The sequence below is a fragment of the Malania oleifera genome, chromosome 13, assembly GCF_029873635.1.
Source record: "Malania oleifera isolate guangnan ecotype guangnan chromosome 13, ASM2987363v1, whole genome shotgun sequence".
Lineage (NCBI taxonomy): Eukaryota > Viridiplantae > Streptophyta > Magnoliopsida > Santalales > Ximeniaceae > Malania > Malania oleifera.
The window spans coordinates 37,136,904-37,202,276 of NC_080429.1; the positions used below are offsets into that span (position 1 = coordinate 37,136,904).

General features: G+C 35.2%; 1 protein-coding gene across 3 annotated transcripts; it reads left to right on the forward strand.

The window, feature by feature from the left end:
* Positions 1–36,226: 36,226 nt before the first annotated feature.
* On the forward strand, positions 36,227–44,181 carry LOC131145580 (nucleobase-ascorbate transporter 6). 3 transcript variants are annotated; one of them, XM_058094748.1, is made up of 15 exons: positions 36,318–36,693; positions 36,932–37,266; positions 38,135–38,232; positions 38,366–38,542; positions 38,904–39,004; positions 39,467–39,542; positions 39,657–39,716; positions 39,860–40,044; positions 41,308–41,404; positions 41,861–41,947; positions 42,837–42,895; positions 43,003–43,094; positions 43,204–43,281; positions 43,417–43,577; positions 43,698–44,181. In XM_058094748.1, exons 2-15 carry the CDS (start codon positions 37,164–37,166, stop codon positions 43,914–43,916), a joined length of 1,593 nt encoding a protein of 530 aa, XP_057950731.1. In that variant the 5' UTR covers positions 36,318–36,693; positions 36,932–37,163; the 3' UTR covers positions 43,917–44,181. The 3 variants fall into 3 exon arrangements, with proteins under 3 accessions (XP_057950733.1, XP_057950731.1, XP_057950732.1); XM_058094749.1 differs by having other exon boundaries at positions 36,468–36,693; positions 36,921–37,266; XM_058094750.1 differs by having other exon boundaries at positions 36,227–37,266.
* The last annotated feature ends 21,192 nt before the right edge of the window (positions 44,182–65,373 follow it).

Here is a 65,373-nt window from a genome sequence, read left to right on the forward strand (position 1 = left end):
CAAAGGATTCGAGCCTCTCCTGCTATAGTATAAACACAATAAATAATTTTTGTAAAGTTTGGAGATTATACGCCGAAATCCTCGTTTTTACCAAAAATCATAAAATCGGCATTTCTATTCGGTAGAATTTAGCAAATAAACAGTTAAAACATACATAATAACATAAACTAGTTTTTTTTTTTAGCGGTTTAGTTTTTCAAATATACTGTTGTAATCAAATTCCCCTTACCTTATACTCGAAATGAAACTTCATACGAAAACGGTCCAAATCGACAACCCGAGATCCCGAAAACCTACAACCACAGAACATAATCTTACTATGTTTTCTACTGCTATCCAAATATCCAATCAAAATTAGGATCAGATTCCTACCTCGATTTTTGGAAAAACCCGAAACTCTCCGAAACGACGATCCAATCCATTAAAAGTGTAGAGTTTTCTGTTCTGATCCACGCAGTATCCTCCGTTTTTGGAAACAGACGATGAACGGCGAAGAATCCTAGAGAGAGAGAGAGATTCGCAACTTAGAGAGAGAGAGAGAGAGAGAGAGAGAGAGAGAGAGAGCTTTTTGGATGAAACTTAGCCTCTAAGCAACCAAATAGGATATTTATAGGGCCTTTGACCCGATCCATTTTGTCGACGTGGCGGTGTCTTCGTCGACGAATCCACCACACAATTAGTCGACGAGGCCCTGAATTTCGTCTACGAGGATTTCCTGAGAATCCCCAAAACCCCTCGGCATTTTTTCGTCGACAAGGCTCTGAATTTCGTCAACGAGGCTCTGAAGGAATTCATCGACGAATGTGATCCTTCATCGACGAACCCAATTTATGAAGGCTCGGGTCTCTACATTTTATATGGTAATGAATTTCTCTTGAGTGCACACTTAGGTCAGACCAGAGTTTAATAGGAAAAATCTCACTTAATGATAATGTACGTTAATGTAGTTTGGCCGGCTAGCCAACTAAGTTCAGTTTTCGGACTGCATAACCCAATCATGTAGGTAAACATGACTTACGGCTAACAAAAACATTACTTATGACTAACAAACCTGAGGGTGATTTTGTTACAGTATATGTATATACATATTTAAATACGTGTACAGAACTATTGATGATTTAAAGGAAAACTATATGTTTATATGAACAGGGTCATTTTTGTGTTTAAATGATGATCTAAAGGAAACATATAAGGAAAAGTATATATGTATATAATTAAATATTATAGTTACAGTTTTAAAGTTAAAAGTTCAATTTAATAATTATAGTATGTGGTTATAAAATTTTACTATTGTAGTTGATGGTAAAAGTTTTATAGAGAAATTTTTAAATTTACATTTATTTTAAAAACAAATTTGAAGTTATAGTATTTAATATTATTTTACTAAAGTATAATATTATGAAAGCTCATTTTAGCCATACACACTAATAATAATCTTATTTACTTACTGAGCGTTGTCTCACCCTAATCGTTATTTTACATTTCAGATAATTTTGAAAAATATACCAGAAATATAGCGTAGCAAGTGCATGAGTGAAAGTAAAAAGAGCATAGTAGAATAAAAATTTAACATAATACAATTTAAAATATGTTTGTGTATTTTAGAATTTTAAAAATTTTCATTTTAATAGTTGAGACATATATTTGTAATAAAACTAATTAGTGCTCTGGTAATAAAAATAATTTAGATTTATGTGCGTCCGCTGAAAAATTTATATTTGGGAATCCACTCGAGTTCAGGTCCTTACAATTATGTTTGCCCTCAATTAAGGATTGTAATATTATTATAGCCATTATGGGATTAAGAGTGATACGAGCAAACCCTTCTTATGTTATAGATCAGTTTATGACTTTAGAGTGGTTTATGACTTTCTTGGATCATCTAGAATTTGGATTAAAATAATTTAATGGTCGTGCTATTATGGACTTTATGGAAAAATCAAAATTATATGCATTGAGAAGGAAAGGAGTGAGACACAAGTATGCATGTTATGTGGGCAATATATTTTTAGAAGATAAGAGCTAACCTATCATTTAGGTAGTCTCATACTTCTGTTAGCGAGACAAGATTTTGATCTTAGGCACTTGAAGGATGTTATAAATTAAATTGTGTTTTTGAATAATCACTAAATGAATGTGAACTTAGAATAGTTGTTCATGATTATAACAAGCATTGCCTTACTATTCTATCTTGAAGAAAAAAATATTTACCCATTGAGTTTACCAAAAGTTACAATTGCTAGAGTTGCAAGAAAGCTTGTTTTGAAACTAAATTTTATTTTGAAATTATCCCGACTAATCAACTTAAAAATTTGCGGTTTATGGTGCATTGGAGGGGAGGTTAGTAAAAAATATTCATATTCTTAAATAGGGATTTAAAAAAGTTAAATGTAAGTTTATTTATGGTGATAGCAATATAGTGGGTCGTAGGTTAGTCTAGCTAATTTGTATTAGAAAAATTAACTAGGAAAATTCCATTATTTAGCTTTGTAAGTCTTTTCTCCCTCTTTTAGCTTTATTTTTCTTGGTTTAAAACATTTTCCCTAATCTTCTAGGTGTTATATACTTTTAAAGAGCACAAAATTTGAACCTAAATATTATACTTCTATAATTTTTTTTTTCTTAGTTTACTCTATGTACCTAAGTTTAAAAAATACTAATGCTACGTTTAAAAACATTAATTTTGGATCTTGAATTTAGATTTGAATAGATTTTGATAAATGTTAATACAAATTTATATTACATCTTATCCATATGTAATACAAATTCAAATCTAACATCTCTCTAAACATAGGGTGAAAACTTTCTTAAAAATTTTATCTCAATTCAACTAGAACAAAATATTATCATGAAGAAGTTACAACTATACTCAACAGAAAATAAACACAGTAAAATAAATTAAAAGTGAGCATTTCTTATACAATTATCTCAAAACCTTGATTCGTTATATTTTTATTTTTAAATCGATTTATGTCTCGTACCTTTATTATGTGCTCCTGCTGGGGTCATCCAATTTCTAATCTTATTTCAACAATCATTTATGAATAAATTTGAGACCATGAGATGCCTTGTGCCTTTTCACTAGTATGCATATTAATCATAAAATAATTGGTGATTAATTAAAGTTTGTACTAAGATATGCAAATCTTGGTAAAGGTGGCCAAAGAAGGGTAGCATTAATTTTTGTGATTAATGCATAAACCCTTCATTGTTTATAGCTTTAACTGTCAATTAAGCCATCAACACCACCCATTAATAAATCCACCAATATCTCTCACTCTTTCTAAATTTTGCCAATAGGCTTCCCTTTCCCCAAGTCTCATGTGTATAATTATTGGAAAGTTGGTAGGCGGCCCATCACACCATCATTAGTCTCCCTCATTACTCATCTCATCACCAACTCCATCATTGATTTGATAATTTTCTTTGCAGCTAAGAATCATAAATCGTTTTTCGACTACTATCATTAGTCTCCTTTAACTTAGTATTTACAAGTATATTATTGTGTTTAGGTGAGTTATAAATAATTTAAAGGCGATTATGTAGGATATCAATAGTGGTTTTGTAACCGTATCAAGGGTTATAAATAACTCGAGTGCAGTTATATGAGATATCAATGGTAATTTTGTAACCATATCCCCTCATAAGTATGTCTACTATTGTTGGGTGTATCACAAACTAAAATGATTTGAATAATAGACAGTGATGTTAGATTTGAGAAAAAAATTTCAAAAAATGTGTTTATTTTTTAAAAGTCTAATAAAAATATACGAATTTCATTTAAAGTCTCAAGAATTTTATGAGCTTCTCAAAAATTTTGACAAAAACTTTTTTTTTTAAAAAAAAAAGAGCTCAAAGAGAGCGCAAGTATCCTCAAAAAAAAAAAGTTCATCAAAATTTTAAAATTCTTAATTGAACTTGTATTTTTTTGTCTATTCATAAAACTTTAAAAAATTACTTTTTTATTTGATAAAATCTTATCATAGATAATCGTCATTTTGTCATATGGTTATGTGAATGAGAGGTAAATATTGTGCCAATTCTATCGGAAAGTACACATAAAGACTTCCACCCTCGAAAAAATATCTTGTTTGGATCATAACACCACAAGAAAAAATATGTTAGCAAAATCCCAACAAAAGATTAGATAGTTTAAAAGCTCTCTAAACCTTCTAAAATTAATCACTATTTTTACAAATAATTTTGGCTCATGTCTCACTCAACGCTAAACCTTAAAATCACAACGTACCACTGGTCTACCGTCCCCCGCCCAAGCCCTCACAATTTTCATTTTCAAGGTCCATTCTGCCCTCCCCCTTTCCCCCTAATGCCAGTGATGTCCTCGGCATCTTTTTGTTCTTCCCGAACATGGTATTAATGATACTGGACCACCGCAGACAGGAGGTCGGTTTCCTAAGGCGCGCCTTGGCTGCTAGATGCGGGACCCTTTAGAGAAAAAAATAAAACTGTTCTAAGAAATTAAAATTAATTAAACCCAATAATTGTTTTTGTTACCTTCAAATTATCACATCTGTATAAACTTCCCCTAAAATTTAACTAATTTAGTGTTTGATAGTATAAATTTTAATACTTAAATTTGTATTCCTGTGAAATTGAACAAAATTGAAATGGTATTTGATTTTAGATTTGTGTAAACTTATGAAAAAATTAATATAACTTTAAATTATATTGTATTTAAATTCATACATATTTAAATTTAAAGTCCAAATTCTACGATCCCAAATGTCAAGGTAATATAATTATGTACTATAAATTTTTTTTTTTCAAATTCCTAAATTCAAAAGCGCTAAACTAATTTTATTATCTTAAATAATTTATAGTTACTTTCATATTACACAGTTTTGAATTTGTAAATTACATTGTTTCTCATTTCTCCTTTTTTAGCAAGAAAATCAGTCGCATATTGTCTTTCCTATATTGATGCATCACCATGACGTTCACTCCTTCTAACTCCACCGCGAGCTTCTCTCAAAATTTCCAAATATACCACAAAGTACATCTACCTTTCTAAAACCAATCAACTACAATTCACGAATCATTTTCAATAATCACATTAAAATAATGCAAACGTTTGCACAAACGAATTCCTTCCCTAATTGCTTGTAGTTTCGCACTATTATTCGTACCATTACCAAAATACCTTGAAAAAGCCGCTTTTACCATGTCATGGCAATCCCGAATAGTTCCTCCACCTTCTGAAGTACCCGGATTGCCCCTACAACTCTCATCACAATTAAGTTTTATCCACCCTTCTGGAGGTTTAACTCACGAACTAATTTTTCCAGGCCTGTCAGAAACTATCTGATGTGCACTTTGATAAATTCCTTCCATTCTTGCTTTACATTTTCGATTCTAGAGGCACCACATAATCAAACATAGAATCAGCCCGATTAAAATACCTTTAATAGACGATTTTTGAGCATGGTGGAACCGATTTGCTATTTTATTTTTCTAGAGAAGGGATTGTTGGAAAGGGATCTCCAACGCTACACTAGCTCGATGCCAAACCTCTGAAGCCACCTTACCTGAAGAAAAAATATGATCAATGTTTTTCTAACTTCTCTGAATGCAGCAATCACAAGCCGAAGCTATCGATATTCCTTTGATCTGAATTCTATCATCTACCTCCAAACATCTAAATCAAGCTCTCCATAAACACATTGAGATTCTTTTTGGTAATAAAGAATGCCAAAACCAGTCATTCCATACAAAATTATCATTTTTTCTCCTCACTGCCTCCCAAAACATCTTTGGACTTTTAGAGTTGTTTGATGGCTTTTTAAGTACCTAGGGATGCCCATGTTGATTGTACTTGTTTTGATATTGTTTTGATGGGGAGCTTTGGCTTTCCCTCTTTCAGGTATGCCCAGAATTTTTGTACATATCTATTTTGATCAATATAATTTACATTTACAGATCAAAAAAATAAAAAAAATAAAGAGGGAAATCAAGAATGAATGTTTTAAAAAAAACACCTTTTGAAGCAACTCTAATTAAGCAACTCCGCTCAAGCATTTACAATTCACATGATAAGCTGGTTAGACATTATATTAACTAAACTCTCAAGTACAAAAAAAAAAAATTGATTTCTTTCCTTTGAAGATATTGTGACATACTATCCATGATTTGGAAAACTAGTGGAAAGAAGATTACTTGTGATTCCTTTGAGTGTTTTGTAGTGTGCAGAGAAAGTTGTTTTATATTGAAAAATTTTAAAAAAGAAAGATGTATTTATAAGTGTCTATCTCTTATATCTCGCAACTTATAAGAATATCTAAGAATAATTTAGTTAGGCGCTAGACTATTATTATAATGACTCTGAAAATGTATATACAATTAAAACATAATAATAATAAAATAAAAATGATTATTAAGTTAATATCAATATGAATGTGTTTCTCTATTGGATCCTTGATTCCATATTTGATACCTAAGAAAGACCTTATCTTAGCGAGTGCCCAGAAACCATTACAGTTCAGTCACTCTCTAGAGGTTGATTTGGTCAAAATGGAATTTCATAAAATAAATAGAGTAAACACTATTTGTACACGTAAATAAGTATATATACATAAAATAATATTTTGACTGACATAATTTGTAGAAATAATAATAATAATAATAATAATCATCATCATCATATAAGTATCTTATACAGGACCTACAAGACCGTGTGAGGCCTACATGAGTCCCGAAACCGTGTGGGGTCCACATGAGTTCCGAAACTATGAAGGACCCATAAAATCATGTAAGGACTATTGGAGTTACATAGGACCCACTTGAGTCTCGAAATTGTGTGGAGCCCACAAGACCGTGTGGGGTTCACATGAGTTTTTGAAATTCGAACTTAATTTAAAAAAAAAAATACTAAAACATAGCTTAAGAATGATAACAATGATAATAATAATGATTTAGAAAAATTAATTAATTAAGTAAATTAATTAAATTAGAGTATCAACAAACACTTCCATTTTCCCCACATGTACCCTCATCCCCATCCCATACCTCCCATCCCATGTCCATCTCATGCTCATTCCTTGTCCATTCCTTTATTTAAAAAAATATATATATAATTTCACCATTTTCTTCACACTTTTACAAATTTTTTTTTCTCCCCCAAAATTTTCCTATAAATAGGAAACTCTCAACCTTCATTTTTCACAACAAAAAATTCTAATGAAATAAAAGAATTAGTGAATGAAAGAATTAGTGGTGGAAAGAGAATTTTTTTTATAATTGAAATTCTCACTCACCCACTCTTTCCAATCTCATTTTTTTTTAGAAATATTCGTTGTGATCGTATCACAAGATTAGGTAAGAGGTAAGTAAATTTGATTACGTTAGATTTTTATTTAAAATTTATACTTGAATTTATTAGTAAATAAATTTTGATTATGTTAGTTATTTTCATAAAATTCTCATGAGTTTATTTTTAGGCATATATACTTATACCAGTTTTATCTTTAATATACTTGCATTCATTTTTGAGTTAAGAAATGTTCTAAATCCCTCGGGTATTTTACAACATTAATTTCTATTCAAGAAAATATTTTTAAACACGAAAATTGTGTGGGATGAGTTTATTTTTACGTTACATATTTTGCGAAAATATTATTAAAGATGACGTGAGTTGATTTTTACATTGCGTATTTTACAAAAATATGAGTAAAAATAAAATTTTCATGATATTATTTTAATTGTATAAATTATATAATAAGATGTTTTCAAAATCCCTTATGGCTCAAATGATACAAAAAATTACGAATGCTCGGTACTGCAGATTAAAATTTAAACGGATCAGAGTGCACCCACACTATTTACAAAGTGATTTTATGTAACGACCCAGCCCTTTACATTGACTGAGGTGTCACTCATTCATACATAATACCTATACCTGTTCAAGATATGGAAACAACCTGCCCTTAACAGGGACATACGTGTGTAAAACATACATAATCATGCTGTAAATGTTGCGAAAAAACATAAACATCCATTGGGATTTCTACTAGTCTTATACCAGAGTTCACTAATACATCCATAATTTACATAATTCGGACTTTGAACAATTCTCATTATTACAACCCTCCAAAAAGGATTCTTCCTCAAGTTAGATACAAGATGTAGATGCTTACGTAAGCTAACCAAAATAACATCCCCAGTCCCTTTAGCTACTAGGCCCGACGCACTGATGGACCTGAAAACAAAGGTTGTATGATAGGGTGAGACACCTCTCAATAAGGAAGAAGGAGTTACAACAGTGTGTGACTGCAAACATGCATATTTTAATTCAACATCTGAAATATAAATCAAATATTTCCAATACAGTAATGCATCAGGTATATCATTATTCATATTACAAAATTCCCACATCTGTCTTTCAACTATTTAATGATTTATTAGATGACCAATAGCAAAATATCCCTATAACCAATTTTACCCCGTGGCCCGGGTTATGCATTGATACTCGTCCAATGCCCTGTTCGTGCAGACACTGCCGAATACCTACTTACGATCCGACTGCCTCCATTGGCCTAATATCATCCAATGGTTTCACCCTGCTAGCCGACCATCTTGGTACCCACATCGTTTAATACGTGTGGTTGCACGTGTACATCTAGCTATGATATCGTGCCGTATCATATAACAGTGGTTTATTTCAACCCTGAAAGAAAGTATTTTTCAACCCTCCCGGGACTCTCAAGCTGTGTTTCTGTGTATCATAAATTCAATTTATACAAATATAATAACCTGTGCAATTTTAGAATTTTTCACAAATTCAAATAATAGCATTGGGTTCAAACCGGCGTCTTTCCACTCAATTTACCCCTCTTTGTTTACTGATGCGGCTCGGTGTATCACCAGCCTCCGTTTATCATATTCTCAGTATAACAAATTTGGAACTTCATTCCCATATTCTATATCAATAGTATAGAAAATTCATTCATTCCCATATCAACATATATCACACAAGTTTGATATAAAAACCCGCTAAATGATAGAAATCAAGTAAATCTCATTTATATGAATAAACAAAGGATTCGAGCCTCTCCTACTATAGTATAAACACAATAAATAATTTTTGTAAAGTTTGGAAATTATACGCCGAAATCCTCGTTTTTACCAAAAATCGTAAAATCATAAAACCAGAATTCCTACTCGGTAGAACTTAGCAAATAAACAGTTAAAGCATACATAATAACATAAACTAGTTTTTTTTTTTTAGCGGTTTAGTTTTCCAAATATGTTGTTGTAATCAAATTCCCCTTACCTTATACTCGAAAATAAACTTCATATGAAAACAGGCCAAATCGACAACCTGAGATCCCGAAAACCTACAACCACAGAACATAACCTTACTATATTTTCTACTACTATCCAAATATCCAATCAAAACTAGGATCAGATTCCTACCTCAATTTTTGGAAAAACCCGAACTCTCCGAAACGACGATTTAATCCACTAAAAGTGTAGAGTTTTCTCTTCTGATCCATGCAGTATCCTCTGTTTTTGGAAACGGACGATGAACAACGAAGAATCCTAAAGAGAGAGAGAGAGAGAGAGAGATTCACAGCTTAGAGAGAGAGAGAGAGCTTTTTGGATGAAACTTAGCCTCTAAGCAACCAAAGAGGATATTTATAGGGCCTTTGACCTGGTCCACTTCGTCAACGAGGCGGCGTCTTTTCATCGATGAATCCACCACACAATTTGTCAACGAGGCCTTGAATTTCGTCGATGAGGATTTCCTGAGAATCCCCAAAACCCCTCGGCATTTTCTCGTCAACGAAGCTCTGAATTTTGTCGACGAGGCTCTGAAGGAATTCGTCGATGAATGTGATCCTTCGTCGACGAACCCAGTTTATAAAGGTTCGGGTCTCTATAATCTCCCCTCCTTATAAGAATTTCGTCCTCGAAATTTACTACCAATTGCAACATACCCCTTTTCTTATAATTTTTCTTACAAAAGAGTTGACCGTCACCTACAAAGTGACTTTGGCCAAAATTCATTTCATACCCTCACATATGGCGGGGGAATACAGTGGTTACCCAAAAGACAGATCAGAAAATTACATACATAGACAAAATTCTCCCAAAGACTTTACCATTTGATCTATACCATCTAATACATATTCATGTACTATCAAATAACTGTGGGTGTTTCTGGTGTATCTCATATTCTAATTCCCATGAAAATTATTCTATTGTATGGTTACACCATGATACCTTCACAAGAGGTATTTCCTTAGTCCGTAACTGCTATACTTTCCGATCTAATATCTGCACTGGTACTTCCTTATATGATAAGGTATCACTGATCTCTAGAGGTTCGTAACTCAGTACATGCGATGGATCTGGTACGTACTTCCTCAATACAGACACGTGAAATACATCATGGACTCTGGATAATGCTGGAGGTAAAGCCACTCGATAAGCAACCGAACCTATCCTTTCAAGAATTTCAAAAGGCCTGACATACCAAGGACTTAGCTTCCCCTTCTTCCCGAATCTCATCACCCCTTTCATCGAAGCGATTCTCAAGAATAACATGTCTCCTACGACAAATTCCAACTCTCGCCGACAAGTATCAGCATAACTCTTCTGTCGATTCTGAGCTGCTTTAATCCTTTCCCTGATCACTGCGACCTTTGCAGAGGTCTGCTGAATCATTTCCGGACCTAGTATCTGCCACTCACCTACCTGATCCCTATACAACGGAGATCGACACCGACGACCGTACAAAGCCTCATAAGGTGCCATCTCTATGCTCGCCTGGTAACTGTTGTTATATGCAAATTCAACAAGCAGTAGATATCGTATCCAACTATTACCAAAATCTAGTATATAAGCCCGCAACATATCCTCTAACGTCTGAATAGTTCTCTCCGACTGTCCATCCGTCTGCGGGTGAAAAGACGTACTAAACGTCAATCGCGATCCCAAGGCATACTGTAAACTTTTCCAGAAATGAGATGTAAAACGCAGATCCCGATCTGAAACAATAGATATAGGAACACCATGGAGTCGTACCACCTCCTGCACATAAAGTTTTGCCAACCTATTCAGAGAGTAGCTGACTTTGATTTGAATGAAGTGTGCAGTCTTTGTTAGCCAATCTACTATAACCCATATGGCATTCTGCCCATGCATCGCCATAGGTAAACCCATCACAAAATCCATTGAGACATGTTCTCACTTCCACTCAGGGACGTCGAGTGGCTGAAGTGGTCCTGCCGGCTTCTGATGTTTTGCTTTGATCTGCTGACATGTCAGGCATTGTTCTACAAATCGAGCGATCTCTTTTTTCATGTTCGGCCACCAAAAAGATTCCCTCAAATCCCGATACATTTTCATACTACCAGGATGTACAGTATAAAGTGAACGATGTGCCTCCTCTAAAATGACCCGTCTAATCCCGGCATCATTAGGTACACAAACCCTACAACGAAATCTCAATATCCCATCGCCAGAGATACTAAAATCCGGCTTTAGTCCCTTCTGGATTCCTTCCATAATATCAACCAACACGGGATCCTCCTTTTGTGCCACACGGATCCTCTCTTGCAAAGTCGGTTGTACCACCAAGCTAGCAAGGACAACCTGATGGTTTCCTTCCACTACCTCCAAACTCAATCTCTCTAGGTCCATGCAGATCTGATGCTAAACCTGCACTGCTGAGACTGTCGCGTCAACTGACTTCCAACTCAGAGCATCAGCTACCACATTAGCTTTTCCTGAGTGATAGCTAATAACATAGTCGTAGTCTTTAATCAATTCAAGCCACCTACACTGTCTTATATTAAGTTCCTTCTGAATGAAAAAGTATTTAAGAATTTTATAGTCGGTAAAAATCTCACATCTTTTACCGTATAAGTAGTGGCCCCAAATTTTCAGTGCAAACACTACCACTTCTAATTATAAATTATGCGTCGGCTAGTTCTTCTCGTATTCTTTGAGTTGACGAGATGCATAGGCCACTACTTTGCCTTGCTGCATTAAAACACAGCTAAGACCCTTTTTCGAAGCATCACTGTATATAATAAAATTACCATCACTGGATGGAAGAGTTAGAACTGGAGCAGTGACTAGTCGCCGTTTCAGCTCCTGGAAACTCAACTCGCATTCATCCGTCCAATCCTATCTCTCGCTCTTCCGCGTAAGTTTTGTCAAAGGACCTGCCAAACTGGAGAACCCTTTAACAATCCGACGGTAGTAACCTACAAGACCTAGAAAACTTCTAACCTCCTACACATTCTTCGGTCTCGCCCAGTCTACTACTACTTCTATCTTACTCTGGTCTACTGATACACCTTCTTTAGACACTACGTGCCCTAGAAATGCAATTTATTCCAGCCAAAACTCGCACTTCTTCAGTTTAGCATATAACTTCTTATCCCTAAGCATTTGTAGTACTAGCCTCAAATGAACTTCATGTTCTGCAGCACTCCTAGAATACACTAGGATATCATCAATAAATACCACAACGAACCGGTCTACATATTCGTTGAAGACCCTATTCATCAAATCCATAAATGCTGCAGGTGTGTTAGTCAAACCAAAAGGCATAACCATAAATTCAAAATGGTCGTACTGGGTTCAAAATGCAGTTTTCGAAATGTCCTCCGCTTTCACCTTTAGCTGGTGATATCCAGATCGTAGGTCAATTTTAGAGAAGACATGCATGTCCTGAAGTTGATCAAACAAATCATCAATCCTGGGTAGCGGATACTTCTTCTTTATTGTTACCTTATTCAGTTCTCGATAGTCGATGCACATCCTCATCGACTCATCTTTCTTTTTCACAAATAACACTGGTGCTCCCCAAGGAGAAACACTAGGTCGAATGTACCCCTTGTAAAGCAACTCTTGAAACTGTTCCTTTAACTCCCTTAGTTCAACTGGAGCCATACGATACGGAGCTTTCGATATCGGTGTCGTATTTGGAGCTAATTCTATGGCAAATTCCAACTCACGATCCGGAGGTAATCCTAGTAAGTCCTCTAGAAACACGTCAGGGAATTCGCGTACCACAGGAATCATTTCCAATTCCAATTCTCCTACTGAAGTGTCTTTCACCATTGCCAGATATCCTTCGCACCCCCTATGAAGTAGCCTCCTAGCTTGCATAGCAAAAAGGATACATGGTGTAGAATGCACATACGAATCAAGGAACTGAAATTCCTGCTTTCCTGGCGGTCTAAACAACACCTCCCTCTTGCGGCAATCAATACTGGCATAACTGGCAAACAACCAGTCCATCCCTAAGATGATATCAAAGCCATACATGTTGTAAACCACAAAATTAACTGGTAGTATCCTCCCCTGTATTTCAATCGGAAAGTCTTGAACTACCTTACTACACCCGACCATAGGCCTATATGGTGTAGCCACCACTAGTTCATCCCCTAACAATTGTACTTCTAATCCACACAATTTAACAAAGTCTCTAGAAATAAAAGAATGTGTTGCCCCGGAATCAAATAATACTATAGCTTTATGAGGAAGCATGTAAATGATACCTGTGACTACGTCACCAGTGTTCTCAGCGTCACTAGGTGTCAAGGAATATACCCTAGCCTGGGCAGTACCCCCCTGCTGACCGCCACGCTGTGTCGGAGCATTCCCTCTGTATTGCTGCTACTAGACTCCATCATTCCTCTGCCTCATACAATCTCTCATCTGATGTCCTTGTCTACCACACCACATACAGGCTCCCATAGACAACCAACACTGCCCTTGGTGTTTCTTACCACATAAAGAACAACGTGGAACACTTGCGGCATTCTGGGATGTGCCACCACTATTCTTCTTCCACTTACGCTGGCCTCTTCTTCGTAACCTAAACCTCTGCATCCTCCAGTAAACACTCCTCTGCTACCGTGGCTTTATCAACCAACGTAGCAAAATCCTGCAACTGCAAGATCGTCGTCTTCTTACAGATCTCACTTCTCAGACCCCTTTGAAACTTCCAAGCTTTCTTCGCTTCATCAGGAATCACGAATGAAGCAAATCAAGACAGCTCTTGGAATTTGGCAGTGTACTGTTGCACTGTCAATGATCCCTGCGTCAGACTCATAAATTCCTCTATTTTCGCATTTCTAACTGTGGCCAGAAAATAACGTTCAAAGAAGAGCTCTTTGAATCGAGCCCATGTCAACGCTATTGGTATCAGTCTGTGCTCTTCCATCTGCTTAACAAACCCCCACCATCTCTCAGCCTCCCCTGCCAACTTGAACGTGGCGAAGGTGACTTTCTACTTTTCAGTGCAGTTTAACACACCTAAGATCTTCTCGATCTCCTGGATCCAATTCTCAGCACGAACTGGATCTGTACCACCCACAAAAGCAGAGGACTTCAATCTAGTGAATTGTTCAATGAAGTAACCCAACTCAGTCATAGGATGATCCTGTCCCTTGTTCGAACGCACTACCTCAGCCATAAGCTGTTGTGCGAAGTCTCGTAGCACACTAGTGGAGTCATTACCAGCCTCGGGGCCGGCACCCTCACTACTACTACCACCCACATTGGCAGTGATATCCCTAGATTCCATCCTGAAAGCATTTACAAAAACCCATTAGACAGGTAATAACCTACCCATCAACTACTACTATTGTAGTAACCGGGAAAAAAAAAAAATTTAAAAAATAATAATAATAAAATAATAAAATAAAATTAATTAATTAAATTAATAATTCAAATGACTAGGAACAAATATATATATATATATATATATATATAAATATTAAAGCATGTATATATATATATATATATATATATGTGTGTGTGTGTGTGTGTGTGTGTATATATATATATATATAAAGTATGAAAGCTTCTTCAAGAAGCTATACTTTAATAAAGTTTTAATATTATATATATATATATATATATATATATATATATATATATATATATATAAAATAACACAAGCTTTTTTAAGAAGCTTGCTTATATTTTTTTTGGAAGTGCTCTCTCTCTCTCTCTCTCTCTCTTTCTCTCCTACGACTCTCTCTCTCTTCGATTCCGGGCTAGTTTTACGCCGGATCGACAAACCGAAGCCACCACGACGCTCCTGGAGAAATTCTCTACAAGTCTGCCGGAGCGGATCGTCAGGGAAACGAAGTTGGATTTCATCCCAAATCCAAGGTAAGGCTTTATATTCAATATTTGGATTTTTGACAGTTGAAGAAAGTGATATACGCGTAAAATACTAAACTTTAATACTGGAAATTTTCAATTCCAGGGTGTTGATTGGGAACGTTGGGAATCATCCCTAAGTTGAGGTAAAACTTTTTAAGTCGAATTTGACTTAATGGTAGTTATAGAAAATATTGTACGTACGAAAATACTAAACTTTAATTCTGCGAGTTTTCATTTTCAGAGTATTGAGTTGAGAACCTTGTGGGTACGGGAAAGATTTTCTTAGGGGCTTTTCAGGAATCAGGTAAGGGGATAAACTAAGCTAGTTTTGTTTTGAGAAAATGTATGTATATATATATAGCATCTGGTTTCAGGAAAAATAAATATATTTATATATATGATTTATATTTGGAAAATACTGTTTAAATGATTATATGTTGAATACGTAGAAAAATTTGTTTAGTGTGGCATGAGTATAAAAATGTTGTGAAATACTGTTTTTTTTTTGGAATGGGGACGATATGGATTTCTATGATGGAAAACCGGCGTACGGGCCGAGATATTTTTATATGTATATGTGATTTGCCGGCGTATGGGCCGTGCTATGTGGATGAGATTTGCCGGCGTATGGGCCGTGCTATGTGATTTGCCAGCGTACGGGCTGTGCTATGTGATTTGCCGGCGTACAGGCCGTGCTATGTGGTTCGCCAGCGTACGGGCTGTGCTATGTGATTTGCCGGCGTACGGGCCGTGCTATGTTAAAATGTGTAATACCGGCGTACGGGCCGATGATTTTCATGATACACGTATATATGTGAAATGATATGATTGATGTGAAAATAAATTATATGAGATATTTATGTATCACGGTTTTCGTATATGTATATGATATCAGAACCTGGTTGGCTTGGTCTAGGCTAGCACTTGCACGGTACCGTTGCTATGTGTCCATGGTCTTCGTGATCATGATATCTGTGTTAACGCCGCTGTACGGAGTGGTGTGAGATTGGATGGTCGATGTGGTTATTTTCAAGAAGTGTGCTGTTATCGCCCCTGGTGTACGGACCAGTCTGGGTAGACCCATCGGACCTACAGACTACTGTTTGACTTGGCAGTGGTCGGCCAACCATTGTCAGGTCCCGCCTTCGGGCCACACAACCCAGTCATGTGGGGGTAATACATGACAACAGCCAGCTAACCTACCAGGATTGTTTTATGTTATTATTAGTGTATGAGATGAGATATGTTTATGAAAATGCAGTATATTCTGCTATGTGTTGATATGCATATGTTTTCCCATATTTGATAAACAGTATTGAATATGTTATGTATGGTATATGTAGAACACAGAATACTCATGTTGCCACACACTGGTATTAGTTTATTTCCCTTACTGAGAGATGTCTCACCCCTAAATCTTATACATTTTTCAGGAGCCCCTGATAAGAGAGCGGGAAAAGCCCCGTTGATCTAGATCAGTTGTTTGCCCTCTTTGGAAGGGTAAGTTTTTGGTAGGGACAGTTAGGTTTTGTGGGGATTGTCCCTAGATTTCATTTTTGAGATGTATATACTGTGAGATAGTAATTGTAGTGACTCTGGTATGTGTTATGCACATTATGATGAGATGTATATGATTTTGTACTTTCTGCTGCGTAGGCTTCTGCTGTATGTTTTGTTATATCCCTGGTGCCCACGGGCCCAGGTGGATTGTGACCTGCTGAGCTGGAATGTATGATGTGATGATAATTTATTTATATAAAAAAAATATATGCGAAAAAGGAGTAGGTCGTTACAACTATCACAATATAAGGTCAATTCTCCAAATTCATATTCTTAACATTGACATACTCGATAAATTTGAGATCCTCATTCTAACTCGAATTTCACCCTTCTACTAGGAAACAAAATCATCAATGGATTGCCGTGGTTTTCTGAACCTTTTGAATGATCCAGAAAAACACAGAAGTCTATCAATGAATTTTCATCTCTAGATATATAAAGCAAAATCCAAGGTCTTATCCTTGTCCTATACTCTAGTATATTCTAGACTATCACAACTAACAACTTCTTAGTTTAGCACACATCCCTAACTAGGCAGCATGAATCGAATCATACTTCCGACTGGCTACGGGCTCTGATACCAACTGTAATGACCCGACCCTTTACACAGACCTAGGTGTCACTTATTCATACATAATACCTATACCTGTTCAAGATATGGAAACAACCTGCCCTTAATAGGGTCATACAGGTGTAAAACATACATAATCATGCTGTAAATATCGTGGAAAAACATAAACATCCATTGGGATTTCTACTAGTCTTATACCAGAGTTCACTAATACATCCATAATTTACATAATTCGGACTTAGAACAATTCTCATTATTACAACCCTCCAAAAAGGATCCTTCCTCAAGTTAGATACAAGATGTAGATGCTTACGTAAGCTAACCAAAATAACCTCCCCAGTCCCTTTGGCTACTAGGTTCGACGCACTGATGGACTTGAAAACAAAGGTTGTATGATAGGGTGAGACACCTCTCAGTAAGGAAGAAAGAGTTACAACAATGTGTGACTGCATACATGCATATTTTAATTCAACATCTAAAATATAAATCAAATATTTCCAATACAGTAGTGCATCAGGTGTATCATTATTCGTATTACAAAATTCCCACATCCGTCTTTCAACTATTTAATGATTTATCAGATGACAAACAGAAAAATATCCCTATAACCAATTTTACCCCATGGCCCAGGTTGTGCACTAATACTCGTCCAATGCCCTGTTCGTGCAAACACTGCCGAATACCTACTTACGATCCGACTACCTCCATTTGCCCAATATCATCCAATGGTTTCACCCTGCTAGCCGACCATCTTGGTAACCACATCGTTTAATACGTGTGGTTGCACATGTACATCTAGCTACGATATCGCGCCGTATCATATAATAGTGGTTTATTTCAACCCTGCAAAGAAAGTATTTTTCAACCCTCTCGGGACTCTCAAGCTGTGGTTTCGTGTATCATAAATTCAATTTATACAAATATGATAACCTGTGCAATTCTAGTATTTTTCACAAATTCAAATAATAACATTGGGTTCAAACCGGCGTCTTTCCACTTAGTTTACCCCTCTTTGTTTACTGATGCGGCTTGGTGTATCACCAGCCTCCGTTTATCACATTCTCAGTATAACAAATTTGGAATTCGTTCCCATATTCTATATCAATAGTATAGAAAAACCATTCATTCCCATATCAACATATGTCACACAAGTTTGATACAAAAACCCGTTAAATGATAGAAATCAAGTAAATCTCATTTATATGAATAAACAAAGGATTCGAGCCTCTCCTACTATAGTATAAACACAATTAATAATTTTTGTAAAGTTTGGAGATTATACGCCGAAATCCTCATTTTTACCAAAAATCGTAAAATCATAAAATCAGCATTTCTACTCAGTAGAAACAGTTAAAACATACATAATAACATAAACTAGTTTTTTTTTTAGCGATTTAGTTTTTCAAATATGCTGTTGTAATCAAATTCCTCTTACCTTATACTCAAAATGAAACTTCATACGAAAACGGTCCAAATCGACAACTCGAGATCCCAAAAACCTACAACCACAGAACATAACCTTACTATGTTTTCTACTGCTATCCAAATATCCAATCAAAACTAGGATCATATTCCTACCTCGATTTTTGAGAAAACCTAAAACTCTCAGAAACGACGATCGGATCCACTAAAAGTGTAGAGTTTTCTCTTCTGATCCACGTAATATCCTCCATTTTTGGAAACGGACGACGAACGGTGAAGAATCCTAGAGAGAGAGAGAGATTCGCAACTTAGAGAGAGAGAGAGAGAGAGAGAGAGAGAGAGAGAGAGAGAGAGAGAGAGAGAGAGAGAGAGAGAGAGAGAGAGAGAGCTTTTTGGATGAAACTTAGCCTCTAAGCAACCAAATAGGATATTTATAGGGCCTTTGACCCGATCCATTTTGTCGACGTGGCGGTGTCTTCGTCGACGAATCCACCACACAATTAGTCGACGAGGCCCTGAATTTCGTCTACGAGGATTTCCTGAGAATCCCCAAAACCCCTCGGCATTTTCTCGTCGACAAGGCTCTGAATTTCGTCAACGAGGCTCTGAAGGAATTCATCGACGAATGTGATCCTTCATCGACGAACCCAATTTATGAAGGCTCGGGTCTCTACATTTTATATGGTAATGAATTTCTCTTGAGTGCACACTTAGGTCAGACCAGAGTTTAATAGGAAAAATCTCACTTAATGATAATGTACGTTAATGTAGTTTGGCCGGCTAGCCAACTAAGTTCAGTTTTCGGACTGCATAACCCAATCATGTAGGTAAACATGACTTACGGCTAACAAAAACATTACTTATGACTAACAAACCTGAGGGTGATTTTGTTACAGTATATGTATATACATATTTAAATACGTGTACAGAACTATTGATGATTTAAAGGAAAACTATATGTTTATATGAACAGGGTCATTTTTGTGTTTAAATGATGATCTAAAGGAAACATATAAGGAAAAGTATATATGTATATAATTAAATATTATAGTTACAGTTTTAAAGTTAAAAGTTCAATTTAATAATTATAGTATGTGGTTATAAAATTTTACTATTGTAGTTGATGGTAAAAGTTTTATAGAGAAATTTTTAAATTTACATTTATTTTAAAAACAAATTTGAAGTTATAGTATTTAATATTATTTTACTAAAGTATAATATTATGAAAGCTCATTTTAGCCATACACACTAATAATAATCTTATTTACTTACTGAGCGTTGTCTCACCCTAATCGTTATTTTATATTTCAGATAATTCTGAAAAATATACCAGAAATCTAGCGTAACAAGTGCATGAGTGAAAGTAAAAAGAGTATAGTAGAATAAAAATTTAACATAATACAATTTAGAATATGTTTGTGTATTTTAGAATTTTAAAAATTTTCATTTTAATAGTTGAGACATATATTTGTAATAAAGCTAATTAGTGTTCTGGTAATAAAAATAATTTAGATTTATGTGCGTCCGCTGAAAAATTTATATGCGAGAACCCACTCGAGTTCGAGTCCTTACAATTATGTTTGCCCTCAATTAAGGATTGTAATATTATTATAGCCATTATGGGATTAAGAGTGATATAAGTAAACACTTCTTATGTTATAGATCAGTTTTTGACTTTGGAGTGGTTTATGACTTTCTTGGATCATCTAGAATTTGGATTAAAATAATTTAATGGTCGTGCTATTATGGACTTTATGGAAAAATCAAAATTATATGCATTGAGAAGGAAAGGAGTGAGACACAAGTATGCATGTTATGTGGGCAATATATTTTTAGAAGATAAGAGCTAACCTATCATTTAGGTAGTCTCATACTTCTGTTAGCGAGACAAGATTTTGATCTTAGGCACTTGAAGGATGTTATAAATTAAATTGTGTTTTTGAATAATCACTAAATGAATGTGAACTTAGAATAGTTGTTCATGATTATAACAAGCATTGCCTTGCTATTCTATCTTGAAAAAAAAAATATTTACCCATTGAGTTTACCAAAAGTTACAATTGCTAAAGTTGCAAGAAAGCTTGTTTTGAAACTGAATTTTATTTTGAAATTATCCCAACTAATCAACTTAAAAATTTGTGGTTTATGGTGCATTGGAGGGGAGGTTAGTAAAAAATATTCATATTCTTAAATAGGGATTTAAAAAAGTTAAATGTAAGTTTATTTATGGTATTAGCAATATAGTGGGTCGTAGGTTAGTCTAGCTAATTTGCATTCGAAAAATTAACTAGGAAAATTCCATTATTTAGCTTTGTAAGTCTTTTCTCCCTCTTTTAGCTTTATTTTTCTTGATTGAAAACATTTTCCCTAATCTTCTAGGTGTTATATACTTTTAAAGAGCACAAAATTTGAACCTAAATATTATACTTCTATTTTTTTTTCTTAGTTTACTCTATCTACCTAAGTTTAAAAAATACTAACGCTACATTTAAAAACATAAATTTTGGATCTTGAATTTAGATTTGAGTAAATTTGGATAAATGTTAATACAAATTTATATTACATCTTATCCATATGTAATACAAATTCAAATCTAACACCTCTCCAAACATAGGGTGAAAACTTTCTTAAAAATTTTATCTCAATTCAAGAGAACAAAATATTATCATGAAAAAGTAATAACAATACTCAACGGAAAATAAACACAATAAAATAAATTAAAAGTGAGCATTTCTTATACAATTATCTCAAAACCTTGATTCGTTATATTTTTATTTTTAAATCGATTTACGTCTCGTACCTTTATTATGTGCTCATGCTGGGGTCATCTAATTTCTAATCTTATTTCAACAATCATTTATGAATAAATTTGAGACCATGAGATGCCTTGTGCCTTTTCACTAGTATGCATATTAATCATAAAATAATTGGTGATTAATTAAAGTTTGTACTAAGGTACGCAAATCTTGATAAAGGTGGCCAAAGAAGGGTAGCATTAATTTTTGTGTTAATGCATAAACCCTTCATTGTTTATAGCTTTAACTGTCAATTAAGCCATCAACACCACCCATTAATAAATCCACCAATCTCTCTCACTCTTTCTAAATTTTGCCAATAGGCTTCCCTTTCCCCAAGTCTCATGTGTATGGTTATTGGAAAGTTGGTAGGCGCCCCATCACACCATCATTATTCTCCCTCATTACTCATCTCATCACTAACACCATCATTGATTTGATAATTTTCTTTGCAGCTAGGAATCATAAATCGTTTTTTCGACCACCTAAAAGAAATCAAATATGAACAATTTGAATGACCCATATTTACTCCGAAGAATCACTTCAATGCCTGAGTTAGGGAATTGAAGATTCATATTACATCAGTAAGTGAAGAATGAGTGATGATAAGACGCTCCTTCTCCCGAGAATCTCTTTTTATAGTGTGGAGGCAGACTCTCCTTTAACTTAATATTTACAAGTATATTATTGTGTTCAGGGGGATTATAAATAACTTAAAGGCGATTATGTAGGATATCAATAGTGGTTTTGTAACCGTATCGGGGGGCTGCGGATAACTCGAGTGCGGTTATGTGAGGTATTAATGGTAATTTTGTAATCATATCCCCTCATAAGTATGTCTACTAATATTGGGTGTATCACAAACTAAAATGATTTGGATAATAAAAAAATTTCAAAAAATGTGTTTATTTTTTAAAAGTCTAATAAAAAATATAGGAATTTTATTTAAAGTCTCAAGAATTTTATGAGCTTCTAAAAAATTTTGACAAAAACCTTTTTTTTTTTAAAAAAAAGCTCAAAGAGATCATAAGTATCTTGAAAAAAAAAAGTTCATCAAAATTTTAAAATTTCAAAATGAACTTACATTTTTTTGCCTATTCATAAAACTTTAAAAAATTACTTTTTTATTTGGTAAAATCTTATCATAGATGATCGTCATTTTATTTTGTTATATGGTTATGTGAATGAGGGGTAAATATAGTGTCAATTTTATCTGAAAGTACACATAAAGACTTCCGTCCTTGAAAAAATATCTTGCTTGGATCATAACACCTCAAAGAAAAAATATGTTAGCATAATCCCAACAAAGGATTAGATAGTTTAAAAGCTCTCTGAGCCTTCTAAAATTAATCACTATTTTTACAAATAATTTTGGCTTACGTCTCACTCCAACGCTAAATCTTAAAATCACAGAAGACCAACCCGGACCACTGGTCCCCCGCTCCCCCTCACAATTTTCATTTTCAAGTTCCATTTTGCCCTCCCCCTTTGCCCCCAATGCCAGTGATGTCCTCTGCATCTTTTTGTCTTTGCCGAACAGGGTATTAATGATATTGGACCACCGCAGAAAGGAGGTCGGTTTCCTAGGGCGCGCCTTGGCTGCTAGATGCGGGACCCTTTAGAGAAAAAAAAATAAAACTGTTTTAAAAAATTAGATTTGTGTAAACTTATGAAAAAATTAATATAACTTTAAATTATATTGTATTTAAATTCATACATTTAAATTGTACGATCCCAAATGCCAAGGTAACATAATTATGTACTATAAATTTATTTTTTTTCAAATTCCTAAATTCAAAAGCACTAAACTAATTTTATTATCTTAAATTATTTATAGTCACTTTCATATTGCATAGTTTTGAATTCAGAAACTAGTTCAAGTAAATATGCAATTATAATGTCGAGCAACATTCCACATTTTTTTTCTAAAAAATATCACTAGAAGAAAATAAAAAGCTTCATATTTGTTTACATTTAAGTTTTCAATTCGACAATTTTTAAAACATATTTGATAATAGAATTGTTTATATAAATATTCCCAAATAAAAAATAATATTTTTTAGTTAAATGTAATATACATACGTAAGTTTGCATATTATCAAATCTAATCTAAATTTGATCCAAATATATTATGTAAAATCGTGAGAAAAATATGAGTTTTTAGTGATAAATTTTATGAAGTACAATAACGTAATCATACAACCTTACGATATAGTATTTGATAGAAAAAAAAAATTGATACTTTAGTTGAATAGCAAAATTATTCTAGATAATAAAAAATTATTATGTTACTATATAAAAAAGAACATTAATAATTAATAAAATGATAAAATTAATTGAGTCGTAAAATATGCGAGCTCACTCTATTTGGATACTTAGTGATTTTCTCAATATTGAATTAAAATTTGCAAAACTTGAATTGTAAAAGAAAAAGTTAGTGAGTTTTTTTTTTTTTTATGATTTTAAATTATTAGTTAAAATTAATAGACTAATTTGAAGTTAATAAAAAGACAATCCATTTAATTGGTTTTAACCAAAAAAATATGGTTTAGGATTTTATATTAGAGGTTTTGACATGACATAAAAGATGGATCTCGTTGTGTAGATTAGATTTGAAACTATAGATATGAAATTAATATAAATATAAATTTAAAATTATATAAATTTAATTTAAGTTTGAACTTTATAAATTTAAATGAATTATTTTTAAAAAGGTGTTTACAATTAAAAAAATAAAACATAACATGTGTAATTTTTTAGATATTTAACGTTGATAAAAGAGTTATTTAACTTTTTCTACTCATAAAGAACATAAAATAACTTTAAATTAATTACTATAATAACAATCCAATATAAATTTAAATGAATCATTTTTAATAAGGTTTTTACAATTAAAAAAATGGAACATAACATGTGTACTTTTTTTTTAAAAAAAATTAACATTGATGAAAGAGTTATTTAAATTTTCAACTTGAAATGCAACAAAATAACTTTAAATTAATTTGTATAATAATAATAATAATAATAATAATAATAATAATCAAATGTATTATGTTTCTTTCTATTTTTCATATTGTTTTAGTAAAGGGTACTTCATATGATTGACTTTTTTCAAGATGTTCCTTTTAACGAAGTTCTTTACCTCTATATCTTTTCATCTCATATAGAGAAGGGGGCAAACCTAATTCAGAAAAGTTAAAGTCGATGCCACAAAATTTATTGGATTGATTGGTGATCTATGTTGTGATATGGATAGGATAACTAGGATGCACAACGGAATAAAAATGCAACAAATAAATGAAACACAACCAGAAAAATGATAAACAAACGAAAACAACAACAAGATTTACGTGGTTTGGAAAACTTACATCCACGAAAGTAATGACACAAGAATTTCACTAAGAAAATCTCAAAATACACAATACACTTCTCAAATGAATGCACACACTCAATACATGCCCAAAATGACATATATGACAGTCTCTCAGAAGTTTCCCTCCAATTACCTAATCACCCCAATGTTCAAATTCAAAATTCAAAAAACTATTCGCAACACAGGCACACTCATCGATGAGCACGGGGGATTCGTCAACGATCTAGAAAAGGACACTCGTCGACGAGAATAGGGCATTCATCGACGGGCCCATTTTCTACTCTCGGTATCTTTAGAACTCTAAGATTTTTCTGCTCTCGGGTTCTACTCGTCGACGAGCACATGACACTCATCGATGAGTCCCTGCTGTGTTTCCCCTTTATGTTTTTCTTCCTTCTTTGTTTATAAAATTCAAAGTATGAGAGCCACACCATAAACAACAATCTCCACATTGGCGATTATACGACCCTTAGGAGAATCTCGAAAAACATATCTAACTGCTCCACCTTGAACTTGAACCGCTCGGTTGGGTTTGTCTCCCTTCTATCAATTGGAGACATGGAGTAATTCCAAGCAATGCTTGAACTTCTCAGAAGTAATTTATTTTTTCAGAATATCAACTGCATTTTCAGACGTGTGAACTTTCTTCAACACAAGCTCACCCGAAGCAATCAATTCCCAAACCCTGTGGAACCTCACATCAATGTGCTTGGTTCTAGCATGGTATGTCTGATCCTTCGTCAAGTAAATGACACTCTGACTATTACAATGCAACACCACTCCATCTTAGTGTAATCTTAGCTCTCTGACTAAACCAATAAGCCATAAGGCTTCCTTTGCAACTTCGGCAACTGTCATATATTCCACCTCAGTTGTAAATAATGCTACCAAAGATTGTACCATGGATCTCCAACATATCGGTCCTCCTATAAGGGTAAATACATACCCCGTTATAGACTTTTAGTCATCCATATCTCTAGCATAATCAGCATCTACAAACCCCATAACTAAAGGACAACCCTGTTGCTTGACGACACATGATGTCATATCCCGATGTACCCCGTAAGTGTCAGAGTATCCATTTGACGGCTTCCCGATGCTGCCTTTCTGGATTAGAGAGAAACTTACTTACTACACTCACAGTATGAGCCAAATCTGGCCTCGTACACACCATGACATACATTAAACTCCCCATAGCACTAGCATAGGAGAACTTTGACATGTTCCGAATTTCCTCATCCGTCATCCGTACTTGGGCAATCTGTAGTATACAACTCAAAACGACTCGCTAAAGGTATACTACACACCGATTTTGCATCAGTCATGCTCAACCTCTCCAACACCTTATGCACATAACTGCCTTGAGATAGCCATGATATCCCTGCAGTTCTGTCACGGTAAATCTCCATCCCAAGTATTTTATTGGCTGAGTTAAGATCCTTCATGTCAAATTCCTTATATAACGGGTCCTTTAATTGATTCACCTCAGGAAGTCTTTTGCAGCTATCAACATGTCACCAACGTACAATAACAAGAAAATAAGAGAACCATCCTTAAGCTTGTTCACATATACGCAACAGTCATACTCACACCTTTTGTAACCAATCTTGATCATGTAAGAATCAAACTGTTTATACTATTGCCTTGGAGATTGTTTCAGCCTATAAAGAGATTTCTTCAACCTGCAAACTAAATTTTCTTTTTCTGGTTCAATGAATCCCTCCGGCTATACCATGTACATGTGTTCCTTCAAGTCATTGTGAAGAAACATCGTCTTCACATCCATTTGTTCCAAATGAAAATCATAATGAGCTACCAACCCCAACACAATTCTGATAGAAGTATGTCAGACCACAAGAGAAAAGATCTCATCATATTCTATCCCCTTCTTTTGTGAGTATCATTTTGCTACCAATCGTGCTTTGAATTTCTCTCATTCCTTTTTCTGAAATTGCCTCCTTCTTCCTATATATCTCTTCCCATCCGAAAGCTCCACCAAATCCCAAGTTTGGTTCTTATGTAGTGATTCTATCTCCTCAATCATCACACCCATCACCTATCTTTCTCCTAGCCGTGCACTACCTTTTGAAATGTAGTTAGATCATTGTAACTAGTAAAGAAAGCACAAGATACTAACTCTTCAAATCCATACCTTGGTGGAGGTCTAATAATGCGTTTAGATCTCTATATAGGAATATCGTTGACTTGTTGTTTTCCCGAGCTAGAGCTCCCTACAACCATAGAACCATGATCACTTCCGTTGCCCTGAGCTTCCAACTCCATGGACAACATGTTCATCATTGCCCTAACTTTCTAACTCCTATTTCTATTCATCACACTCTTGAGTACGCTTCACCATATCCTTCTCATCAAAGACTACATCCCTACTGAACACCACCTTGTTTGCCACTGGGTCCCATAACTTGTACCCCTTTTACACCCTCTAGATATCCTAAAAAGATGCAATGACAAAACTTTGGGGCAAGTTTTGACCTCTCCTCACTAGATATGTGAACACAGGCTAGACACCCGAATACCTTCAATCCGGAGTAGTCTACTGCATTTCCCATCCAAACCTCTTCTACCACTCTATCGTCTAGTGACGCCCTTGGTGATCAATTTATCAGAAAAAAAAAAAGTCACATTCACTGCCTCGGCCTAGAAGTTCTTCGGTAGCCTTGCATTTAATCTAAGACACCGACCCTTTTAGAAAGAGACTGGTTCATCTGTTCAGCCATACCATTTTGCTGAGGTGTCTGGCAAACTATAAAGTGTCTCTTGATGCCCTGCTCCGCACAAAATTCCATAAACCGAGACATAGCATACTCGGTCCCATTATTCTATAAATCGAGAATCAGCGTACTCGGTCCCATTATCGGACCTTAAGTATTTGATTCTCCTCCCTGTCAAGTTTTCCACTTCAGCCTTCCAAATCTTAAACCTGGGAAACGTATCTGATTTGTGATGCATGAAGTAAACCCAAACCTTCTGTGAGTAATCATCAATGAAACTCACATAATACACATGTCCACCCTTTGATGCAACTCTAACCGGACCTCAAACATCTGAATGCACATAATCAAGAATACCCTTTGTCTTGTGTATAACTGATCTGCACCTTGCCTTGTTCTATTTTCCAAGAACACAAATCTTGAAAAATTCCAGCTAACATGATTTCAAGCCCTTCAACAAACTTCTCTTGTGTAGTTATTTGATGCCATGCTCCCCCATATGCCCAAGATGCATATGCCACAAGACGGTCTCATTTGATTCAGCATATGCGGCCGTAGCTCCACCTACAACGGTAGTTTCCTGCAATGTGTTGATATTTTCATCTAGTTTCTGCCCTTTTATTACAGTCAGATTACCTTTCCATACTGTCAGAATCCACTTTTGGACTTATAATTAAAGTCATTACAATCCAAAGTACCGAGTGATATCAAACTCTTCCTCAACTTTGGTATATGTCTTATATTACACAACGTTCTTACAACACCATTAAATATTTTTATCTTTACATTTCCTATGCCAATGATCTTGCAAGAAACATCATTATCCATGAGAACTGATCCACAATTCACTAACTTGTAAGTGTTAAACCACTCCTTGTTCGAAATCATGTGATAAGAACATGCCAAATCAAGTATCCAAGAGTCCGTTAGATTATCCAACCCCACTGAAACTGATAGAACATCACCATCACTACACTTTGAACCTCCTTCTTGAACAACATTCACAGATTTTGAAGTACCCTCAAGTTTTTCAGAATATCCCTTCTTCCAATCCGGACACTCCAGTTTCACATGCCCCTTTTTACCGAATTTATAACACCTGAATTTCTTTCTTTTTCTTGGATTGATTTCGGGACTTCTTACTTGATCCATGTTTGGATTTTTCTTTGCCTCACTCATTATTACCCTTTACCACAAGTCCTTCTCCTTCATCACAAATTTTCAATCTTTGATGAAAATTTAGCAAAGCACTTGTTTCCTCTTCAAGATCAAGAGTTTTTTTTCCCTACGTAAGAGTAGTCACAAGATTTTCATAGTATGAGTCGAGGGTAAAGAGTTTAACAACATCAAAGTTTTGTCATCCATATCAAACTTAACAGCAACTCTCATCAAATCACTAATAATTTGATTAAATGCATTAATATGTTGATCTAAGTTTGATCCTTCAACCATCTTAGGCCAATACAAATGTTGCTTAAGAAAAAAGTTTATTATTGAGAGATTTGGACATGTACGGGTTCTCTGACTTTCGCCATATAACCACTGGAGAATCCTCCTCCATCACTTGATAGAGTACTTCATCGGCCAAACACAAACGTATTGTGGAAGCGGCCTTTGCTTGCAATTCTCCCCATGTTGCCTCATCTATTCCATTCGGTTGAACACCAAGTAATGACTTTCCTATTCCTTGTTGTACAAGAATGTCCTTCACTCTCCTCTGCCATAAACCAAAGTTCCCGGTTCCATCAAATTTGACGATGTCAAATCTTGTAGAAGACGATCCTGATGTCATAACAACAATCACTCTGTTACCAATTTGTTGTGATATGGATAAGATAACTAGGATGCACAGCAGAATAAAAATTCAACAAATAATTGAAACACAACCAGAAAATGATAAACAACAAGAGCAACGACAAGATTTTTCTGGTTTGGTAAAGCCTACATCCACAGAAGCAATGACATAAGAATTTCACTAAGGAAATCTTAAAATACACAATACACTTCTCAAATGATCAGACACACTCAATACATGCCCATAATGACATATATAACAGTCTTTCGAAGGTTTCTTTCCAATTACCTAACCACCTCAACATTCAAATTCAAAATTCAAAAAACTGCTCACAGCCCAGGCGCACTTGTCAACGAGTACAGAGGATTTTGTCGATGATCTAGAGAGGGACACTCGTCGATGAGAACATGACATTCATCTACGGGCCCATTTTTTGCTCTTGGTATCTTCAAAACTCTGATATTTTTCTACTTTTGGGATCTACTCGCCAACGAGCACAGGGCACTCGTCGACGAGTCCCTATTGTGTTGCCCCTTTATGTTTTTCTTCCTTCTTTATTTATGAAATCTAAAGTATAAGAGTCACACCATAAACAATAATCTAAAATTCCTGAAAAAAAGAAGAAGAAGAAGAAGAGTTTAGAGGACTTAGGGTGTACTCTAGAGATCTCTCGGATACTTAAGCTAGGATCAAAGAAATATAAATATATAAATAATAATATGAGATTGCGTAGTTGTGCAATATCTCATCTTGCCTATGGAGTCCCCATTTAACTTATATTTGTAAGAATATTTTTGACATTTAATAATGGATGTTAAGAGTTATATTTCTTTGTTTTCATGTTCTAGTTTGGGGTTACAAGTCTATATTGGTCCCTCTTTAATTAACTTAAGTTACACCTCAAGAAACCCTTAGTATTTGTCCGGGTAGAAAAACAAATACATGATTGCCTTCGATATCTCCATGAATTCGTCAAAATAAAGAGGGAAATCAAGAATGATGGAATAAGGTAAATACTAATGAATGTAAGCAACTCTAATTAAGCAACTCCCTCCAGCGCATGTACAATTCACATGATAAGCTGGCTAGACGTTATAATAACTAAACTCTCAAGTACAAAAAAAAATTGATTTTTGTTCTTTGAAGATATTTTGTGACATACTATCCATGATTTGGAAAACTAGTGGAAATAAGATCACTTGTGGTTCCTTTGAGTGCTATGCAATGTGTATAGAAAGTTGTTCTATATTGAAAATTTTTTAAAAAGAAAGACGTGTTTATATGTGTGTATCTCTTGGATCTTGCAACTTATAAGACTATTTGAGAATAATCTTGTTAGGCGCTAGACTATTATGTGTGCCCTTAATTAAGGATTGTAACATTATTATAGCCATTTTGTTCCATAACCCAATGGGATTAAGAGTGATATATGTAAACACTTCTTATGTTTTAGATTAGTTTATGACTTTAGAGTGGTTTATGACTTTCTTGGATCATCTAGAATTTGGATTAAGTTAATTTATGGTCATGCTATTATGGACTGTATGGGAAAATCAAAATTATATGCATTGAGAAGGAAAGGAGTGGGATGCAAGTATGCATGTTATGTGGGCAATATATTTTTAGAAGATTAGAGCTAACATAACATTTAGGTAGTCTCATGCTTTAGTTAGTGAGACAGTATTTTGATTTTAGCCACTTGAAGGATGTTATAAATTTAATTGTGTTTTTGAAGAATCACTAAATGAATGTGAACTTAAAGTAGTTGTTTGTGATTATAACAAGCATTGCCTTGCTATTCTATCTTGAAAAAAAATAATAATAATTTCCCATTGAGTTTAGCAAAAGCTACAATTGCTAGAGTTGTTGGAAAACTTGTTTTTAAAACTCTCTTTTTTTGAAAAAAAAAAATTTATCATGACTAATAAGCTTAAAAATTTGAGGTTTATGGTGCATTAGAGAGGAGGTTAGTAAAAAATATTCATATTCTTAAATAGGGTTCAAAAAAGTTAAATGTAAGTTTATTTATGGTGATAGTGTTATATTCTGCTTGAAACCGTTGACGATTTGGCTCGGGATGCCCAGCGTACATTTCAAATTTTGAATAAATGGACGTTAATATGGTTGTGTTTCGGGGAAAAATCTTCGAGGAGGCTTATATATACATAGTATATGTTGTATATAGAGAGTCAAGTGTGGTTGAGAGTATTATTGAGAGGGTTCTTGTATTGTTCTTGTAATTTACACATCCTTGCCGTTTGCTCCTGTGGATGTAGGTATTGTTGAACCACATAATTCATAGTATCATTATTATCGTTTTTGCTTTATTTACTTGCTGTGGTTGTGAAATTGTTCTGTATTCACCATCTAGATTCCTTCAGTGTGTGTGTTTAATCCTTTACACAAATATTTTTTATATATATATATATTCCACTGTGCATATTTGAGGGTTTTACACAACAATTGGTATCAGAGCATTGTTGTAATGGCCTTTGGATCTTCCTCTTCAAAATTTGATGTTGTCAAGTTTGATGGAAGCAAGAATTTCAGTTTGTGGCACAGAAGGGTGAAGGATCTTTTGGTGCAACAGGACATGGTGAAGGTTTTATATAGAATTCAATTGGAAAACATGGACAAAGAAAGTTGAAATTAATTAGGGGCAACGATAGTATCAACCATCTGACTTTGTTTGGTTGATGACGTGTTGTATCACGTCATGGATGAGGATTCTCCGGCATCAATTTGGCGAAAACTGGAAAACCGATATATGTCTAAGGGTCCATCAAAATCTACAAGTGTAGTGGAGGAAGATTCAAAATGGAGTGCTGGGGATATACTATGTGTTTCATTGGGTTCAGAGTGCGTCATGGATGATTCTTAGATCCTAGATACCGAACGCTCTAATCATTTGACAACAAATAGAAAATAGTTCAACACCTATAGGCCAGTTAACATAGGTTTTATTTTGATGGGAAATGATATTTCATGCAAAACACTTGGTATTGGGAAATGTCAAAATCAAAATGTATGATGGTGTTGTAAGAACCATATGTGATGTAAGACATGTACCAGGTCTAAGGAGGAGTGTAATTTCATTAGGTACTTTAGACAATAACATGTATAGTTACAAGTCTGAAAGTGGGGAAATGAAAGTATGTGAAGGTGACTCAATAGTAATGAAAGGGGACAAGGTAGCAGGAAATATCTATGCACTACAAGGTGTTACAGTTGTAGGTGGAGCTTCAGCTGTGAAATCTAAGTCAGATATTTTGTGGTATATGCGTTAAGGCATATGAGTGACTACATGTATTTAAATGTCTGGGGACCGCTGAAGATAGCATCAGGGGTAGACATATGTTTTTCGAGGGTGCATCACGAAAGGTCTTGGTTTATCTCATGTGGCATAAGGCTGATGTGTTTCCCAGGTTTAACTTGTGGTTGAGGTGGAGTACTAGATCGGGAGAGAGATCCTCAAGTGAGACATTGGGATTTAGTACGCTAGTTTTGTTTAAGGAGTTTTGTGAGCAACATATAGGGCTTGTAGGGTACTTCTTGGTGAAGTCAGTGAATATGACACGTTTCTCATATGACTAATCGCCAAAGGTATCGCTAGTTAGGAGAGTTGCGGGTAAATTGTGGGTAGGTTTTACGGTAGACTACTTGGTTGTGAGTGAATGTCCACTGGTGCACTATTCTAGTGATGGAGGATCTAGACTTAGTGTTATGTCCGGACAGTACATCTTTCTAGGGTATAAGAAAGGTGGGGGTAAGATAGGTGATCCTATTGTAAACAAAGGGGTGATCGAGAAAATGACTTTTGGTGATAAAGTCATGGGCAGCGTACTCACATAAAGGAAGAGAAACAAATGTCAGAAAACTGCAGCAACAACAATCATGTAATTCAGGTGGAGTTAGATACTCAGGGCAAAAATGCAAGGATTTCCATCTCGAGTCAATGAAATTACAATATAAATGGGTATGTGATGCAAGTGGAGCTATAAACTCAGGGCAGAGATGACATTGTTCATATTGCAGGGAGTTTCAGCTCGGGAAACCAGCAGGATCACGGTGGGCCTATGTGCACTATCAGAGCACCGCTCAGGTATAAATTTGGCATTCTGGTGTTATATGCATTCATTACTACCAGCAGCAAGGTTCCTACTATTTTTCAAGTTGCAATGCATGGCAAAGGGAAAAATAGGTAGATGAGTGCTATGGTGGAGGAAATGAAGTTATTGCATATAAACTAGGTGTGGGAGTTGGTGAGACTTCCAATAAGGAAAAGGGTGATAGGATGTAGCGAGGTGATGTATCTGTTGTGTGTGAATAACATGTTATTGGGTCAGAAGATTTTAACCAAGACTTATCAACTGGAAAATTTGTTGAAAGATTTTGATATGAATGTGTTGGGTATGACTAGGAAGGGTCTTGGTTTGAAGATTCATATGGATAGGACTGCAAGGAGATTGGTATTATCTTAGGGTGACTTTGTGGATGGAACCGTAGGGAGACTTAGTTTGCCGTCCCAGGAGGGTTATGTGGAGAATCGATATGAAATGTTTACCGCTCAATACCCAAGGACGGGCTATGATGTCCGGAATATATCAAAGGTCTTTTATGATGGTGCAATGGGGTGTTTTGGCAGGCAACATAATGGACCGTCAGTTGTGAGATTTGTTGAAGACTATGCAGGGGGCTTTGGTGATAGAAGACTTGTAGCAGCGTTTGTGTTTATTGTTGTGGGAAGGCCTTGTTGGAAGATTAGAGTGAAGTCTTCATGTGTAACATCTACAACTGAATCGGGGTTGATGGTAGAAGCCGAAGTTGCCACTGGCAAGTCCAAGCGGCATTGCTTGGACTTGGAGTTTGTCTCCAATTACTAGGCAGAGGGCGGTCCTAACCTAACGTCTCAAGTTCAAGGTGGAGCAGCAGATTCATGTTTTCAGTTTCTCCTAAGGGGCATATGTTCGCCAATGTGGAGTTTATTGTGAATTGTGGCTCACATTCTAAAGGAAAGCACGGTGCAGCAGTGCAGCAGGGCAAACCATTGACGGTTTGGGGGCAGTGTTATATTCTACCTGAAACCGTCGATGGTTTGGCTCGGGATGTCCAGCGTAAATTTCAAATTTTGAATAAATGGATGTTAATACGATTGGGTTTTGGGGGGAAAGCCTTCGAGGAGACTTATATATAGTATATGTTGTATATGGAGAATCAAGTGTGGTTGAGAGTAGTATTGAGAGAGTTCTTATATTGTTCTTGTAATTTACACAAGAAGATAGTGAATTATTGCTGTTTACACAAGAAGATAGTTATTATTATTACTTTATTTACTTGTTGTGATTATGGAATTGTTTTGTATTCACCATTTAAATTTCTAAAGTGTGTATGCTTGATCCTTTACACAAATATATATATATATATATATATATATATATATATATATATATATATTGTTTTGCATATTTAGGGGTTTTACACAACAAATAGCAATATAGTGGGTCGTAGGTTAGTCTAGCTAATTTGCATTAGAAAATCAAGATACAATACAATTTAAATTGAGGATACAATTTGAATTGTCAAAAACACATTATTTTTGCATTGGGCTATCTTTTTTTTTTTTTTTTAATTATTATTATTATTATTATAGCTTTGTAAGTCTTTTCCCCCTCTTTTGGCTTTATTTTTCCTAGTGTAAAACATTTTCCCTAATCTTCTAGTGGTTATATATTTTTAAAGAGCACAAAATTTGAAAATAGGACGTGTCTAAGTCAAGACGGTAAGGAATACTAAAATTAGGTGGGATCACTTAAACTTGACTATGTCTTTATAATTTTTTTTCTTAGTTTACTCTATGCACTTAAGTTTAAAAAATGCTAATACTAGGTTTGCAAACATGAATTTCAAATCTTGAATTTAGATTTGAGCTAATTTGGATACATGTTAATACAAGTTTACATTACATCTTTTCCAAATCAAACACAAATTCAAATCTAACACTTCTCCAAATATAGGGTAAAAAATTTATCTCAATACAAGAAAATAAAATATTATAATGAAGTTACAACCATACTCAACAGAAAACAAGTATAATAAAATAAATTAAAAGTGAGCCTTTCTTATATAATTATCTTAAAATCTTGATTTGTTGTATTTTTATTTCTAGATCGATTTATGTCTCGTACCTTTATTATCTTCTCATTTGGGGGTCATTCAATTTCTAATCTCATTTCAATATTCAATTATGAACAAAAAAAATTTACATTCACCATTTAAGATTTAAAATGTGTCGATTTTATTATTTAATAATTTCTTTTTACTTGTATAAGTATTATTGAATCTAAATGACATGTAAAAATATCTAATAGAAGAGAATTTGTGCATTATAAATTTTACCACATGTCTCATTTTATGTAATTTTAAATTTTTGATTCATCCAAGCTAAGCATTTTTTTTTTTTCCTTTGAACAATCTATTTGAATTCATCACTTATCCTTATGAAATGAATGGACTGAGAATTTATATTTATTAAGAATTAAATAATATCTAAGAAAAGTTGCAAAATTCCAGAGACAGCTGGGCAGGGATTAGGGCTTGGGGACAAGAGAATGTGTCTGCTGTCCTTTTTTTTTTTTTCCCTCCCTCTAATTTTTTAAAAATATTTTTTGTCATTGGTCTCTGTTTTGGGCACCCCTATATCCCTCGCCAGATCCAACCCCCACTCGAAAAGTCAAAATTGTCCCTTGCTTCAATTATTGAGCATTTTTCGTTTTTTAAGCTTTCTTTTTAGGAGTGATGCAATAATGCGTGAGTTTGTTGAAAGAATGAAACCTGCTCAGGGGAAGGGCAATACTGTCCACTCACGTGGAGGGCTTAAAGCTTTTCAAACGCCAACCCCCCCCCCCCGAGGGAAAGGAATCAAACGACGTCGTTGTTCTCCTCGCAGGCTGCGGTCTCTTGTACCTAACAAATTTTGCCACGCTCATCCTCTCGCCCCTGTTGGACTGTAATCGGAATGAACAGAGAAGAAGACTAAAAAACAAAGAAATTTTGATAGAGGGATCCTTCTTTTTCTTTTTTATTTTTTTTTTATTTTTGAGAGAGAGAGAGAGAGAGAGAGAGAGAGAGAGAGAGGGTGGGGTGTCATGCTCTCTTCAGCTGTTCGTCAAATTTTGTTTGCTGTGTTTCATTTTATCTTCATTGCTCATTTGTTCATCACTTGCTGAACAGTGTGTTTTTGGATGGGAGTGCCCTGAGCTGGAAACCAACTGGGTTTTGCTTTCTTCCGCTTTTTAGTAAGCTTTTTGGGTGTGGTTTTTACATTCTTGACTTTAATGTTTTCCACTCGATTTTGCTTCAAAGTGTTGTCAAAAGTTGCTTTCTCTTGACATTTTTTATTGCAATTATCACAGCACTATTAGTTTTTTTTTTTGAAGTCTCTGTTACAGACTTAACAGCTTTATTTTTCTGCGCCTTCCCTTACAGTTTCATTCCAGTCATTTTTATTTTCTATTTTTGTGAGGTGTTTTGCAGGGTAATACGCGTCGGCGCTGCGTTTATGCTTATCTGTGGGTGCTGGGTACTGGGTAGTTCATGGATTAGGAGTTGTCGTTCTTCTGGGTCATTTTTCTCAGTGTTCTTTCCCTTTTCTGCCCATTTTAGTGGGCTTCTGCAAGTGTTGGGATCTGGGTTTGGAGATTTGAGTCTCAGATCGAGTGCTTGATTATTGATTTACTGCTTATTGGGTCGTTGAGAGTGAGAGATAATGGCAGGAGGAGGAGCGCAGAAGGCAGATGAGCCACAGCCACATCCAGTAAAGGATCAGCTACCCAACATTTCTTACTGCATTACAAGTCCTCCCCCATGGCGTGAGTGCTCCTCCTCCACTTAACAATGCTTTTTTTTTCTTCTTCTTTGCTTTTTAGATTTTTCGATTTTTTCTTCCCTTGTTCATTTTTGAGGTTGATTTCATCATTATGGTAAGTATCAGTCTTTAGAAGGCAAGTATCGGGTTTTTTAATGGTTGGACTGGCCCCAATCTGAATCTTCTGAATCTAATTGAATTATTCTTGGCAACATTTTTAGTTTCTTTGCTAATTCTTCGCATGTATTCTCTTTATCTTTTTATTTTTGAAAGTACCCTATTTTTGTGTTCTTTCTTTTCCAGACTACCAGTATATACCTGTCCATTCAAACCAAAAAAAAAAAAAGAAAAAAAGAAGAAGAGAACAGCAATCTACTTTTGCAAAAGGATAAAACCCATGGATTTCCTTATTAAATTCTGAGTTTTTTCTTTTGAATTATTTTCTGGGATATTCTTGGCTGTACTTGTTGGGAACTTGGATCTGGCTTTTCCATGAGTCGTATAAGATGCATATGTTTACTTCTAATCTTTTATAAAGCCGGCTTAAATTGCCCCCCTTGTTTATGGAAAATCTTTTTAGTTGTTGTAGTTTTTATTTCTTATTTTTGTTTTCAAATTTCAACACTACTCGATCTGTCCCTAAATATCTGGGGACTTCAGACAGCTTGGGAATGAACTTAACAATGGTGGCTTTTCATTTTTGTGTTGTTCTCTGGAGAATTTTACCAAACCTTTGTTCTGACTTGTGCTCTCTCGCCCTCTCTCTTCATGCACCTACCACTTTATTTATTTAATTCTGCTGCTGCTTGCTTTTGTTTGTCATTGAATAAATTTCATTGAAGTCTTTCAATTGGGATCTGTTTCTTTTGCAGCGGAGGCTATTCTCCTTGGTTTCCAACATTATATAGTTATGCTTGGCACGACAGTGCTCATTCCCACTGCTCTTGTGCCCCAGATGGGAGGAGGAAATGTAAGGCCTGATAATGACCGGATCCTGTTTGGCATATTTTTCTTAATTGCCCAGGAAAAAAATGTTATTGTTTTTTTCCTGAACTATTGATGTCCTAGAATCTAACTGAAACTGCATTTGCTATTTCTTGTAGGAGGAGAAAGCAGAGGTTATCCAGACCCTTCTCTTTGTTGCTGGTTTGAACACATTACTGCAATCTCTGTTTGGGACTCGATTGCCAGCTGTAATCGGAGGGTCCTATACGTTTGTTCCCCCGACAATTTCAATCATCTTGGCTGGCAGATTTAGCGATACGTTGGACCCTATAGAGGTTTTGCAATCTGAAACCTGTCCATTATGTTAATTGTTTTATGAATGGTGCATTGAGCTGCATAATCTTCTTGCAAATGTGCATTTTATGAATTCTACACTACCTTGTTATTATTGTCTGGAAAGTGAAAAAGAAAAGGCCTTTGCTTTTTTGGATTATGCCAAACTTTGATAGCCAGAGTAATGGTTTTGCCTTCAAATTTTTGTCGTAAACTGTTCTTCATTCTATATCATTACCTTGCATATGAACATACCACAGAGGTTTCTTATAATAAGTCATAAGAACTTGTTTCCAAACACCTGTTGTATCTTGTAGTTTTTTTTCAGGGTTGTAACTTTGTGATTTTTTTCATTATTTTCAGAAATTCAAAAGGACTATGCGGGCCATCCAAGGTGCACTCATTGTTGCTTCAACTCTTCAGATTGTCCTAGGCTTTAGTGGTCTTTGGCGTAATGTTACAAGGTTGGTTTGAAATCTGCAGTATAGTTAAGATTTCAGATGATGCCTTTGCAACTTGATATTTTCTTCTTTGTATTTTTTTTTTCATTTATAAATTATTTACTTTTTTAAAAAAAAAAATTTAATGTCTTGGTTTGCTATTTATGGCACTTTGATCATTTGTTTTTCTTTGTCGAATAGTTTTAATTCCCTTATTAATTAAGGTGTATTTTTTTTATTGTTGTATATACATTTTTCTTCTCTTTTTGTTCCTAGCTCTTTTACAAATTTGTACTCATGAGCAATACACGTGTGCACTCACACCACTCTCACACTTACTAAACGAACAGCTCGTCATGTATAGTTCAAATGGATGCACTTTAGGCCCACTTCCACTGGAATTTGGGTCCAGTTGGCCTGTTTTCCTGTTGAAATCTCTGAAAGCTATGTTGGTTAGGTTTTCATTCTCATTCAACATTTTTTCAGGTTTTTGAGCCCACTTTCTGCTGTTCCTTTGGTTGCTTTGGTTGGTTTTGGGCTTTATGAGTTGGGATTTCCTGGAGTAAGTATGCTCTGCTGTATTTAGGACGGATAGTTAGGATTTGAAAATCACATGCATAGTAGCGGATTTACCTTTTTGTGCTATTGAATGTTAACTGCTGTCCTGGATGTTTAGGTTGCAAAATGTGTGGAGATTGGCCTCCCTCAGCTTATTATTATTGTGATTATATCACAGGTAAGAAGGTTGCTAGTTTCAGTTTGTTTCACAGTTATAACTATCTTACAAGCAATAATTTATTGTATTTTATCTTTATAATCTCATCTGAGATACATTTCTTATCCTGGCTAAAAAAGTAACTATCAATGTTTGTTTTGCAGTACTTGCCACATGTTATACGTCCAGGGAAAAATATCTTTGACCGCTTTGCTGTTATATTCTCAGTGGTGATTGTATGGATTTATGCTCACCTGCTCACTGTTGGTGGTGCTTATAAGAATGCAGCACCAAGGACACAAGTAACTTGCCGTACTGATCGAGCTGGACTTATAGATGGTGCTCCATGGTAGATATGTGTTGTTTATTTGAGTTACTACTCAAGTTAGCATTTCTCTATTCTTTCACCTCAGAATAGTGATTAAAATCAAACTCAAAGCACAGGGGTTCTTTTTTTTTTTTTTTTTAACTAAAGGAGGGCGGCACTTTCAATTATTTATTGATATACCCTTACTTTTGGTGGAGGAATGCCGTGGTTACATGACAAACATTGGAAGAAAACAGACAAAAAACACATTAAAGGCTTCCCAAAAATAACACTAACAACCAACCAAAATAGGACTACAAATCCAAACAAAACTAAATAGGCCTAGCAAAAACAAAAATAATAAAATAAACTAAAATCAGAAAATCTAAACCAACCAAACAAAAATCTAGAGGATGAACTACTGACGAAGGGAAATGAGACCCAACCTATCCATCCAAAGGGATACCTTTCAGAGAACGTGGTAAAAGATGTTCTTTGTAGATAACATTGTTTCCCATTTCTCATTCTTTAGCGAGAAAATCAGCCCCACTATTGTCTTCCCTATATTGATGGATCACCATGAAGCACAGGGGTTCTTGTTGTGGTTTTTTTTTTTTTAAAAAATTTAAAAATATCGTATCTTGTATATCATGATTTCCTAAATCCCAATTCCCAACATAAATAGGTAGGAGTTTCTTTTTTAATGGCAAGGAGATTAACCTCTTGGTTTCACACGAAGTTTTGTGGTTTAGCTGCCTTTAATACACTGGATAATGGAGCCAAGCAAAAGGAAGTGTTGGAGAATGAGAAGAACAGATATTTATTTCCTTCCAGTCTGAATACTATGTCATTGAATGGGAATAAAATCAGATTAAGCACTGTATATTTTGTTAATTTATGAGCTTGGATAGCCTGTGCTGAGCTGATTTAGCGACCTAATGGCAGGTGGTCTAGGTAGCATTTTTTTTTTCAAATCAGATTATTTTTTTTAATCAGATAAATTGTTTATGTTGGCTATATTTTTGTCCACATTGGGAAAAGATTTAGACACACTGAATTGTGGTTCCATTGGATGAAGCAAAGGGGCATTTTCTTTCCCATTTTAAAGGTTCATGACATTTATTATAATTTAATCCTTCTATATGCATTTTGCTAAATATTATTACGGTTTATGTTGGATGCTTTTGGTTTAAAAGTTTGATTTTATCATTATTTTTTAATATGATGGTATGCAGAAGCTTTTAGTATTGGGCTATTGCATGCATAGAAAACCATTCCTCATTATTGTATGTGGTTTATGTGCAGGATAAGAGTTCCATATCCCTTTCAATGGGGAGCACCGTCATTTGATGCTGGTGAAGCCTTTGCCATGATGGCCGTTTCATTTGTTGCTCTTGTAGAGGTTTGGTTTCTCTTATTTTTGTTACTAACTAAATATCATAAATGTATCATCATCATCATCAATATTTTAAATAATAATAATGATGATTCGTTCATTCATTTCTCTAGGTGCAGCCAAACAGTTGCAACTTATGTGGCTGTTTCCTGTGCCCTAGATGTGAAATTCCATTAATGAGTGTTGAGAGATGAAAATATTTCATTCAATAGGCATGCTGACTTGAAATAAGATTTATTTATTTTTTGTAGGCATTACAATCTTATTGTGAATTGTAATTTATTCCATAACATTTTATAGAGTGTAGTTTAAACAAGTTTCCTTGCAGATGATTGAATTCTTTTCTAAGTAAACTTAATAATAGCAGTGATGTATAGAAACATAATAAACCACAATTATTTGTATATATGATTACCAGCAGTTCATTTGGTTCTTACTTTTAGTATCTAATGTTGTGAGCAGTCTACTGGTGCATTTATTGCGGTGTCAAGGTATGCAAGTGCGACTCCCTTACCACCTTCCATTCTCAGCCGTGGTGTTGGCTGGCAGGTAAATAAATGGCCTTTCGACCCCTTTAATTGTTATGATCTGATTAAGGATTACAAACTTAAAGTTTTTGGTTTAATTAACTGTTTTTGGATTAACTTTTGAATGTATCATGTTGTGGGTTTGATCCCCTTCCAAGTTCTCGTGCGCTCACCATTCCTGTGTATTCAAATACGTGTGGATACAAAATAAAGACATCCTTGCAAGTTGCAAGTAGCTGTGGTGTTTTAAGGGGAGTGGGGTCCTAGGGTTTGAGCAATTAGCGTTTCCTTTGGGGAGTATCATTACTATCTGCACTGCACAAGACTGAAAATAAAACTAAACATTGCACTCTTGAAAGATTCAGAGGAATTAATGCATGTACTTTCACTGCATGTGTCCCATCTATCCAACCTGCTATTTTAAATCACAAGTCTACAAACCATAAAAGAGTAGAAGAATTGCTGGGCAGTTTCTGTGTTATGCAGAGCAACTAAGATTTGAGATGAATGTGAGCTGTACGACTTCAAACGAACATTGTTGAATATGTAAGAAATATATGGCTAGTCATAACGAAAATTTAGTTAAAAAAATATAATGTAATTGTAATCTCTCTCTCTGTTCTGTCCACGTGTGTGGATTTTTTTTTTTGGTTTGGGCATGTGGTGGGGAGGTGGGGGAGGATGGATTTGGGATATCGATGAGTTACTCTGGAAGTCACCCATTTGTGTTAGGATAACGCCCTGTGTCCACATGGGCCAACTATCCCACAAAGGCATTATCTGCATCTGTGGTGCATGAAGCCAGCTTACCACATTTACTAATTTTCTGTGCATTGATATTTGGTGAACTTTGAATTCTTTGTTGTGATATGTATTTTTTTTTTTCTATTTTTAAAATTTCTTGTTATCAGGGAATTGGCATCTTGTTGTCTGCGTTATTTGGGACTGTGAATGGATCTTCAGTATCTGTGTAAGACTCTTGAGATTAAACACCTATGCTGTATGAGCATTCGGCTCCTATCAATAGACAGAAAACCTTTCATATTGACTGGAGTACTTTGCTCATCTTATGTACAGGGAGAATGCTGGTCTTTTAGCATTGACACGTGTTGGCAGCAGAAGGGTTGTGCAAATATCGGCAGGGTTCATGATTTTCTTTTCCATTCTTGGTAAGTTTGTGCATTACTGGTTCTCCAATGCGTGAAAATTGGTTTTTACTCTGTTAGTTTTTCCCTTGGGCAATTTGTTCTTGATAGCAATTAAATGTACTTTGTGCAGGAAAATTTGGAGCAGTCTTTGCTTCAATTCCACCCCCAATTTTTGCTGCTTTGTACTGTCTCTTCTTTGCCTATGTGGGTATGTGTTGGCTAACTGGCAGCTGTTGTGAACTGCTGGTTCACTATTTGTTATTACTTACTATTATTGCTATAAAATTGATAAGTACTGGTTCACTTTGATCAAATATCATTTGTTTCCACCATGCATGTGTAGGTTCGGTGGGTCTGAGCTTTCTTCAGTTCTGCAACCTCAACAGCTTCCGAACAAAGTTCATATTGGGCTTCTCTGTCTTCATGGGCCTCTCCGTGCCACAATACTTCAATGAGTATACAGCCATAAAGGGATATGGTCCAGTCCACACTGGGGCAAGATGGGTATGCAAGAACAATCCATCAACCCTTGAATCTTTCTTTGATATTGAGCTAACTTTTTTGTTGGTCTCTGATTGTTGTAAGTTTTTGCTGACAAAATTCTCATGCTTTTCCTTATTGCAGTTCAACGATATAATAAATGTTCCCTTTTCATCAGAAGCATTTGTCGCAGGCATCTTGGCATTTTTCTTGGACATCACGCTGCATAGAAAGGATAATGCAATTAGGAAGGATAGGGGCAAGCATTGGTGGGACAAGTTCCGGTACTTCAAGACCGACTCAAGAAGTGAGGAATTTTATTCCTTGCCATTCAATCTCAACAAATATTTCCCATCTGTGTAACTTGTGTGGCATTTCGAGCTCAAAATTGATCTATATCAATTCCTGCTCCTTCAACGGCCCTTCATTGCATGCACTTGGTGTCATTGTTCTGTCTTCTGGTCTTCTACTTCTGGATCTTACTACATGCTATAGCAGTATAACTAGTTTGCTCCCTTCAGAGGATCCCTTAGAACATTCTATTTTTTCCATTTTTGTTGTTGTAAATCCAATGGGTGAAAATGAATGTGAAATAGCAATGAAGCAAGTTTGTTGCCTTTTTTCCTTATATTTTCTGTGCCCATTTTAACGTATTGATTTTCTGAGTTTTCACATTCAGTAGTTCGGCAACAGCTGCCATTCTGGTGGGTGCAGTGAAATTTCATTGCCAGTGGCGAAAACCCTATGATATTCTTGATGAGTTCACTCATTTCATGTACTTTTTGTGGCACCTATAATCTTGGTTGACAGTTGAACTGGGTGGCTGAGTTTGATGCATCAAAAGTATAGAAAAAGGATTTGAGATTTGTAATGAAGGAGAGAAAAGAGGGACAGTGGAGAAACAAAGCAGACAAAGGAAAGGTTCTTGGGCCCAAGAAAATCAAAAGGGCTCACCTTTGTTCTTTTTAATTTGGGAGTGAGTGGGTGTTGGGAAATGTGAGGTGGTTTGAAAACCCAAAAGAAAAAAAAGAAAAGAAAGGAGGATGATCCTAAATTGAAGGGGTCACCTCAATCCCCTGAAAGAAAAGAGATCTGTATACTCGGCGCTGATTCTTAACATGCATGTTTGAGGGCACTATTAAGGGATTTGACCTTTGTTTGAAAATTTATGCAAAATCCCCCTTCTGTTTTGGCAAATGTTTGTCTCTTTTGGACTTTTTCTCCTTGTGGGGAACGTGATTTGGGGCGGCTGAGTTGGGAAGAAATGCATTCAACAACAAAGGGAGCTTTATTTTGGGGTTCAGTGGAGAGAGAGGCGTCACATTCTTGGGAAGCGTATTGGGTTGGAACAGTTGAGGCTTTTATGGGGAGAGAATATAGTGAGGGGTCTGATGGGGAGCATGTGCGGCTGATGATGAGTGTGTTTGGCTGTGGTCCTGTGTAATATGGTTACGGAGGGGTCCCTAAGTCTTTAATTTTTTAAGGGTGCCCTTTGTTTGGCATGCCAAGAAAGATATTGGCCTGAATAGTTTTCATAACATTCATATTTGCTATGTCAAGAATAATGGGATTGAAAATTCTTATCCCGTGGCTGGTATGGGCTGGTTGGTCTTTCTCGGTTAACTTCATTTACAAGTTGAAGAAAAGAGAGAAGCTCCCTTTCATTTGACTGCAGCGATTTGGTTCTGATTGTTTTCTTTTTGGTCGCAAATCTGTGAAAGTTCTTTACATGCATCTTTGAAATTTTCAAACTCAAAAAATAAATAGAAAAGAGAAGGAAAGTCTTCAACACCATGAATGGTGGTAACCTCTAACAATGCTTCTATTCTTGCTCTCACTCTTTGTACACTACATGGCACATTATAGAAGAAACATGGGAGAGATGGAAAAGGAAGCATAATAGGAAGATTAAAAAGAGAGAGAGAGAAGAAAAGGAAACTAACAATCATATGAGAGGGAGAGATTGGATTAGGGAATATTCACCGATGATTCACCTCACTACCCACTACAAATATCTGTGCCTATATTTATAGGAAAATAATAGTTCATAGTTGCTAAACATCATCCCAAATTATAATATAATTAATCCAACATTAGTTAAAATATCAAAATCATCTAAAAATAAGCAAAATCACTAAGTTAAATTATAAAATTGTTGATATCCAACATACTAATGGCCATCCCTTAAAATGGTGAAGAGAGGACATGACTCCTTTCATAAACATAAAGATGAGGAGTGAGTCTAACTTCTTAGGAATTAGAAGGGGATCATCCCCTATCTTCTAGTCTTCCTTTGAGGGGCTCTCCAAATTTTGGGCTGGGCTACATTGGAAGCTATCCTCTCATATTACCTAAATGACCTTCCATGTTGTTCTTTGATTTCTCATAACAATTGTATCTAATTGTTTTTTTTTTAAATAGAAATTCCCCACGTTGTGTAGGTGACTTCATCAAAAGTAATGACTTTTGAAGTTCGTGTCTACTACATTCAAGTCATTAGCGAAAAGGAGAGAAAGGTTGTTATATTTCTTGTAAAATAAATGAATCGAACATCATGGAAAAGGTAGCCATGTAAAAGGAAATTTGATTGGCTTGGGTTAAGACGATTGAGGATGAGGTCATCTAGTTCATGAAAGTGGTGGTTGAGTTTTAAGCTTTTGAAAAGTGCTAGAAGAACATGATAGGATTTTTTTTTTTGAGTTGACAACTTCAAACTTTACAGGAAGGTAGTTTCAAAAATATTAATAAGGCCTGGTTTTCCTTAATGGAAGATAGCAATTAAGACCACTTCTCTATGGATACAAAGGATGATGTAGGAGAACATTGGTGGACCTTTCCCTCCCAATCTCCAAGTATAGCTTCATCATCTTAAGGACTTGTTGACAATGCCTAGCATAATGATTTCTTTTTGTAATTGCCCTTAGGATTTAGGCCTTAAAATATTGGAAAATATGCTCTTTTTTCTTTGCCTAATGAATTGACCATTTTGCTTTAATAGTGAAAGCCAATTTCTAGTTTCATACATGTCTTCCTTTGGGTTGTCAAGCTTCATGCCCAACTTCTTGTTAAGCTTAGTGACCTTAAGCATTTTATATTGCCTACAATTAAGTATTAGCTCCCTTGTTAAGGTGACAAGAGTGTCAAACATCTTCCTCATTTGTTGGTATTGTAACTTTTTCCATTAACACATTAAATCCCGAGTTACCATTTATTGACACATTATCTTGATACAAAATCTATCTCTTTCTGACAAGTATCTTAGTGGGTCATGTGTGAAGATTTTAAAAAGTTTGATAATAGAAGATAATGTAACTAGAAAATAAGGTATATCTTTATACCAGATACTTTAATGTATAAGATAGCAGTTTGACCTTAGCAAAATATCATGAATTTAGTAAACTCAATTAGATTATCACCGTCAATAATCATGTAAAATAGATTTAAAGACTACAAATTGATTTGAAGGAATAGAAATACAAGAATTTTACATTTAAAATTAAGAGCTGATGTTGAGTATGTGATACACCAATAAACCCACCATTTCTTCTCAATAAGTTTCCAATAATTCAATTAGTACGCTTTATTTTTATTTTTTATTTTTGAATTTATTGAAGTTTCTTTGATTCTTGACCTACTTCATATCAATATAAAAGTGAAAACACCCATGGATACATGCAAATAAAAAACTTCGTAATTAAGCAGAGACAACAATCTTGTTGTTGAAAACCATAACTTTGAGAGTTAAGGAATGATTACTGAAGGTAAGATGAAGTTAAAAATGAGGGCAGAATATATATATATATATATATATATATATATATATATGGATTTATATATGATCTAATGAATTAATTACTTTCAGAAATATTTTCTTTATTATGTCTTCTATATATATTATACTCAGCTTTATGCCCTCACATTTAGATGACAACCCTTTAATTAAAAAAGTAGCAAGTAAAAAAGGAAAAAAGAAGAAGAAGAAAAGTTCACTTCATAAAGCTGCAAGAGATATGGTGCACTGTGGGATGCTGCTTTAGGTGGTAAATGCCCTTCCCATAAAAGGCAAGATATCATTTACTTTTAATTAAAAAGGCGATAGAATCTCAAAAATCCATTCCATCATTTCTTTTTCTCACTTTCTTTGAAATGACATTTTATCCTTGGTCTACTCTTTGGGGGTGGTTGCATCCAACATGGTGACCTTAGCCATAGGGCAGTGGCCCTTTCATGGACCATTTAGTGGATGGTTAGGACCATCAATCATGAAAACAAATTAAAAGTGCTCATTGTGAAGTAATCAACATAATGGCCATATCTTGGTCCTAAAATATGTACACAGTTGGATTAATTGATTAGCATTTTAGTGAAATAGACAGTTTTTATTTTTTGAACAATAAAACGATGCTTTATTTTGAAAAAAAAGGTTTTTTTTTATTCGTTAAATTTTGGCAAAAGACATTGACTTATCTTAAAATTTGATAAAAAGATACGAACTTTTGTGTAACATGTAAAAGATCTGTCGGCATCACTAAAGATTCAAAAATTTCATAAATATTGTTGAGAGTTATGGTGTATTCCCAAGAGGGGGAGGTGAATTGAGTATTTTAAAAAAATCTTCCTAGGTCATGTATGTCTTATCTTCAAAATCCACAATTAGTATAACACAACCTAAGGCTGTTCTATGCAATTACAAACTCCACAGATATAATGCAAATATATTTAAAATATGCACAACAAATCAAATATAAATATAAGTGCAGAAATGTAAAAAGAGGTAAGGAGAGAAAGAGCAAACACCGAATTTTTAATGAGGTTCGGCAAACCCGCCTATGTCCTCGCCTTGGGCAACACACCCAAGGATTCCACTATTCACTCCCTGAAATCGGGCAAAGCTTCCTGTTATAGTTCGCTGCCTACATGAGGCATAATTACCTCTTTACAATCCGCTGCTTACATGAGGCGTAGTTACCTCTTTACAATCCGCTCTTTACACGAGGCGTAGCTACATCTCCACGGTTCACAATACGAACCACCAATACAAATGATGTGGAAATTTTCGTACAAGAAGACGCTTCTCAAATAAGCTGAATTTTACAAATGAAATCCTAATATGCACTCTCAAATGATTTTTCAAATGAAGCTTAGTAGAGTATGCGGAACACTCTCAAAATATTTTTCAAATAAATGAGTGAGAGTATGGAAAGTGATTGACCTTTGCAATTTCAACTATGAAAATCCTCTTAAACAAGAAAAATATGAGTGATATTTTGCTCAAGGCACTCTTCAAAAATCCAAAGAGTTTTCTCCAAAAATATATTTTCAAATAAAAGAAGTAGAAGAAATATAGAAAATGATTTCTTCAAATAAATTTGACCTTAGAAATCTCAAGAACAAGAGGCTTTTCAAGTAAGATATATAAAATGGATATATGCTCAAAGCCTAACTTGTATACCCCAAGATAATTTCCCCAAAAGAGATTTTCAAAAAGAAATGTAGGAGAAGTAGGATTTGATCTTCAAAAAATGGGTTTGGAAATTAGAACAAGAAACAAAGAATATGTAAGTATGCTTCCCAAGTGTTTCACTCTTATTTTCTAAGTGTTTGGGCATGTATTTATAGGATAAAACCAAAACAAGCCGTTTTATGGCCGTTGGGGGTGTTAAATTATGATTTAATTTGAATTGGGGAGCTTTTTGCGCACACACCCGTTAGTTTTTTGAGCATAACGTTTTCTATACAACTCCAAATTAAACGTTATTGTATCAAAAAAAATTTAAGAGAAAATCCCACAACTTTGATGTTGAACACTTTTTAAGATGAGAAGTTAAGAATAGAGAAATATGCCCATCAATGAGATGGAAGAAACATGAAGGGAATTTTTCTACTACGAACACCTTTCAGTGTTTTGGCCATAAATTTTTCTATACGACTCCAAATTGGACGTTCTTGATATCAAAAGAAAGATAAAAGAAAATCCCATAATTTTCATGTTAAACATATTTTAATATGAGAACTTATTGATCAAGAAAATTGCTCATCAAATGCAATGGCAGAAATATGAAAGGGATTTTGAAAAACTTGTTTTGGAGTTTTTCATTCTAAAAATGATTTTTACCCTTTTGATTTTCAAAACCAATTTAAACCTTTTGATATAAGTTTAATTTTTTGAATAAAAAGTTTTCATCAAAATCTTGGGTCCTAAAGTCAATATAAGGTCTTGGTCATTTTGAGAGATTAAGAGAGAGCTTCAAATTAAACCATATGAGCATGCATGCACAAATGAAACTTAATTTTATATTATAACATAAAAGCAAATAAAATCTTCATGATTTACTCCTTTGCAATCCCATGGAATACGCCGATTAGTGTGCTCGCTTAGGTGCTCTTTACGACTTCCATTCTGCATCCGTCACTTGTGCTTATAGACATATAAACCTGTTCACACTTAATACAAAAGTGAGATGCTATTGTTTGTCATCATCAAAATAAGGATCGGACTCAAAAAGTCAACAATTTCTCCCTTTTTGGTGATAACAAACATAGGAGCAAAGTTTAGGTTTGCCTGACAAGGCTCCTCCTTATAATATGCATAAATCAAAAAGATATTCAATATAGGTCATATTCAAACACGAAGACTTCAAAATTTTTCAAGTTAAGCATTTGAATATAGTCTGGTCAATGTCCAGTTTATGTTGAAGCTACTTTGAAAAAAATATTCAATTAAGCACATTTATCATTTTCCATTTGTGAATAACAAAAGGACATGAAGAAAGGAATAATAATTTTGCAATAATTTTGCTCATAAAACATCTCATCTTTTTGTCATTAGCAAAATGACTAATAAAATTTCTTCTTAAATAAGTAGACCAAATAAAGTAGTAAAGCCCTTAAAAAATTCACGACACAAATTAATTTTAATTACCAACTAGTGTATGTCATGAATTTCATTTAAGTATACAAGCAAGATAAAAGATATAACCTATATAAGTTCAATTCTTGCTAAAAAAATGTTTAAAAAAAATTCCCCCCCTTTGATAGTATTAGGGATAATGCTTGTTGAAATAAAAACTTTAAAGATCATGCAAACTATGTTTTTTTGGTAGTCATTTAAGCACAAACAATTTATATATTAACTAGAAAAATGCAACTATATAGATCCAAAAAATATCAGAAGAATTTAAAATAGGGATCATAAATTAAAAAAAATGTGGCTAAGTAGTATATTTTCACTTAAGATATTCAAGCAAATCATTATAGTTTAATGCAAATGCCACAATAAGCTCAATATTGATCTAAGCCTAAGAATGGGTGAGCACAACAAGATAGAGATTTTAGTTTTAAAAGCTCCTCATTTGGATTTGAATACTATCTTAGATGAAATGAGGTGCTTATACTTATTAAGAAATAATTTCCTTAAGCATGCCAAGAAGTATAAGCAATTTTTTGAATTCCCTTAACCAACTATACTAAATATTTATCAACTAATATATATATATATATATCACCTGATCAGTATAGTTGTCCCTATAGGCTACAAAAGCATCGGAAATATAAACATTAAGACATACTGTATTGCACATCACCGACAATAATCCATATCTAAATATAGAGCTTTAAGAGTAGGATATGATGTTCAAGATTTCAGAAGAGTCTCAATATTCAAAGAGCGGAATAGGATGCATATGAGTCTTTTATGCTCTTTTTCTAGGGATGGAGCTCAGCTCCCTTATATATGTTCTTATGGATAAAATTTTTCCCAAGCATATGCAATGTGTATTTGAGAATGAATTTCAATACGCTTTTATTGTTTTCATAAAAATTTGGCAGCATGCCGTCTGTAAATGGATAACTTTTCCATCATGCATATCACAAAAACATGCACCACATAATTTTTTTTTTTAAAGAAGGGCAGTACCTCCATTTATTTATTGATAAACCCTCACTTTTGACGGAGGAATACCATGGTTATAAGATAATCAAAGGGAGAAACAAAAGACAAAACTTTAAAGGCCTCCCAAATAACAACACCAACATCCAGCCAAAATAGGATTACAAGTCCAATCAAAAGAAAACAAAATAAGGACCTACAAAACAAATATCATGCAACAAAACAAACAAAAGATAAACAACATAAAGCATAGACCAAAACTAATAGGAAATCAGCTAAACATAACTCATATAAGCCGTACCCATCTTTTCCAATTTATACAACCCATTGATAATTCTAGGGAGTTGACTACTATTTGTAAACAAACTATTCCTCCCCCTAGCATCTTGATGAGCCAAGGCATCTGTCACTTTATTTCCTTCTCTATACCAGTGTTTTATCGAAAAGTATACTCCCTCCAATAAACCAATTAGCTGCTCCCAAAAATCCCATAAATACCACAAGGAGCACCTACTTGATCTAATCCAATTTACAACAATATTCGAATCACATTTAATATCAATACTAGTATGACCCAACTATTTGCAAATCTTTATTCCCTCCAACACAGCTTTTAATTCAACTTCATTATTTGAATAAAAACCAAAATAATTTGAAAAACCAAACACAAAAGAACCTATATGGTCTCTAAGGATGCCACCACCACTCGTCGGCCCTGGGTTCCCCAAACTACTCTCGTCCAAATTTAGTTTCAACCTCCCTTGCCCCGGTTTTAGCCATCTTATACATTGCATAGTTTTAATTCTTTTATTCACAATTTGCACTTCCAGATTCTACAATATCCGAAAATTAGCATCCTTTAACTGAGTTATTCCTGTTATGTTCCTACTCAAAACTCCTACCCAATACTTAATGGATAGCCACACATCTGTATTACTCTTCAATTTCCCCTCCATTCTAGTCACACATCTCCTTCTCCACAGCCTCCAAACTACTAAACAAGGAATCAAACCCTTAAACGATCCCAATTGAGAAAATCTGGAAGCCCTATTAAACCACATTTGGACTCTTTCTTTCCAACTTTGTTGTCTAAGGAAAGGAACACCAACCTCCATCGAAACCTTCCTCCAAACCTTAGTAGTAAAGTCTCCCTTATTTAACACATGATCCATATCTTTTGGCTGCCTCATCTTACAACAATTACACGCCAAAGTAAGCGAAACCCCCACCCTTCTCACCTTTTCACCAACACTTAAGCACTCAAAAGCGGCCTTCTACATGCAGATAGTAATTTTTTTCGGTAACCATTTATTCCAAACCCACTTTGCCCACTCAAACTTTGGAGCTCTAACTCTAATAACATCCCATGTGGACTTTGTATTAAAGCAACCATTCTTTTCCAGGAGCCATAGAAGTATGTACGAAGAGTTTCTAAGATTTCCCACCTTTTCCATCACTTCTTCTACTTTAGTATACCCCAAAATCCTCTGCAAATTTTCCACATCCCACCTATTATTAATAACCAAATCTTTTAATCTGATATGCGAATGTGCACCATCTGGACACTCTGCAAACAAAGGTCCCAAATCCAGAAACTTATCATACCACAAATTTACATCTCCTTCTCTAACCTTCCACTTAGATTTACTTAACAGTTCAGGCATATCCTATAGAACTTTCCTCCAAAAGGAAGAATCCGATCCATGAGGTCTGAAAAGAGCAATATGTCCTCTTTTCACATATTTAGCTCTAAAAAATCTAACCCATAAAGAATTTTGAGTTAATAAATGCCAACCAAATTTCATGAACAAAGCTCGTTGCACTTCCAAAATGTCCCTTGCTCCTATGCCCCTCTCCTCAACAGGAACACACAATTTCTTCCAAGTCCTCCATTTCATTTTCCTTTCCCATCCTTAAAACCCCCAAAAAAATAAGCAAACATACCTTGTATCTTTTTTATCACCAGCTTCGAGACATTTATAACAGCTAACAGATGTAATGACATACTCGACAGCACATGTCTCAACAAAACTAGATGACCTCCTTGAAACAACAGTCTACTTTTCTAGCCCTTAACTCTCTTACTTATTTTTTGAATTAAAGGGTCAAAATGACAACCCTTCAATTTACCATCCACTATCGGCACACCCAAATACATAAAAGGAAATTTACCTTCATTAAAACCAATTTCTTGAAGAATTCTCCCTTTCTCAGAACACCCAACTTCTTTGAGAAAAAAATAGCTGATTTATCTTTATTCACCCTTTGATTAGTCCAGTTTTCATACTTCTGAATCACTTCCATTATCTGTTTAACATACTTTTTCCCAGCATTAGCAAATATAACAACATCATCCGCGTACATTAAATGTGATATAATAGGTACACCACACGAATGTGCAAACGGTAAAATCCACTTCTTAGACAATTTTTTTTGAACTAATTTAGAAAAAAACTTCTTCCATGATGATGAAAATATACGACGACAACAGATCCCCTTGGCTCAAACCTCTTTTTGACTTGAAAAAACCTTTATAAATGCCATGCATCATGACAGAAAACCAAGAAGTAGAAATACAATTTTGAATCAACTTACAAAACCAGTCTGGAAAACCAAAAGCATGGAAAATCTGATCTACCACCTGCCACTCCACTCGATCAAACGCTTTGCTCATATTAAACTTTAGCATTATATTACCTCCTCTCACTTGCCTATGTAATAATTTTGTCATCTCTCGAGCAAGCGTTATATTTTCAAAAATACTCCTTTCTTTCACAAAAACACATTATTCTAAAGATATTAAATCACCCATCACCACGAAAGCTTACCAACAAGGATTTTGGAGAAAATTTTATAGATTATGTTACAAAGGCTTATCGGCTGAAATTTATCAAAAGATTGATGATCTTTTGCTTTAGGAATAAACACTATGTAAGAGGAACAAAAATACTGAGGCAACATATCACCTCTGAAGAATTCTCTTACCGCATCCATCACATCATTTTTTATAATCCTCCAATAGGTAATATAGAAAGAAGACCCAAACCCATCCAGTCTCGAGCTACTATTCACAGAAATGGAAGAAATAGTTTCATAAACCTCCTCCTCAGTTGGTCTTTCCCTTAACCGACCTATAGACTCCTCAGAAACCACCGAATGGATAAGACCGTCTAGATTTGACCTTTGCACTGAACTATTTTGCCTCAATTGCTCAAAATAATTCACAGCCTCATTATGGACCATCTGCATATTTTCCAACACCGACCCATCAGGGAGCACCATTGAATTTACACAAGAGTTATGCCTTTTTTGCGTAATCATAGCATGAAAAAACTTTGAATTCTGATCACCATCAATCAACCATTTCAACTTTGCTTACTGTGCCAACCTAGCCTCTTCCCTTTTATACCAAACCTCCAATTCAGCCTTAGAAACAAAGAACTCTTCTTCAACTGATTCAGAGTACTCTTTCTGTAGTAAATTCTCATATTTTTCCACCATTTCCTCCAACTCTTGAATAAAACCACCAACACGCCCAAAAGTCTGTTTATTCCACACTCTAAGTCTTTGTTTTAGCCTTTTCAATTTACCTGCCAATTTACACAATCCTGAATCCGTCACAATGTGTTCTTTCCAAGATGATTCAACCATTTCCAAAAAATCCCCATGCGACATCCACATGTTTTGAAACCTAAAAGGCGCTAGCCCATACCTCTCCATACTCGCACACAACTGTAAAATAATAGGAGAATGATCTGAAGTATTTCTTTTCAACAAAGACGTCTTAGCTTCACCATATTTTATAGAAAAAAAATATTATTAATCAGCACCCTATCCAGTTTCGCCCAACTTCTCATCAAACCTTTGTTGGCCGTTTCACCATGAAAATTGACTTCCTTCGAATTTGAGGTCCAATAAACCACATCTATTAATACAATCATTGAATTCAGCCATAGACGAACCCAAGCGAGGTCTACCTCCTACCCTTTCCTCATCTGAATGAATTACATTAAAATCCCCCATAACAACCCAAGCCACATTAAAACTCGATAGCCCCTGAAGCTGTTCCCATAAATCTCTTCTCTCAATATGATGACATTTAGCATATACAAAAGTAAGAAGCAAAGAGCCTCTATCCTCTGTTAACAAAACTGTCACACATTGATTAGAGGCACCCACCCAATCCAATTGAACATCATTTTTCCAGAACAGTCAAATCTTCCCACCTTTCTCTACATTAGAGCAAAAGTTAGTAAATTGCAAATACACCACCCACCTTTTTATCTTTCCTATATCTTGAAAAGGTTCCGAAATTACCAAAATCGAAACTTTCTGATCTTTCACAATTTGTTTCAATCTTCCCTTTGACGTGCCCAACCCTCTTAAATTTCAAAACATAATTTTGTCCATCATAAGTTCAACTTTTGAGGCACTACCTTAGCCCTCTCAGATTTTCTCACTTGACCGTCATCTTTATTTCTTCCTTTCGACTCACCCACTGTCACATTATCTGGATCAGAGTGATATTCTTTTTGAGTATCAATGCAAATCTCCATATCTCCCTCAGACAACACATCATAATTTTCCCTACACCCTACACCCTCCACATCCCCCTCTCTCTCATCCACCTCCTTCACCAAAATCACCTCCCCATCCTTGTCCTTCAACTTTTCCCCTCCCTCCTTCATACACAACTCCGATTTCCTGGGTAGACCTAGAACAACCTCCCAGTTCTACTTGCACCCTTAGCACCCCTAACTTCTGGTCTTGACAACAATTGGCTTTCTCTCTACTATTTTTCTCTACCAAATTAACTTCATCCACTTTTTGATTGCCCAAATTATTAACCTCATTCACAATTTCTTTATTTTTCTCAATCCTATTTGACAGACCACTCATTTTTCCATCCTTCTTCTCCTTCACCCTATGATCCTGAATCTTCAAAACAAGACTTTCCTCTTCAACTATCGTATTCTCTTTTCCATCCACTTCTTTCCAAACCATCTCATCTCCCTCCTTCCTCATACCTACCTTCCTATTGTCCTTAGGCTTAACTTTAAACCGACATACTACTTTATTGTGACCTTGTCTACAACATTTATTATAATAGAAATCTCTCTTCTCATATATTACCCTTTTCCAATTCGGCTTTGTCCTATTACCAACGGAAAACCCTCCACAAGATCTTTCTGCAAGTCCACTTCAACACATAATCTCGCACCAGCGGCTCGTGTTCTATATAATGTGGCATTATCCGTCTCCAGGAATCTACCAAATCTAGTGGCCAAACTCTGTAAATAGTCCATTCTATATAAATGTAAAGGCAAACCTGGAAGGAAAATCCACTGAGGTGCGATCGATGGCTCCTTGTTTACATCAAAATTCACAGACCAATTAAAATGCCGAAATTGGCACCCTGCCACCCATCTTACTTCTTATGCCCATGCATGAATGTAATCCTTTTCATTTACCAAATGCAACATAACATGATAGTTGTCCATAAAATTTATCATTGAGACTTCAGATAGACCCCAGGATTGGATAATATGCCTTTGAAGGACATCAATAGACGGCCTTGCAGAAAGAAATTTAAGCACCAACGCAAACTTTAGATCCTCAGTAGCCTTTTCCATCTCCACATTGGAGAAAACAAAACCTAATTCTCCATTAATTAGTTCCAGTTTCCTCAATGGGATTTTGAATTTTGAAGATGGAATTGGTCTCTTCAAGGCTTCCGCAAATGATTTTCCCCCAGCGAAACCTTCCCCCTTTTTGACCTTATTATCCCTCGCACCACTCCCCTCAACCCATAAACTAGCGTCGACACCTCCCCTCAACCCTTCAGTAATAGCTACCGTAGACGGCGCGGTCATGTCTAACAACTATTCCATATTGAACACCAAAAAACAAAATAAAAAATAATCAATAAAAAACCCAAACCTGCGATAAACCTACGTCTTTCGTCACCGTATGTCGCCAACGCAGGTTCGCCATCACCACTTCGTCATTGTCGCCATCTCAGATTCCCGTAGCCCAGAAGTCTCTGCTGCACGAGTACTACCGCTACTGCAACCTGCAGCGAAGATGGTTACACTGCTGAGGCGGACAAGTTCTTTGAAGCGGCGGAGATGGCAGCGCTGGAGAGCAACTCCTCCTTTCCCTTGGAACTGCACAAGAGTCAGTCCCAACTCCACCACTGGCCACCAACAACACCGACGATGACTCCCCACGCCGTCTGGGGCAAAAGGGGCGCCTCTCCGAAGTCCAGAGGCAGAGCTCCAAACGCCGTCATCATGGTCTCTCGTTGCGATGGTGATAAGAGTTTCAGAGCAACCTCACGGGCATAAAGTCGGAGAAAGGACCCCCAAATACCATCTGGGGCAAAGGATCCAAAGCGGGTAGCTGGAGAAGTCGAAACTCTCCAACTCCATCGTTGTTCGTGACGGTGGCTAGAGAAAAGCACCTCGCGACAACCTCGTTCAAGTGACGCCGGAGAAGGAACAGCCAACGCCACTGCATGCTCCAGGCCGTCATCGACTTCCTCGTTGCAAAACTCTCCTCCGTCGTTGTTTGCGTCGGTGGCTGAACAGCACCTCGCAGCGACCTCGTTCAAGTGACGCCAGAGAAGGACACCCAAAAACCAGCCAACGCCGTGTCATGGAACAGCAGGACACTCTAGGCCGTCGTCATCTTCCCTCGCAATGGAGGCTAGGGTTTCACTAGAAAACCATTCATTCTTTTAACATTAAGGCTTCACTTCATGCACCACATCTAGTAGTTCTCTACAACATGCATTTCACAAATTACTACATCAGCCATGCATGTGGCATTTAGACAATTTATACAAGTATGGTCAATCAGTTTAGTATATTCAGCATGGCCCAATGACATTTCATGTTATAAGTTACTAACCATCCATCAAAGAAATTCAACCATTCAATACATCATGAATAGCAATCTGCAATGTTGTTCCCATCAAGGCATACATACTTAAAATATGATTATGAGAGCATTTAATAGAGTCATTACAAAGAGAAATGCTCTTCCTGAGTTGTGCATTATTACTATCTTATGTCTTTTTCATTCTTCAAATTCTTAAAGTTCATAGCCAAGGCTCTAGATTTTTAAATGATTTAAACTTGGCTTTGTAAGCTTAGGCTCAAAGGACCAAAAAGTCACAATGAATATCTCTTTAGGTGAGCTAAGCCGATTATGCCTTTTTTCTTATAAATCTCAACTCATGAGAGGCTCAAGTTTGAATGACTTTCCATTTTAACTGCTCGTGCATAGGTCTCTTTGAACTATGAATTGTTCTCTAGATTGAAACCTAGTGCAATCTTCTTAGCCATTCAATATTATTCAAAAGCTTTAATTGATTTGATTTAAAGATGAGAGCTTATAAAGGGGAATATGAATAAATACTCTTTAATAATCCAATAATGAGTTTAGAAGAGTATTTTGATGAGATTTTCTTTTTGACTCAATCATATTGCATAAATACTTTGTAGTTCGTGATTGAGTGTGGGTTCTTGAATTAGCGTTTGGAGAACCCATTTTTGATACCATCATCCAAACTTTACAATAAATAAGTTCATAGAAAAAAAATATGGAAAGCTAGTGTTAGCTTTACTGTAATCCCAAGAGGGGGGGGGGGGGTGAATTGGTATTTTAAAATTCTCTCCTAAGTCAAATATCCAGCAGCAATATTACACAACCCTAGAGTCAATCTAGTGCAGATAAAATAAATCAATATATATTTAGTGAAAATTACACTTCACAAGTAAACTAATTAACCATGCACAATAAAGCAGTAAAGAGAGATAATGCCAGATATGTTATAGAGGTTCGGCAAAAGTGCCTACGTCCCTACCTTTGCTCACAAGCACAAGGATTATACTAAGACTCACTTAACGGGTGGAGCAGCACCTAAATACAACAAAGTCAATTAACAAGGTTGATCTCAACCTATACAATCATTTTAGTCTAGATTATCAACCCTTTAGGTCATGCCTGGAATATAACAAATTTACAATACAATTTGCGTACAAAGTATATGCTTCTCAAGTGAGCAGATTTGCACTAGTATAATCAACACACTACAGTATAATAAGATATGATAAACTCAATGTAGTCTTAATATCTACTTGCAAAAAGGATTAATAGCACCTTCCCCATGGACTCATATTCTTATTGTTTCCTTCTAGGTACCATGAACATCATATCCTGTCTATGTTGAATTATCTCTAGCACACATGAACACTACACATGACTTAAATGTTAGTCTTTTGGTGCATGTATGTTTAGAAATGAATTTACTAGTGAACTCAAATCGTTTAACATATATTCAGTAAAATCTGTTAGGAATGAAAAATAGTACTTATACTATTTTCACTCTAAATGACTGTTTTACAATTAAAATCAGTATAAGTAGTTGAAATGAATCTAAGCATAAATTCAAATTGATAGGGGGAGCATTTAAAATTAAATTCCTATCTTGTTATGCTCACCAAATTTTTGATTTAGTTCTATGTTAGTTCATTGTGACATGTGTTTTACTGTAATGCTTTTGTTGAACATCATAAATGAAAATATTTTTGATTTGCCACAGTGTCTTTGGTCTTTCCATATGATCTAGGTCTAATTTGTCTAAATCATTATAGGATCTATATGGTTGGTTTTTCTGGTTATACTATGGATTGCACTTAAATAACAAACTAGAAAAACATTGCTTGCTTGAACTTTAAATTAGTTTCTTTTTCAGTAAGCATTGCCCCCAGTAATTATCAAAAATCATAAGGGGAGATATATATATATATATATATATATATATATATATATATATATTTATTTATTTACTTATATATATATATGTATATCTATATTCTTTAAGCAAGAAATGCTTTTTAAATGAAACATATTTTTATATCTTGCTTGTATGCTTAAATGTTTTCATGACCGTGCTTGTATTGTTTTAAAATTTTATGTCATGAAATTATATTATTTATAAATTTATTTTATGGGTATCAAAATAACAGGTTCATGCATTATTCATGAAATATATGTGAACTTGTTAGATCATGTTTATGCTCAAACCTATTTTGTTCATATGCCGCATGCTTTTTAAATTCCAATTTTGTGGGGTCTTACGTTATGCTCAAATTGAAATGGTTTGTGTATATTTCTGATTTGACCTTATTCATCATGTCATTTTAAATTTGAATGACTAATTAAACTGTTGTGTGTGCTTCATTGCTATATTTTTAATAGTTATAAATTTTCTATGCCCAAATCTTAAACTAAAAAGAGGGAGAGTTTTATAAGAAAAATAAAAAATTATTTTTAAAAGGGGGGAGTTCTCTTTGCTAAGTTTATTTTAAATGATCAATCTTCTCTACTTAGCCTAACTCTTTTTACTGATGCCAAAAAGGGGAGAATGTTTTTGAGCAAAATGATTATGACCAATAGGAAAGTTTTTAGGTAAGGGCAAATTTATGAGCATTTGTGTTTTAACGCAAAAATTTAAATGTATAATTTCTTGTAATGTCTTTTTTCATGAATATGCTTGAGTTTTGCTGTGTATATTTTCAATTATGCATATTCTTAGGGGGAGCCTTTTCAAGCTGTACCCATTTTGCTTTTGGCTGTTGGTTATTATAAAAAATGGGGAGATTGTTGGCCTTTTAAGTCTGATCTCTATTTTGATGTTGACAAACCATTAGTATCTTATGCGTGCATTTAGTGTATGAACAAGTTTTCATTTCAGTACGAACATAAGATACCGAAAAATGGATTCCAGAAGAACTTGAAGAGTGATATTATCTGACATATTTCATAAGAATAGGAGAGCAAAGAAGAAGAAGAAGAAGAAGAAGACATTTGTTTCATTTTGTATATGCATTTTAATTTTTATTATTTTGGTTTGTAATAATGCATGCAAATGCGTGAAATGATTTGAATGCTCAGACAGAACCATAGATAGACCTTAGGTCAGTCGACCGATGCCAAAATTTTAGGGTAAATTAAAAAGCCTAGACCCTAGATTGACCCTAGGTCTTTGCACATAATTTTGCTAAAAATTACGACAAAATCATAAGTGTGAAAGGGCTTCGGGCGACCGAACTATGTGTGTTGAAAACGCCTCAGTTGACCGAATGGCTAATGGGTTAACAAGTTTTACTTGGTTCAGGCAATCAAACCAAATTGAACTGAGCGTCCCTGGGCGATCGAACCCTTGAATAGTCACTTTTCACCTTCCCCTGGACGCCCAAAGTTCAAGTTCAAATATGCCTCGGGCGACTGAAAGTTGAAGTTCGGTATGCTGAACTTTAGACCAGGCGATGAATTGCGCTCCTTTGAAATCGCCTTTGATTCAGCAAACCGAGCCTATATTTAGACACCCGAACGTTCAAAAATGACTTTTCTTTTTGTGTTTGTTTGAGCGACCGAACTTCATGTTAGGCGCCCGAAACTCTCGAGTTGCTCATTTTTAACTACCATAATTAAGGTTACAACTTAATTAAACTTTTCTGAAAATTTCTAATAGGTCCCTAACATTTATATTTTGTTGAAAAACTATGAATACCCCTTTCATAACTTAGATTAACAACTTTGATTAGCCAATTTTTCTCTCTAATTTTATCCTAATCAAAGTTCCCCAAAAACATTTTTATTGCAAAAACTCTTTCATTGGGGCAAATATTTTACTCTCTGAATCTCTCTTTATTATTCTTTAGAAAATCTTTTCAAAGAGAGCATATATTTGGGTTTTTACTTGCTTTGATTTGCACATAGATCCTCAAATGCATATATTTTGTTTTGTGCAAAGTTTTTGAAACTATAACCCTAGGTTCTCCCATGTCTTATTGAAAATATTTTTGGAAAAATATTTGATTTAGGGTTTAAATCTTTGAAGTCTTCATCATATATATTATGTTTAAAGATTAGAAAAATATTTTGAGAAACATACCCTTACTTTACTGAGCATACATTTCATATCATGCTAGAGTGTTTGCATTTAAGCTTAAATGTTTTTACTTATACTTAGAAGCACTGTATTATGTATAAAAATGGTTTTTATTGTACTGGTTGGGTTTAGCCCGTTAATTGAACTGGGGAGTCTCAACCTCGTAAGTAAGACCGGTTCAGTTCAGCCCGAAAATTGAACTGGGGAGTCTCAGCCTCGTAAGTGAGACTAGTTCGGCTAAGCCTAGTAATTGAGCTGGAGTTTTTCTTGAAAAGCCTAGACCATTGACTGACCCTAGGTCATTGCACTAGCACTTAGGAAAATCCCCATTATCAACTATGCAATCAGGGGTAACTTATGATTTAAAAATATGACTTAGGTCTTAAATAGGTAAGGGCTTCAAGCGACCGAACCTTGGCATTGAAAACGCCTCGGTCGATCGAACCTTGGTGTTGAAAATGCTTTAGTCAACCGAACATTGGGAAAGTCAAAGTGTTGACTTGACTTTAGGTGACCGAACTAAAAAGAACATATGTTCTCGGTCGATCGAATATTTAAACCCAACTTTTCCAACAACCCGAGCGCCCAAACTTCTCATTCAAAGTACCCTCAAGTGACCAAAGATGCAAGTTCGGCAGACCTCAGACATTTTGGAAAATCGCCTTGGCCAGCAGATCGAACTTATTTTCAGGCACCCAAACATGGAAAAATCATTTTTTCTTATGTGTCTGTTTGGGCGACCGAACCTATGGCTCGGTCGACCAAAACTCTCGAGTTGGACAAATTTTACCGCTGGTAATTAAGGGTAAATTAGGGTTATTTTGATTAAACATGTTTAAAATAATTTTAAATATTACCCTTATGTCCCCAATGGTATTTTTTTTTTGGGTATGTCTATAAATATGAGGTCATTTGCAAAATTAAGATGGGATTAGGGATTTGATTAGCTGAAAAATTCTCTAAATTTTTAGGAGCTCATTTTACTCATTCAAGTCCCAAATACCCTTTCATTGTTCAATATCTAGCAAAATCCTTTTGAGTGAAAGTATTCCAAACCATCCCACCGTGCTTACAAAAGCTATAACTCTCATTGTCTTTGATTATTTAATTGATTTTGATTAAGAGTTTTAGTCAAAAGTTTTCCCCCGATTTAATTAATAAATCTATGGGTTGGGGAAACTTTTAGCTTGTGAGTTTTGTATTATTATAGCAAGACTTATTAAGCTTGTCTTGTATTGTGTTTTTGCAAAAATCTTTTTGACAAGCTTGGTTTGCTATTATCTCTTGTGCATAAAGTTTTGAAAATCATTTCATTTGATTATATTCTTTGAAAATCTTTGAAATCCTACTTGTGGTTGAAATATATTTACATATTGTTTCAAAGATAGATTGGTAATACACTCTTGCACTTGATTGATTATTGGCATTACTTAGAATGCTATTACACATTGTTTGCACTGAGCTTATAGATCTATGATTTGGAAGTACATTAGTTATTGCTTGTGCGTATTGGTACATAATTTGCTTGTATTGGAAGCAACTTTATTTGTACTAAAAAATTGGGCTGATTGATTGTATTCCAAGCATGGGCCTGAAGAGGGTATACTTTGCCCTATTAAGGAGTGGATTGTAAAGGTTGGGGTCAACCCTGTGAATTTGACCTAGGGTTTTCTTCGCGTTGTAAGGAGAACTTGTAAAGGTTGAGGCTAGCCCTGGTAATTTGACTTGGTTGTAAACGGTGTCGCTCCACCCCTTAAGTGAGCAATAGTGGTAATCCTCAGGCTTGCGAGTTGAGGCGAGGACGTGAGCAATATTGGCTGAACCTTGATAACATATCGTGTATTTACTTTATAATTCCGCAATTTATTTACTACACATGTATGTTATTTTCATTAGACTGTGAATGCTGCACATGATTTAATTTTCGTATATTATATTTATCTGCGCATTTGAGATTGCATAGACAGATCCTAGGTTGTGTTATACTGCTGCTAGACATTGAACCTAGGACAAAATTTATAATACCCAATTCACCCCCACCATCTTGGGAATACACAAATTCCAAAAAAGGAAAAAATAGATGGATGAGTGCTATGGTGGAGTAGATGGAGTTACTGCATAAGAATTAGATGTGGGAGTTGGTGGAGCTTCTAGAGCAGAAGATGGCGATAGGAGGCAAGTGGGTAATTATTATGTTATTTTATGTGAATGAAATGTTAGTTGTTGGGAAGACTTTGACTGAGGTTAGTCATTCATAAACTTTATTGAGAAAGAAATTTGACATGAAGGTTTTGGGAATGGCCAAGAAGATTATTAGGTTGGATATTTGTAAGGATAAAACTACAGGGAGATTAGGGCTATCTCAGGGTGGTTTTGTGGAGAAAGTGTTGGAGAGGTTTAGCATAGTTAATCCAAAACCGATGACGATACACCGTTGGTGAATCAATGTAAACTGTCTACCGCTCAGTACCCAAAGACGAACGGTGATGTTCAGAACATGTCAAAGGTCTCTTACACTAGTGGTGTTTCGGCAAGCAACAAAGTAATCCATTGGTTGTGAGATTTGTGGATGTAGACTACATAGGGCACTTGAATGATAAAAGTTCTACAATGGGGTATGTGTTTACTGTTAAAGGAAGGTCTATTTGTTAGAAGTGCAAGGTACAGTCTCTAGTTGCATTTTCAACAACTGAGTCGGAGTATATGGCAGGGGCTGAGGTTGCCAAGGAAGCATTGTGGTTTATAGAATCAGTCGAGGAGCTGAGTATTTAGTTAGTTGGAGTTCTTGTTACTACAGACAAGTTCAAGCATCTCTTGGACTTGGTTAAAGTCTTCAGGTTTTAGACAGGAGGTAGTCCCAATCTATTATCTCAGGTGGAGCAGCGAGTTATGCTTTCATATTTCTTTTAAGTGATGAATATTCGCCAAGGTGGAGATTGTTGTATATGTGTCTCATATTGAGTGGAACA

Excerpts from the sequence above, each read along its gene's own strand:
- LOC131145580 (XM_058094750.1), top strand. The coding sequence starts at position 37,164 with ATGGCAGGAGGAGGAGCGCAGAAGGCAGATGAGCCACAGCCACATCCA. Across the intron at positions 40,045-41,307 it reads CTTATAGATGGTGCTCCATG|GATAAGAGTTCCATATCCCT; the intron begins GTAGATATGTGT and ends GTTTATGTGCAG. Across the intron at positions 41,405-41,860 it reads CATTTGTTGCTCTTGTAGAG|TCTACTGGTGCATTTATTGC; the intron begins GTTTGGTTTCTC and ends TGTTGTGAGCAG.